At 45.0% G+C, this 72089-nt stretch overlaps 1 protein-coding gene across 1 annotated transcript; it reads right to left on the bottom strand.

The window, feature by feature from the left end:
• Positions 1-20248: 20248 nt before the first annotated feature.
• On the bottom strand, positions 20249-34360 carry ENPP4 (ectonucleotide pyrophosphatase/phosphodiesterase 4). Its single transcript, XM_075863836.1, has 4 exons — positions 34232-34360; positions 24826-25690; positions 23677-23850; positions 20249-21130 (listed from the first exon to the last, which is right to left on the bottom strand). Exons 2-4 carry the CDS (start codon positions 25661-25663, stop codon positions 20766-20768), a joined length of 1377 nt encoding a protein of 458 aa, XP_075719951.1. The 5' UTR covers positions 25664-25690; positions 34232-34360; the 3' UTR covers positions 20249-20765.
• Positions 34361-72089: the final 37729 nt, after the last annotated feature.

The following is a 72089-nucleotide window of genomic DNA, read 5'->3' as shown; positions in this document are numbered from 1 at the left end:
GGGGGGGAGCCGCAGCTTGTAGGATACCGGGTTAATTTGTAGCAGGACTTCAAAGGGACCAAGGAACCTCGGGGCAAATTTGCATGACGGCACCTTCAGCCGGATATTCCTAGAAGACAGCCAGACTTTAGTCCCTGGAAGGAACTGCGGAGGAACCCGTATTCTTGTATCTGCCTTTCTCTTCATGCGGTCCACCGCCAAGAGGATAGAAGATCGGGTCTGTTGCCATATCTGGAGAAAGTCCCTGAAGGTGGAGTCGGCTGCAGGCACCTGGGACATTGTAGAAACAGGAAGAGGTATACGAGGATGTTGGCCGTAGACGATGAAAAATGGACTGGATGTGGTCGACTCACTGGTGTGGTTGTTATAGGAGAACTATGCCCACGGGAGCAACTGCACCCAATCATCATGGCGCCTAGACACAAAGTGACGTAGGTAGTTCTCCATAATCTGGTTAACTCTCTCGACTTGCCCATTGGACTGGGGATGATAGGCCGAAGAGAAGTCTAATTTCACACCAAGGAGCCCGCAGAGTGCTCTCCAAAACTTCGAGGTGAACTGGACACCTCTGTCCGAGACAATATGCAGGGGCAATCCGTGCAGACGAAAGATGTGCTGTATGAAGAGGTCAGCCAACCGCGTAGCAGACGGCAGGGCGGTCAACGGGATGAAGTGAGCCATCTTGGAAAATCGATCCACCACCACCCAGATCACATTGCAACTCGCAGAAGGAGGAAGATCCGTGACGAAGTCCATAGCGACATGTTGCCACGGGGCAACGGGCACAGGCAGTGGTTGGAGCAAGCCCGCAGGTCTGGAGTGAGCAACTTTATTTGCTGCACAGACTGTGCAAGAGGAGACAAAGTCCATGACATCTTTGGGCAGCGTGGGCCACCAGAACTGACAGGTGATTAAATCTTGGGTCTTACGAGCACCCGCGTGACCTGCCAGCTTAGAGTTGTGACCCCAGCGAAGAATTCTTCCTCGGTCAACCAGACGCACAAAAGTCCTACCCGGAGGAATGTCTCTGACTTGCAGGGTATTCACAGAGAAGATACAGGATGGGTCAATGATATTCTGTGGAGATTCCATGGCGTCCTCGGTTTCGAAAGATCTAGACAAGGCATCGGCCCTCACATTCTTGTCGGCGTGACGGTAGTGGAGTTCGAACCGGAACCGAGCAAAGAACAACGACCACCTGGCTTGACGAGGATTCAACCGCTGGGCCGTCTGTATGTAGGTCAAATTCTTGTGATCCGTGAAGATCAGGATAGGGTGAACCGCGCCTTCCAGTAGGTGTCTCCACTCTTGCAGAGCCAGTTTGATGGCCAGTAACTCTCGGTCCCCAATCGAGTAGTTACACTCTGCGGGAGAAAACAGCTTGGAATAGTAACCGCATACCACGGCCTTGCCTTTCGGTCTTTTCTGGAACAACAGTGCACCAGCACCCACCGAGGAGGCGTCCACCTCTAACGAAAACTGTAAGGACACGTCCGGATGGTGCAGAATGGAGGCAGATGTGAAGGCTTTCTTTAAGGATTCAAATGCGGCTTTAGCCTCCGGGGTCCACAACTTGGCATTCATACCTTTCTTAGTGAGGGTGGAGATAGGTGCTGTCAAAGATGAGAAGTTGGGGATGAAGAGTCGGTAGAAGTTGGCAAATCCTAGAAAGCGTTGGATGGCCCTTAAGCCTTGGGGGCGTGGCCACTCCAGGACGGCCTTTACCTTCTGGGGATCAATCTTGAGACCCTGATCTGAGATAATATAGCCCAGGAAGGATACAGACTTCTTCTCGAACACACACTTCTCCAATTTGGCGTAAAGTCGATTCTCTCTTAGACGGAGCAACACCTGGCGGACATGACTTTGATGAGTTACTGGGTCTGGGGAAAAAATCAGAATGTCATCGAGATACACCACAACACAAACATACAGGAGATCACGAAAAATGTAATTGACAAATTCTTGGAATACTGCGGGAGCGTTACACAGGCCGAAGGGCATGACTAAGTATTCGTAATGCCCATCACGAGTATTAAAGGCAGTCTTCCACTCGTCACCTCGACGAATCCAGATCAGATTATAGGCCCCCCGCAGGTCCAGTTTAGAAAAAAATTTTGCCCCCCGTATGCGATCAAACAGTTCAGAAATTAAAGGCAGAGGATACCTGTTCTTCACCGTGATCTGGTTTAGACCTCGGTAGTCGATACAAAGTCGTAATGATCCATCTTTCTTTTTAACAAAGAAGAACCCTGCTCCGGCCGGGGATGAAGATTTACAAATGAAACCCCTCTCCAGGTTCTCCTTGATGTAAGCCGACATGGACTGGGTCTCTGGCAAGGAGAGAGGATACACTCTACCACGAGGAGGAGACGATTCCGGAACCAGGTCGATTGGGCAGTCATATGCCCGGTGTGTCGGCAAGGTCTCGGCCTCCTTTTTATTGAAGACATCGCCGAACATAGAGAAACAGAGGGGCAAACCTGCCAACGACTGAAGACAGTGGTCAAGACACTTCGGGCCCCACTGGAGAACCTCTCCAGAGTTCCAATCCAGGACGGGGGCGTGCAGACGAAGCCAAGGCAATCCCAGCAGCACGGGGTTGACGGACTTGGACAGGACGAACAGAGAGATGATCTCAGCATGAAGGGCTCCCACTTGGAGTTTCAACGGCTTGGTTATGGACACAACTGGGTCTGGTAATGGCAGTCCATCCACCGAGGCAACGATCAACGGCCTTTCAAGCGGGATAGTGGGCAACTGTAGGAGATCCACAAGATCCTGGCAGATGAAGTTGGCTGCAGAGCCGGAGTCCAGATATGCGGAGACCTGATGAGACCTCTCGCCAGCAATAATGGTTACAGGAATAAATAGTTTGGAGGAGAGTTCTTGCTTCAATGTGTTGACGCCCAGGGTTGTCTCTCCAACCAAGCCTAGGCGCTGGGGTTTTTTGGCTTGTGAGGACACAGACGCACGACGTGGCCAGCGAGGCCGCAATATAAGCACAGTCCAGAGGTGCGCCTGCGCTGTTTCTCCTGGACCGATAATTTTAGTCGGTCAACTTGCATCGGAACCTCAGGCAAAGCGATAGAAGCAGGCAAGAGGGGTTGCTGAAAGTTGGGCCGGCGCTCCTGACGAACCTCATGGGATCTCTCCCTCAGCCTTATGTCAACCCGAGTGGCAAGCAGAATCAAGTCGTCCAACGCGGGAGGCAGTTCTCGAGCAGCCAGTTCGTCCTTGATCTCGGGCGACAGACCATGCCAATAGGATGCCACAAATGCCTCATTGTTCCAGGATAGCTCTCCTGCCAGAGTCCGGAACTGAATAGTATACTCGCCCACGGAGTTGTCCTCTTGGCGAAGGTTGAAGATGGCGGTGGCGGCTGATGAGACTCGTCCTGGTTCCTCAAAAACGGTTCGGAAAATTCGTGCAAACTCCTGGAAGTCTCGGGTCTCGGATCCCTGACGTTCCCAGATAGGGTTAGCCCATGCCAGGGCCTTGCCGGTCAGGAGGGAGATGATAAATGCGATCTTGGCTCCATCTGACGGAAATGCCCGAGAGTGCAGGGTAAAATGAATGTGGCATTGGTTCAGGAACCCCCGACAAGCACTGGCGTCTCCATCGAACCGAGAGGGCAATGGCAGCGAGAACCGAGGGTCCGTACAGGAACTGCCAGGAGGAGCAACAGGAGGGTCGGCTTGAGGAACTTGCACAGAAGCAGGAATGGAGGCAACTAGCGTCCCTAGCTGCTGCACCATAGAGTCCACGGCCACGAGGAGCTGGTCCTGCCTAGCTCGGAGATCCAGCAGATCCGCCTGCATGGCTTGGGAGGGTGACAAGCCCTTGAATTGGCCAGCGGGTTCCATGGCCAGAGCGTACTGTCACGATGCGGGGTGTGGACCCACTGGGCCGTACCGCGTAGCGGGGATGGCAGCTGGCCAAACCGGAAGGTACACAGTTCAATGGTTCAGCGAGAGTACCTGAGGCAATCGTAGGCAGTGGCGAGGCGGACACGTCCAGAACCAGGCGGTGGGAAGTCGTTCGGTGAGGCGTAGCAGGGTAGCGTAGACTGTAGCACAGCACGGTAGGTAGCACAGCACGGCAATAGCACTAGGTAGCACGGAAACAGGATACGGGATACAGAATACAGGAGCAAGGTACACTGGGAGGCTGGAAGACACTGGGAGACCATAAGCAAGACGAACAACGGGAAAACTAACAACGCTCTGGCAAAGGGCAAGAGGGCAGAGCCCTTTTTATAGCCCAGGGCATCCTGGGCCAGATTGCAGTTTTTTGCAAAACGCGCGCACTGGCCCTTCAAGGCCGTGGACGCGCGGGCGCGCGGACCCGCCGGAGACACTCGGAACCCGGAAGAGAGTGCCGGCGCCTGACTGGGGGACGACGCTGCAGGCAGGTAAGCTGTCCATGGCCACGGCCGTCGGGGGGCCTGTATCTGGCGCTATGTACAGGGGGTGGTGTCTGGCACTATGTACAGGGGGGCTGTATCTGGAGCTATCTACAGGGGGGCTGTGTGTGGAGCTATGTACAGGGGGGCTGTATCTGGAGCTATCTACAGGGGGGCTGTGTGTGGAACTATCTACAGGGGGGCTGTGTCTGGCGCTATGTACAGGGGGGCTGTGTGTGGAGCTATCTACAGGGGGGCTGTGTGTGTGTAGCTATCTACAGGGGGCTGTATCTGGAGCTATCTACAGGGGGGCTGTGTCTGGCGCTATGTACAGGGGGGCTGTGTGTGGAGTGATCTAGAGGGGGGTCTGGCGGATGATTTTTCCATTGACCGGTAGCAGAGTTACACAACTGGAAAAAAAAAATCCCCATCATGTAACTCTGCTACCTGTCAAATGAAAAGTCATCAACCACAGGGTCTCCCTCTTGACTTTTATTGTTCTCAGCCTTTCGGTTTGTCCTGCAGCTGCTGCCGCCGTGATGAGCAACTGTTATACCCAAGATAGGAAAAGTAACATAAAGACGACATAACCGGATCCATAATATTGGTGATATCCAGACAGTCTAGAGATCCGCAGTGAGAATGTGCGCTTGTTATTTGCAGAAGGATCTGGCCGTGAGTTGATGTGTTGATGCCGGATATTGGGCGTGGTTAAGGGCGTGGCTTAAAATGTCCCTCTTTTCCGAATTCAAAAGTTGGGAGGTATGAGACAATATTACACACATGATAGGATTAGATACAGCAGTGCAGAAGTCAGTATCACACATCATAGGATTAGATACAGGGCCCAGTAAACTTATACTTACCCTCCTCGCTCCTGAGCCGGCTCCTCTTCACCTCCGGGGCAACAGCGCGGGTCCTGACGCCATTCAGAGTCACGACGTTGTGTGCGGTGCACATAACGTCGTTATGCTGATCGGTGTCAGGACCCGCGCTGTTGCCCCGGAGGTGAAGAGGAGTCGGCTCAGGAGCGAGGAGGGTAAGTATTACATAAGCCCCACTTACTACAGTAGCTATGGGTAGACGTGGTGTGGGGGGCCCATTGGCCCCCTGGCTTCGGGCCCCAGTTACAATTGCGACCGCCTATGAGCCATTAGCTACGCGACTGTCTGTCTCCTTTTGATCCGCTCTTTCTGTATCGACCTCTGACTTTGTTCCGACCCTTCTCCTACACCTGCTCCACACATACCCACAGTGCACTCGCTGCCAATTAGTGACGACTCTGGGCACCGCGACCTGGGAATCCAACTTGAAAAGACAAATACCCCTTGTGGGGGTTCTAGGGTGCAGATTCCTTAGACTTGACACCTCAGTTGAGCCAGCGTCAAACCATTTGTGGTTTAAGGATATTTGAATTTTTCAGTGATTTTCAAAAATATAAATTTTTTTTTTCTGGTTCTTATCACTCTGTCGTAATCCAATGCAGTATTCTGTGTTTTATTTTGCTTGTTCCTGTGAATTTTATACCTGTTCCATATATAAACAGTGTAGTGATGGAGTCATAGCGCCCCCTTATGGCTATTAAACATAATGAACTATGAGTGGTGCAACAAAACATTCTGAAAGGTGGGCGCGTAACCCCTTATGGACAAAGCCTATATTGGGCCTTTCTTCCCATTAACGTCACTGTATGAGGGTTCGGTTTTTGGGGTACAAGTTGTATTTTTATTGCCATCATTTTTTTGTACATTTAGTTTAATGTTAACATTTTATTCATTTTTATGTGGAGGGGTCCCTAAAAAAATCAGCAATTCGGCAATTGTATTTTGTTGCAAAATAAATCACATGATGACTTTATGATACAGGGTGTTACAGTGATTTTTGTAAAAAAAAATAATTTGTGAAAACGTTATCTTTTTTTGGGTGTTTTACTACTGCACTACGAGGTTAAAGTCACACGTCGCATAAACACTGCAGAATTTCCGACCAGATTTTTCGTGAGTCGATTTCACAACATAAATTGACATATTTCGAATTGAAAATTAATTTGTGGAAATCTCATCCTCTTTGCTGCTACAATAAACGCTCCGTAATATCCGCGCAGAAAATCCGGATGAAAATTCTGCAGTGTTTAAGCAACGTACCTAAAAAGTACTTTATAAGGAAACTATTTATTTTTTCTGTAGCCGCAGAGCCGTACAGAAAACAATTGTCATTTTCATTGGAACAATTTTTGCATACATGAGACTTATTGATTAACTTTTATTCTTTTGTTGGGGGGAGGGGATGGCAAAAAATGGTAAATTTTGCCATTTTTGGAAAGTTTTTAATAGACTTTATTAAACTTTTTTGCAATTATTTTTCAGTCTGACTTAGGGACTTGAACTTTACGTTTTTCGATCCTTCATATAATATATTGCAATGTAATATGCCAGTGTTACAGAGATAAGCAGAGACAATGAGCCATGGCAACCCATCGGCACCCCGTGATCACGTCGCAGGGATACTGATGGGATAAGGCCTCATTCACACGAACGTATTTTTGTGGCCACAATTCACCTGCAAATCCCCGGGTGTATTGCGGCCCCATTCATTTCAATGGGCCCATGTACATGACCGTGGTTTCCACGGTCCGTGCATTGCCCAGGAGCCTGGACCGCAAAAAGAACGGACATGTCTTATTACGGACGTATTTTACAGTCCAGACTCATAGAAATGAATGCAAGTGGCCAAGTACACGGCCCTCGATTTGCGGGCGGCCCGCGGGTGACACTCCGCGGCCGTCCAGGCCCCAAATCACAGCCGTGCACACCACTACGGTCGTGTACATGAGGCCTAACCGAGGGAGCCCTCACCCCCTGTCTAACCACTTAGGTGCTGCGGTTGCTATTGACTGTGGCATCTAACAGGTTAAACGGCTTGGATCGGAGTTCTCTTCCATCCCGGCCATTGCAGTGGTACATCAGCTCTATATTACAGCTGATGGTGCCGGCCTAGCCCAGATGCCCGCACTATCCCCGATGCGGTTGAGGTGCGTTTTTGTCTGCCATTGTTTTCTCAGGTACATGAATGCTTATAATTTTGTATGTGAACGTAGTCATACAAAAACACCTATTAAGGTAGAAGACGCATATGCGGTCAATTTGCGTTGGTAACAGCGGTTCTCCTATTATTTTATTTTGGGCTATGCTGCACCACTGGCTAAACCACATGTTGGGTTTTCTGATGTTGAACTACTTTGGTAAAACATGGATCGGCCCACTAGCACCCTGTATATTAAAATGAAGTACGTCAGAAAAGTATTGAAAACTTGACATAACCATTTCTTTGGTGTAGTAAAACTATTTTAATAAAAGTAGATCATGTTCATAAAGAAAAACCCTCAAAAAGAATCCGGGCCCGTTGTCTTAAGGTCCACAAGTGCCATAGAAATGAAAAAACATGCAGCAGTCACGTGGGATGAAATGTCATCCCAGGAGGCCGGGCTGCGCTCAGAATAGAGGATCCCGTCACTAGGACAAGGGCAGGGGGATAAGTATGAAGTTTTTTTATTCATTTGAAACATATTTTTCTTCGCACACTTGCGATCTTTGCGGGAGAATCGCGTTTCTGCCCTGAAAGTTGCAACACATAGCTCCTTGTTGCAGGTTTTACCTCCCCATTGAATTTATTAGGAAAACCCGAAACAGAAAAGCGGTGATTCCGCAGCAGCTTTAAAAAAAACGCACCGCAGATCGATTTATAAAAGGTTTTTTCGGCAAATTTTTTCTGCAATGCAGTCCTATATGGAGAATCAGCAGTGTTTACGCCCTGTGTGTGCCTACCCTTACGGTGGTTATACACTGGGCGATTATCGGGCAGACAAGTGTTCATATAAACGCTCGTTGACGATAATTGTCCTGTGTAAAAAGGGCAGCGATCAGCAGATGAAGGAGCAAACGCTTGTTCATCTGCTGATCGTATTGTTCTAAAAAAGTTAAATATTATCGTTGTCGGCAGCACATACGTAAACAGGAAGACGCGCTGCCGACATGAGAATAATGTATAGGGATGAGCGATCGGAGTAACGACCACTCGTCCCCCATCCATAGCTCCGTGTGACAGGAGCAAACGAGCGCCGATCAACGATGTCTCCTTGGTTGGCGCTCGCTGCATCGGACAAGTGTCGGCCAGTGTAAAAGGCCCTTTAGGGTCAGGATTACTGCCGCAAGATCCAGACCCCTACGGTTCTACTGAACTAATCCTAGATCACCACAGTGCCCTGTGGAATCTGTTTAATACAGTAAAATCGCCGGCTGTTACGTCTGTAATACAGAACATAAAATGTGGCCATCCTATGGCGTAATTTATACATATACATGTAAAAAAAAAATAAAAAAAAAAATCATCCCATAAAAAATAAAACCCTACTGTGAAAAGTTTTACATTTGTATTTCATGCACAATGAACAGTGTAGTAGCGAGCGGCGTGTCGCTGCTTTCGCTGTTTAACTATAATTTGTTCAGAACTGGGAAATAATTGTCAGCAGATGGGGGAGACATCTGTGTTTGTTCTGCTCTTTTCAATACATAAGCTTTGATTTCAATTACACATTCTCATCTGAACAAGCGGCACGTCTCCCAGCGCACACGGATAACAGGAGGCGCACCTGGATGTGACTGCATAACAAAGACAATACAGCCACAGCGGGGATAGAGGGGTTCTCAGTCACATACATCATAACCAACTGCAGGGGGAGCTCACGAGGCTGTAGGTCACAAGGTGGAGGTAAAGAGAAGAAACAATAGATCATATAACTATCATACTGCCCCCTATATACAAGAATATAACTACTATAATACTGCTACTATATACAAGAATATAACTACTATAATACTGCCCCCTATATACAAGAATATATCTACTATAATACTGCCCCCTATATACAAGAATATATCTACTATAATACTGCCCCCAATATACAAGAATATATCTACTATAATACTGCCCCCTATATACAAGAATATATCTACTATAATACTGCCCCCTATATACAAGAATATAACTACTATCACACTGCCCCCTATATACAAGAATATAACTACTATCACACTGCCCCCTATATACAAGAATATAACTACTATAATACTGCCCCTATATACAAGAATATAACTACTATCACACTGCCCCCTATATACAAGAATATAACTACTATAATACTGCTCCCTATATACAAGAATATATCAACTATAATACTGCCCCTATGTACAAGAATATAACTACTATAATACTGCCCCTATATACAAGAATATAACTACTATAATACTGCCCCCTATGTACACGATTAGAACTACTATAATACTGCCCCTATATACAAGAATATAACTACTATAATACTGCTCCTATGTACAAGAATATAGCTACTATAATACTGCCCCCTATGTACAAGAATATAACTACTATAATACTGCCCCCTATATACAAGAATATAACTACTATAATACTGCCCCTTTATACAAGAATATAACTACTATAATACTGCCCCCTATATACAAGAATATAACTACTATAATACTGCTCCTATATACAAGAATATAACTACTATAATACTGCCACTATGTACAAGAATATAACTACTATAATACTGCCCTCTATATACAAGAATATAACTACTATAATACTGCTCCTATGTACAAGAATATAACTATTATAATACTGCTCCTATGTACAAGAATATAACTACTATAATACTGCCCCTATATACAAGAATATAACTACTATAATACTGCCCCCTATGTACAAGAATATAACTACTATAATACTGCCCTATATACAAGAATATAACTACTATAATACTGCCCCTATGTACAAGAATATAACTACTATAATACTGCTCCTATATACAAGAATAAAACTACTATAATACTGCCCCCTATATACAATACTATAACTACTATAATACTGCCCCTATATACAAGAATATAACTACTATAATACTGCCCCTATATACAAGAATATAACTACTATAATACTGCCCCTATATACAAGAATATAACTACTATAATACTGCCCCCTATGTACAAGAATATAACTACTATAATACTGCTCCTATGTACAAGAATATAACTACTATAATACTGCCTCCTATATACAAGAATATAACTACTATAATACTGCCCCCTATATACAAGAATATAACTACTATTAGGGCGGGTTCACACATAGCGGAATTTCACTTAAATTCCGCTGCGGACACTCCGCAGCGTTAATCCGCAGCGGAGCCGTTTCTCCATTGACTTTCACTTTAATTTAGCAGTGTTCGTTTACACGATGCGTACAATTCCGCTGCGGAGCATAGGCTGCGGAGCGGAATTTGGTGTCCGCAGCATGCTCTGTCTGTTGCGGAGCAGTGGCGGACTCATGGCGGAATTTCTCCATTGACTTCAATGGAGATTCAAAGTTCCGCAATGAAGTCCGCAGCTGTCATGCACATGTCATGTGTGCTGCGGATGCGTCTTGCTTTTTTAACTTGACATTTCTTCATTCTGGCTGGACCTATGTATTTCTAGGTCTACAGCCAGACTGAGGAAGTCAATGGGGCTCCCGTAATGACGGGAGCGTTGCTAGGAGACGTCAGTAAATAGTCACTGTCCAGGGTGCTGAAAGAGTGAAGCGATCGGCAGTAACTGTTTCTGCACCCGGGACAGTGACTACCGATCTCAATATACATGTATCTGTAAAAAAATATATAAGTTCATACTTACCGAGAACTCCCTGGGTCTGTCTCCAGTCCGGCCTCCCAGGATGACGATTCAGTGTAAGTGACGGCTGCAGCCAATCACAGGCCAAGCACAGGCTGCAGCGGTCACATGGACTGGCGCGTCATCCAGGGAGGTCGGGCTGGATGCCGAAAGAGGGACGCGTCACCAAGACAACGGCCGGTAAGTATGAAAGTCGTTTACTTTCACTAGGGAAAGTGCTGTCCCTTCTCTCTATCCTGCACTGATAGGGAGAAGGGAAGCACTTTTCCCGCAGTCCGCAGCAGCTAGTCCGCATCAATGTACTGCACATTTTGTGCAGATCCGCAGCAGAATCTGCAACGCAGATTCTGTGCGGCATGGATGCGGACAGTTGCGGAGGAATTCCGCCATGTGTGGTCATGCCCTAATACTGCTCCTATATACAAGAATATAACTACTATAATACTGCCCCCTATCTACAAGAATATAACTACTATATTACTGCTCCCTATATACAAGAATATAACTATTATAATACTGCTCCTATATACAAGAATATAACTACTATAATACTGCCTCCTATGTACAAGAATATAACTACTATAATACTGCTCCCTATATACAAGATTATAACTACAATAATACTGCCCCCTATATACAAGAATATAATTACTATAATACTGCCCCTATATACAAGAATATAATTACTATAAGGGCAGATTCACACGAGCGTTGCGTTTTTGCGCGCGCAAACAACGCGGCGTTTTGCGAGCGCAAAAACCATTTGACAGCTGCGTGTGTCATGCGTGTCTGATGCGCGGCTGCGTGATTTTCGCGCAGCCGCCATCATAAAGATGAGGCTTGTCGACGCCCGTCACTGTCCAAGGTGCTGAAAGAGCTAAATCTTTCAGCACCCTCGACAGTGAATGCCGAACACAACAGCGAAAATCCTGTAAAAAAAAAAAAAGATAAAGTTACTACTTACCGAGAACTTCCCGGCCGTTGCCTTGGTGACGCGTCCTTGGTGACGCGCCTCTCTTGACATCGGGCCCCACCTCCCTGGTTGACGCGGCAGTCCAAGTGACCGCTGCAGCCTGTGCTTGGCCTGTGATTGGCTGGAGCTGTCACTTGAACTGAAGTGTCATCCCGGGAGGTCGGACTGCAGGAAGGAGACAGGAGTAATCGGTAAGTTAGAACTTCGTTTTTTTTTACAGGTTCATGTATTTTGGGATCACAAGTCACTGTCCATGGTGCTGAAACAGTTTAACTCTTTCAGCACCATGCACAGTGAATCTCTCCCGACGTCGCGGACCGGAAATTTTTTTGCCGGGTTCGGCCAAAACGAGTTTGGCCGAACCCGGTGAAGTTTGCCTCGGTTGTCGGGGTTCGCTCCTCGCAAAGACACTCCGTTTGGATGCTTGGAAACAGAAAAGCACGTGGTGATTTTCTGTTTCCATTCATCCTTCTGACAGCTGTTGCGCAAACACGCAGTTCGCACGGAAGAGCTTCCGTGCGACCTGCCTGGTTTTCACGCACCCATTGACTTCAATGGGTGCGTGATGCGTGAAATACGCAGAGTTATTGAACCTGTCGCGTATTTTGCGCAGCGAACAAACGCTGCGCAAAATACACGGACTGTGTGTACTGCCCCATAGACTTCTATAGGGCATTGCGTGCCGCGCGAAAACCACGCGGCCTACACGCTGCCAAATCACGCTCGTGTGAATCCCCCCTAATACTGCCCACTATATACAAGAATATAACTACTATAATACTGCCCCCTTATGGATAGTAGACTTAAGAGACAGGAAGGGAACTTTTATGTTAGAACCTGCACACTTGCGGTCAGTCTTGGATGTTTCTCTGTAAAATGTATAAACATAAAAGGACACAAGAGTTATTGGTTAAAGTAAAATTTTTATTACAAAAATATATCAGAAAGCCTGAAAATCTCAAGTGGTTATATCCATTTCCTAGAAGTAAAACTTTTCACCCTAGAAAACATATGGACAATCTGTGCTTCTTCATTTTTCAGTCTCGTCATAAAAGTAGAATAAGTAGAACCCCTCACCACATTAAATACCCCCCAGGTAGAACCTGTGCTTTCATAGACCACATTAATTATTCTAGATACATTACAAGTTATTAGATGGCGGCTTTCAAGTCCCAACAAGTAGAATCACACAATCATAAATAGACGGAGACGTATCTGATCATAGCTGGTGACGTCACTGCTGGCGCCTGTTATACATTGTTATTTCCTGCACATTACGAGTCTGACTCCGCCCCCTCATCAGAAGACGACACTTCATGGATTTTAGAGCTGTGCTACATGGCGACTTTTCCCAATAGGTCTCATGAGGGTCACATTGTTATGGTACCACCAAACAACTTTTCTCTGTACATATTCTGCCCCATCCATGTTACGTAGTGGACAAATGACATCACTATGACGGAGCTCTTGTTGGCCATATTGTAATAGGTCGCCTTCTTTCCTCGTTGCGTAATGTAGATTCACAAAACCTAGATACTGAACAATACGTTACAGGCGAAAAAAAAAAAAAAAGAAGTACCGATGCATAAAACTGCCAAGATCACCCCCACCCTCTGATATCTGGACTCCAATATTATTCATAATTGGAGTGTTCTTTCTATTAAAAAAAAAAAAAAAAAAAAAAAAAAGAGGGAACAAAATAGAAAATAATTTTCTTAACTGCAATTGTTGTTATCGGGAAATATTTTGCCATCATTGATAATATCATTTTTTAGAGATTGCACCCTCATGCAACTTTGACTAATGGCACCTCAATGAGAATCAATAAAATCTATTGGCGGCAATAGGTTACTAGTTTTACCCTGCACTAACCACCACATCTAAATAAAATAAACCGTGGGCAGTCAGCTTACACCAATGGATTTTGTGTTTTGAGAGTTTCCAGAAGGAGGAGAATGGCCTCTCTATTTTGCATACTTTTCCCAGGGAGCATTGCCCGTAAGAATCCCTGCCAGCTGAACGTCCGCAAGGAAAATTAGTACCTTCAATCGTTCCTCATTCAGCCAACCAGAATCCAACTCTGTACTGATGAGGAGCAACAATTCTGAAAAAGTGCTGTATACAGATGGTGTCTCTGGTCTGGCTTTTAACCGGAGTCATGTTTCAGGGCTTTATAAGGCCTCATTCACACAGCTAATTCCCTAGCAGATCTGCGGGTCAGCAGAAAATTCTCAGGCAAATCGGAGCTTGAACATGCCCTAAAGGGTCGGACCTGGACTTACAGGGTAGTCACCCATTGGTGGCACTGGAGAGACAGTTTTCTTCCTTCTGGAGTGGAGCTATTTTGCATATTTTTCCCAGGAAGCATTCTACCAGCTGGATCTCCACAAGGAGAATCAATAACTTCCAAGAGGGGGTTGAGAAGAAAGAAATATACAAATAGTGTCACGTGACTTCCAACATACATAAATAAATACACGCTCTCTTTCAATTTATCATCCGCCCCCATAAAAATGTATGGAGTGTCGTATAGACTACACTAATCTATGGAAACAAATGTACGTAAATCAAACTGCAATGTGGTCATATGTAAGGCTTCGTTCACATCTGGGGTTGGGGTTCCGATCATGGGTTCTGTCAGACATTTTCATCAGGGGAACCCACGGCTTTCCGTTTGAATTACCGTTGAAATTAATGGTAACGCAAACGGAAAGCTATGGTTTCCGTTCATGGGTTCCCCTGATGGAAAGGTCTGACGGAACCCATGAACGGAACCCCCAAAGCAGATGTGAACGAAGCCTAAGCAATGCTATGCGAGGAAAACACAGCAGCGGCATAAATCTCTCTCCTGTCAGGAACTTTGGGCGGATATATCCATATATAAATTATCTATACTGATACACTGTAACAAGCCAATCAGTTGTGTGAGTAGGATTAGATAAATGGGTTTCCAGCCAGTGAGTGTAGAGAATATATCTTTCCATTCACTGACAGCAAACAGAAATGGTGAGTTGAAACACAAAGTATATTAGAAAGTTACAGAACTTTTCATTATACGATGATTAAGCTTCATTGACATAAAACTAGATAAAACTCTGTTCACACTTGCGTCATGGTTTCTGTTTTCCAATGGGGTTCGTTCTGGTGACCTTAGTTTTAAAGGCAAAAACAGCGCTATTCTTCCTATCAAATGGGGCGGTCTGCAAGACCCCGAACATCAGCCTATTTATTACATTTTCTGCATCCATACCATAAAGTTATAATAAGTATAAGGCAGGACCTACATGAAGACATTTGGTCATGGTAAATTCGCAGTGATTACCAGAACGATGACGTAACCTCAATGTTGCCCTATAGGAAACTTGACACAGTTGTATTTTATACCCCATTCCCATGCAGTGAAGGTGTGAACATAGTCTATGAGATAACTGCCTCCTCATCCCTTCTCTGAAGTCCTCGGTAATCGGAGACAGACTGGTTGCTAGGGACATGCTGCCCGACAACCCATTATAAAACACTGGTATCTACGGTTGTATCCCTACCAACCTGTGGTAAAGACTCACCTGCCTAGCAACCAGTCTGTCCAACCTATCTTGATGGACAGCTTGAAACACAGGATTGGATCCCCTTCCTTCCGCTTGTTAAACCAAGTTTCCCAACATTGAGTTTATCTCCACTGATCATCATATAAGCTACATAAAGTGCTATGTGCGAAGGCATTGGTTCTGCGACTTGGCTCTCCAGCAGTTCTCAAACTACAAGTACCAGCATGCCATTAAAGCTACACACAGTCATGGCATGCTGGGACTTGCAGTAGTATAACAGTTTAAAGGGAGTGTATTCGAAAAAAACGTTCTGTATTTTTCCAGTAATAGCGCCACTCTTATCCATTGGCTGTGTCTGGTATTGCAGATCATCTTCATTTAAGGCACAAGTCCAATGATAAGATTTCTGGAAAGAAATGGCATGTCCTCACCAATAATATATAAAAGATTGCCTCTCTTTACTATATAAGCACTTATCTATACTTTGTATAGTCCTGTTGATGCTGGAAGCTGCAGTTGCTTTTCTCTACCTGTAGGAGGGTCAGCTTGTCTGCCTGTTTCTAACCCTGCCTAAGCTGTAATGTAACATACAGCACATCATTACTCACTTACTGTCCCTCTTTGATACAAAGTTAGAGAATACATCTCTCGCAAACGGGTTAATGAAGTTCTGCGGGTGGAAGCAGGATACTGTACCTGCAGGTGCTGTACCAGGCAGTACAAGGAATAAAGGAAGGAGCGATCTGTACAGGGAGAAGGGATTAAAAGGACCAGGAGGTGGAGCAGGACTACAGAGAATCGCTGTGGGAATAATCTAGTAATGGACATGACAGGCAGAGCTCTCTAGGCTTCTTTGCCTGGAATACACCTTTAAGAGTTACAGGTTGCAGACCATGGTGCTAAGACAATCTATAATCCACAAGATCTTAACAACATGGATGAACGAGACATCGGAAGAGGGAGGAGAGACTATTTCAGAGTAAATACGGTAAATGTAAAAAAAAATTTCCATTATAAGACTAGCAGAGCATGCTGGGAGTGGTGATATAATCCAATGTGTAAAACCTTCCTTGTACAAAAGCTGCCTCTATACGGTCCGATCTCATCGATCATCCGTATAAGTGACGGTAATATTCTACGGGCGCTGTACATACTGCATACAGACAGAACATACATATAGTAAGAGTAAACATCAAGAAGTTTTTCGCTATGAACAGTCTAGCGCAGATTAAATATGAAAACTAAACTAAATGTTATACAGTAGACGGCTTTACTAGGAAAAGGGGGCACAAACTTTATAAAACGCAAGACAATTTACGGTAGAGAATCTGCAGCTTTGATTGGGGGCACGGGCAGCTTTATCTCTTCACCTGGTTGTCGCCAACCTACAACTCTCAGCATGGCCTGTGGCTGCCGACCACTGATCTAAACTTCCTCCCCCTGTTGATCTCTCCGCTTTTCCCTCAATAGAAAGTAGTTTGTGCCCCCCCCCCCCCCAGTTTGTAGGCGGTTTAGTGGCTGCCGCATATAAAAGGCACTTTATAAATCTCAAACAATTTCATGGGATGAGGACAAAAATGTCAATTTTACAAAACAGTTCTAATATTTTAAGTGGTTGTCGGCTTCAGACAACGCCGCTCCATATACTCGCGTATGCATTATACGGACGGCCAATTGATTTGAATGGACGCCATTTAATACTTCATTTTGCCAGCAGGAGAACTCGTACGGGTGGATTTTAACGCCTCCCAATCGCGTCGGGAATGAACGTGTAAGCGAGAAACGGTATGTAATGTTGCTGGCTTCCATGCAAACACGCACCTCGAGTCCAGTACCGGCTCTACAGGGCTTCCTCTTTAACCCCTGCGGGACGGAGCCTATTTTGGCCTTCAGGACGCAGCGTTTTTCGTCGCATAGCTTTTTATTATTTTTGGTCGTTCATATAATCTAATGTTTTTTCTTTTTAGGGGGAGGGGTAGGAAAATAAAAAACAACTTCATTTTCAACAGTTTTTCGGGTTTTGTAACGTCGAGATCGAATTTATATAGGGTTTTGGTTTTTTTATACTAATTTTGCACAATAAAACACAAAAAAAAAATAATAATTGTGTCGCTGCATTCAAAGTCCTAGAAGATTTTTATTTTTCCATCAGCAGGTATTTTTTTCTGCAGGACGACCTGACGTTTTTATTGGTAGCCCTTTGGGGTACATACGACTTTTTTTGATCACTTTTTATTCCTTTTGTGGGAGGCGAGATGATGTAAGAACAGTAATTCTGGCGTGGCTTACGGTTCTTTTTTCTACGGCGTTCGCTGTGCAGAATAAATAACATCATTTTATAGTACAGGTTGTTACCAATGCGACAAGACCAATTTTGGTATCAGGGCAGGGCCTAACAGGAGTTCAAAGATAGCAGACCTGGGGGCTTTTTGTTAGGCACCCAAATGCCATAGAAACCCATCACCCCCCATAATCACATTGCAGGGACGCAGATAGGCTAACAGAGGGAGCCACCTCCCTGTCAAACTGCTTAGATGACAGTCGCGGTTGACTGCGGCATCTACAGGGTTAAACATCTGGGATTTGCGTTGGCTCCAATTCCAGTCATTGCAGCAGGGTGTCAGCTTTGTTACAGCTGACACCCGCTGCTGATGGAGCAGCTCCTTAACCCTGCACCAAGCGATCAGGTTTACGACCTCACGCCTGCACGCACAGGGCGGGAAGTGGTTATAGAGAATTTATGACCAGGACAGACTCCTTTTATATCACAGCATCTCTAGAATGTCCTACTGAAGACGAACCAGAGGGCGCTGTTACTTCCCAGAGCCAAGCTGATCATAGCGTGTTCCTTAGCTAGTGATCAGTTATAGTCTCATTAGGAGTAAATCAGAAAGTCAATTCAGCGGCATTACCAGGAAAATGAAGCATTAAACGGTTAATTTAAATTAATAGGTCGTTGATGGATGTGCCAGATCCTTCATTGCAAGAGATTTTGCAGCATACATAAAAAGTGGAGTGAATTTGTAAATATATGACTTATCTTGTCCTGATCCTGAGTTACATCTGTATTATACTCCAGAGCTGCACTCACTATTCTGCTGGTGGAGTCACTGTATACAGGGTGTGCCATTTATATGGATACACCTAAATAAAATGGGAATGGTTGGTGATATTAACTTCCTGTTTGTGGCACATTAGTATATGGGAGGGGGGAAACTTTTCAAGCTGGGTGTTGACCATGGCGGCCATTTTGAAGTCGGCCATTTTGTATCCAACTTTAGTTTTTTCAATGGGAAGAGGGTCATGTGACACATCAAAGTTATCGAGAATTTCACAAGAAAAACAATGGTGTGCTTGGTTTTAACGTTACTTTATTCTTTCATGAGTTATTTACAAGTTTCTGACCACTTATAAAATGTGTTCAAAGTGCTGCCCATTGTGTTGGATTGTCAATGCAACCCTCTTCTCCCACTCTTCACACACTGATAGCAACACCGCAGAAGAAATGCTAGCACAGGCTTCCAGTATCCGTAGTTTCAGTTGCTGCACATCTTGTATCTTCACAGCATAGACAATTGCCTTCAGATGACCCCAAAGATAAAAGTCTAAGGGGGTCAGATCGGGAGGCATTTCTTCTGCGGTGTTGCGATCAGTGTGTGAAGAGTGGGAGAAGAGGGTTGCATTGATCCAACACAATGGGCAGCACTTTGAACACATTTTATGAGTGGTCAGAAACTTGTAAATAACTCATGAAAGAATAAAGTAACGTTAAAACCAAGCACACCATTGTTTTTCTTGTGAAATTCTCGATAACTTTGATGTGTCACATGACCCTCTTCCCATTGAAAAAACTAAAGTTGGATACAAAATGGCCGACTTCAAAATGGCCGCCATGGTCAACACCCAGCTTGAAAAGTTTCCCCCCTCCCATATACTAATGTGCCACAAACAGGAAGTTAATATCACCAACCATTCACATTTTATTTAGGTGTATCCATATAAATGGCCCACCCTGTACATATATTACATTACTTATCCTATACTGATCCTGAGTTACATCCTGTATTATACTCCAGAGCTGCACTCACTATTTTTTGCGGTTCAGAGCTATAGTCTCCAAGCATTCCCTGCTTGTTCAATGTCTGCACATAGCCTTTTCTGGTGATTTGCACTCTGGGAAGGGTCACCTTTACACCAGAGAGAGTGAATACTTACCCGATATAGGGCAAAATGCATTATAAGAGTGCAGCTATGCTAGTGGTGGGTAGTGGTGATGGGGGGGGGGGGGAGGGGAGTGTCTGTCTACAAGCTTGTTGACAGTCTCCAATAGAAACCAGAACTATGAATGCAGCTCCTGACAAAAATACAGGTTGTAACTCAAGATAAATAATTCAATGTTTTTGCAAAGTTACTCAACTTTGTGTGGATTACATCTATATATAACCAGTAAGTAACGTGGTGTTCAGAAAATGGACTCTTTAAAGGGTTTCTCCCATAAATAATTTAAATGCCTATCCATTGTGATCTTTGGGGTCTCGGCGATCATACCCCTATTAATCTAACATTGGATATGTGATAAAAGTAATTAGGAGGGAAAATGCCTTTAATCATGCACCTATTGTGGGGGAAACCATGCGTTTCTATAACCCCCACTACAGTATAGAGTAGGAAACTGGGTCTCAGACCCTGGGCCAAAAAAATTAATACAAATATATAACTCAAAATGTTACCCATAGGGGTCATGGCTCATTCCACACATAAAAGTTTATAGGGAAGGGGAGGGGCCTATTTAAAGGGGTATTCCAATCTTTAACATTTAAGGCATTTCCAACTTTCTAATTATTTTTATGAAGAAAGCAGCGACATGAAACAGCAAATGAAGGTCACTAGACCGCTGTTCCCAGGGGTGGCACTCGCAGCGATCAGGCATTTATGGCATAGCCTATGAATATGCCATAAATGCCCAACATGGAAATGACCGTTTAAGCTCCACCCAACCCAGGAGCAGTATGAATTTGGCGCTTCACCCAATGGCATGTTTATAATAGGTTAAACATTTAAAGGGTTAAATCAGCAGTACCACGTTTAGTCACTAATGAACTTCAACCAATCAAAGGATCGTCATCATCCTGGAACTGCAGCCGTGTAAACTGACGGGGGGAGGGCATCTTCTTCTTCAGAACCATTATTATTAAACACGATACAGTGGCGAGTACCAGGATGCCGCCCATGACTATGCCAATGGCTTCCGGGATCTGGATGCACCACTGGTCGGCCAATAAGCACTTGGTGTTGGACAGCGTTCCGTTGTTGGGTTCTGCTTTTAAGCCGAGAATGTGGCACATCATAGGATAGATGTCTACGCTGTTTATGGTGTTCATCTTGTAGTTCTGGTGAAATGCCGGCCCGTGAGCGGCCAGGAAAGGATGCATGCTGGGTACACCGTTGTCGTAGCCGTGATTTCCCACTAAAAGAAAATAATAACCAAGTCATTCTACCGCGTATCTTAGGACAAAGTCGAAACACACTGTTACGGTATGTGCACGCATGACGGATTAGCTGCAGATTTTCCACAACAGACTTTATCGCCGAAAATCCGAATCGTAACAGCAGAGTGGACGGGATTTGAACAAATGTCGTCCAGACGCTGCGGGAAAATAAATTAAACCGCGGCGCATTGTTAAACCGCAGCACGTCAACTTAGGCTTCGTTCACATCTCCGTCGGGACTCTGGTCATGGGTTCCGCCTGAGCTTTCCGTCAGGGGCACCCATAGGTTTCCGCTTACATCACCATTGATTTCACTGGTGACGGATCCGGTGCAACCGTTTTTTAAAGGGGTTTTCCAGGGAGGCACAATTGCTATGGGCAGTGCACGAGTACGGAGTAATCTGAAAGGACACAAACAAAATGGGGCGGGAATTGAAGAACCAAACCAAAGAATGAGTGTCGGGCATTGAGGAGGCTGTGGACTAATAGGATGCCTCAAACCCGGGTCTACGTCAGAAGTCCTGGGTTTGAGGCATCCTATTGGTCCACAGCCCCCTCAATGCCAGAGCCGTTCATTCTCTGCTTATGCTTCAATGACAGACCCGCGTCGATACTCCGTGAGGTATAAACACAGGTCTTTCTGCATAAGAACGCTCGTGTGTCCAAGTAAAAAAAACACTAGAATGAAAAGCAAAACTTCCGGGGGTGGGGGGGGGGGGGCAATAGGAACAAATGCGTTCCGATTTTTGACACAATTTATATTAGGAACGCATCGCTAAGGTAAGTATTGGCTTTTTTTTAATTTTGTTTTCTGCAGCGGCAATTCCGGCCGTAAATCTGCACCACAATTCGGTGATGTCTATCAAACAGAATTCCCCGCAGGTTCTAGGTCAGATACGCGGTGTACTTTTACGCAGCGTATCCGACCTGTGTGAACATACGCTAAGCGACAACCTTATGTGAGTGTTCCCCAAACTGGATATTGGCAATGGCGGCTGCGCAGCTTCATCCCGACCCTGCAGCAGCCTCCCCTCCAGCATGAGCAGGTTTCACACTGTATTTTATGGGGTTCGTTTGACGTATACCCCGACCTATACGTTAAATGGAGGCTGAGACAGATGCCTAACAGTAGCATCTGTCACCCGTAGGCTACACTGGTATTCCCAGCTGGACTATCACAGGTACCCTTCTGCTTGGACAAATTATATATATATTGACTTGGTACACTGTTTGGCCCGCTGCTATCCCGCTGCGGCCCAGTGGGTCCACACAACCACAGATCGTGACAGTACGCTCAGGCCATGGACCCCACTGCCCAACCCAAGACCTGGTTTACCGAATACATCATGAACACTTATGAGCCTTTTCATTAGACCCATACCAATATAGCCTATGGGTGAGGGATGCCAATGTCAGGCACCCGTTTAATAGATACGTCACAAAATGCTATGCCCATGACGTATATACGTTAAATGAACGCCTGTGACATATACGGTTCAGTGACATCCGTTATTTATAGCCTATGTTTAAAGACAACGTATACCACGCGGTCTACGTTTTCTTGCTGGATGCCTCTGGATAGAATAGCGCAATATCCTATCCAGCAAAAACCGCATACCCAACGTTAACCGCCTGACCAAGGTCAAAAGGACACTCTTTTGGCCTCGGTCGGTAGAACGGGAGTCTATGGGTACGTTTGACCTGTGAGCCGGGAGCTTTCCTGACGAATATGTTAAATGTAGAGGGAAAACACAGAAAGGGGCCGAAGTGCTGCTGTGTATTTGGATGTGGGGTATGGATTTATTTTGGGTTCTGTGCACTATTGGGCATTAGTTTTGGGGGGTGTGGCCTATGCAAAGGAGCGGGGAACACGTCTGTAAAAACTTTGTACCATCCATGCCTTCTGCTCAGTGTTTACGTGTCGTGTATACTGATGGCACGTCACCTGGCCAGGGTGGCAGATTGCAGCACATGGATGGCACAACCGCAGCTTTCCGGTGCAGTGCTGTAGATATGGAGAACAATGTAGGGTTCACAGTGGGGTCTCTAGTTGATTTTTAGGGGGTTTTCTGTCCCGAAGACGTTTTCAAACCACTGACTTATGTAATACAAAGCTGTGCCCAGAGCGGTTATCTCTTTCCTTCCCCCCACTCCTTTTATCAGCTCCTACACTGCGCAGCAGGGGGCGACACTGAGCATAGGGGAATGCTCCTCTAAGGGTAAAGAGATAAGGGTGGTCAGATAAGTGCTTTTTGGTAGCCACAAGCCGCCATTCAGGAGCCTCGAACACGCATTCGGCATCAAGTGGACGCATTCAATGGCTGGAGGCGATTTTTTAGTCACTATGGGGACGTTGTTAGCTCAGTCCTGCCGCAGATAGAGCAGCATTTTTTTGACCTGACAGGTCCGCCGGGGGTTGTGTATAATTTAGCGCCGTCTATAAGCCAAATAAGAAGAGACTAAAAACCGTCAACACTACAGCAGCTGACCAACAAATAAATACAATACACAGGTGACGTCTTACGGTCTACATGGGAAGACGCGTTCTGCACTATAGTCCACCCCTCGTCAGCCACCAGGATTATGGGCTGGATGCGGCTGTTCTGTCGGTAGTGATAGTCATCTGGGATGTCTTCTTTTAGGTAGACCTTCACGTGATCACTGCAGTTTTTCAGCAGGTTGTAAACTAGTTTTGTATCTAGGTAAAAATCGAGAAAAAAAAATATTAGTATAGTAATATACCTGCACTAAACTCGAAATATAGACACAACACAGATGTAGCAGAGCTGAATGACATTTAAAAGGGTTGTCCACTTTCTACTGTACAAGTCCCCCGGCAACTACCAGGTGAGCCACCCGGTTTCCTGCTGCATCATATATTGAACGGCTCTATGCCTGAATGACCTAAAGAAGACCGAGCCTTTGGGGCTGAATTGTTTCTGGCGTCGTGACACCTTAGCAAAAGTAACGCAGTCGGTTTATCTGCAGTCCTATGTAATTAAGTCACAATGAGACTTGTCAAACTCAGCTCTGCTATATCTGACAACCTCATTCGTATTTTAGACATGCTATAAACCTATACTGCGCCTCTGTACGAGGTTTCTCGCGCACACTCCTATGGAATAAAAAAAAATTCAATAAAAATGTCATGACATGTTCCATCACGTGTCATGTTACAGCTGTAGTATCCCCTAGAGGCATTGCTTTTGGTGGCGAATATGGTGCCTGACTGAAGCTCCATATGGCAGCATACAGAATGCCAACGGGTCCGTAACACAAAATCGTAGGGAATAGGTGAGCGGCAGTTTCGGCTCTTTGCACGCATCCTTACTGACAGACTGATGAGTTGCCCAAAACCACCAATTGGTTGCCTTCTTCATTTTCAAAATGGCCTCTAAAAAGGTGAAATCTGATTGGTTGCTATGGTCAACTGCTCCACTTTCCATTGTAGAGTATTTAGTAAATCTCCTCCTTGGAAACCACTAATACATCATGATGTCACTCAACTCTGCTGCATTAACAATCCTATAGTGTTATGGGGTTGCCATCCACTAAAATAAATAAGCACAAGAATGGAGAAAGTAGTGGAGGAGATTATAGGGGCCACTTCGAGTCAATTGCCCTTTATTGGACAAGACATTATTACATGACCCAGTGTTCCTATAACACACACCTTGAAGGGGCAATATCGCTGCGACTGGAGTTGAATCCACCAATGTGTAGTTTCCACGACCAATGCAATTGTCCAACGCAATAACTCTATCCTTCGAGCATTGGGCCATTCCATGGTCACTAGTGATTATTACATTGACTGTATCCCAAAGGTTTAACTCTTTAAGCTTGGCCACCAAGTATCCTATGTTTTTGTCCACGACGTTCAACACTGCAGCCATGCTTTCGTGGTCTTCGGGTCCAGAGCGGTGCCCGGTCTTGTCGGGTTCTTCAAAGTACAACGTTGCAAAGTTGATTGGGTCATTAGCCCTGGTGAACCACGAGGTGATGTTATCTACCCGTTCTTTAAAAGTCACTGAGGGCTTGTAGGGAAGAGAGTCGATTAGGGTGATGTTCTGGATACGTACGTCCGTCCCTGGCCACATGGCAGACCCGCTTCTTCTCCCTGCACGTTGGTTCGTCACCCAGATAGGGGTAGCTTCGTTCCACCACACTGGGTTGGACTTCAAGCTTGAGTTGGCCAGATTGAAGGTCAGGTTAGTGTTCTTGTCATACATTGAGTTGGCTACAATCCCGTGGCTCTCGGCATACAGACCAGTCACTATGGAATAATGATTAGGGAAGGTCTTTGTGATGAAGACGTTTTTGACTTCTCTCACTAGGACGCCATCATTGATTAACTCCTGGAGATTGGGCAATGTGTAGTTTAATAAATAGTCCGCTCTGAAGCCATCAAAAGAAACAAGGATTAACCGGGGGAAAGAACCGTCAGCAGAGGATTCTCCCGAGCACAGAATTATTCCATGCAACAGGGTGAGCACGAATGCCAATGAGGACATCTTGGATGTTCTTCCAGAGGGGATTATCTGGAAAAGAAACCACAAAATCAATAATATTAAAGCTTAAAAGACTATTGGAAAATCCGCTAAGAGACCTATTGACCCCATGCACACTTTCTTGTAATATACTGTACCCATTCTAGATGTCCAGCTCAAAGCCAGTCCATACCTAGTCTAAATGCCCATTTCACAACCATTCCAGATGATACACATTCAATATATATTCTAGACACCCAGCTTATACCTATTCCATACTCATTCTAGATGCCATATTTATTCTATACTTATTCTAGATTTCCATCTTATACATATCTAATATTCATTGCAGATGCCCAGCTGACAGATACCCATGTAATACTCATTCTAGTTCTCCAACTGATACCCATTCTATATTCATTCTAAAAGCCATACCCATTCTAGATGCCCAAGCCATGCCTGGATAACCAGTTATACATAGTTAATATTAATTCCAGATGCCCAACTTATATCCTTTCCATCCTAATTCTAGATGCACAGGTCATACCCGTTTCATATTAATTCTGCATACCCAGCTTATACCTATCCAATATACATTCTAGATGGCTAACTTATGGCTGTATTATACCCCTTCTAAATGCTAACATATTTATTCTAGATGCCCAGCCCATACCCATTCTAGATGCTCATCTTATACTCATATCATGCTCGTTCTAGATGTCCATACCATACCCATTCAAGATGCCCAGACCTTACTCCCTCCAGATGCTCAGCTCATACTCTTTCTTGACATCCATTTCCTACTAATGTCATGCTCATTATAGATGCCCAGTTTATACCCATTTGATATTCATTCTAGATGCCCATCTTATAATTCTAGAAGCTCAGGCCACACCGAGTCCATACTTATTCTAGATCAGTGATGGTCAAAATACTGTAGGAATCTGGGAGCCAGTATAAATTATATAGTGGCCAGGCAATAAGATTACCATAGACACCAATAGAAAACAACCCGAAAAGTTAGGCACCAGCAGCAATTCCCTAAATCCATTAGGTACCTGGCTGCTGGGATTTGTCAATCCATGTTCTAGATGAGGCCTTCCGGTCAGCCATGTTTGCACCAATGGGGTTGATATCTCAGTCTAGCACAGTCTACGTTTTGGCTTCTCGCCCCCTCCCTGCTTTAGTGCATCCTGGCAACCTATCACTATGAGATGACCCTCCCATTCCTGTCACTGACTGAATTTAAGCCTGGTGTATCGCAACGTATAAAGTTTATATATGGTCCCAATATCTAACATTTTTATTTTTATTTAATCCAGCTAAAAACTACATCCCCCAGCATGCCACATGTTGCCAAGGCATGCTGGGAGCTGTAGTTTCACCAATGCTGGAAAGCCACTGGTTGCAGACTACTGTTGTAGGAGATCTACGGTCACTCTTTGCAACTATACAGGAGGAGACCGTGTCAAACTGTCGGACCATGAAAGACATTGCCACAAACATTAATGCATTAGTGCAAGCAACAACCTTCTAGTGTCAGATTACCAACTGGTTATGCCAAGTCCAAAGAGCCGTGAAGACTGGCAAATCCAGTTCATCCACTACTGGAGAGTTACAGACAAAGTCCAATTACAACTGGAACGAGAAATTCCAGTTTGACTGGGTTACTGCCGCGACGCTATGTCAACGTGATCACCGCATTAACTCCTTAGAGCACAGACTGTACGGTGAAAACATTAAGAACTGCCCGACAACCGGTTGGCAACAGTCGCCAGTCGTCTTATAAACATGCACCAATCCTAGAGGACGGGGCCAAAAAAAATCAAAACACCCGATCTAAAAATTGGATTCACGAGTACGACCTGTGCGGGAAGACTAGTCGGTTCCTGTTCAACACAGTCCATGGATCCACTGGTATTGTCGCGGGTTGGGTTAATTTTCGCAGTGCAGTGGTCACCACGTGTTGGCTTGAGTAGTATCACTCACACCATCCTAGGATTCAGGAGCAGCGGTGTCAGGCTTCATTATCAGCCAATGTGATGGACATATCTGGGTTTGATGGATACTACAGTGGTACCAAGTGTAAAGTTTGGTGAAAGAGGACTATTGGTCGATGGCACTTTTTTAAGGGATAAGCGTAGGTGTTCCTTACAAATCAGTGGAGGGATATTTTAAAGGGGTTGTCCAGGTTGGGGGATGTTTTTTATACTGATAGGATAGATCAGTATATGATCGGTGTGGTCCAACACCGGGACCCCGCACTGATCAGCCGTTGCGTCTGCCGGAAGCTATGCAGTGGTCCGTGCCGGAAGTAGATGGCTCAATATAGCGGCCAGGCTGCAGTAACCCAACACGTCCACTATACTGTGATCGGCGCCTTCTGCTTCCAGCACCGACCCCTGAATAGCTTCCCGCGACCGGAAGCAGCCGAGCAGCGTGGGGTGCTGGTGTCGGATCCCCACCGATCATATACTGATGACCTATCCCATGGATAGGACATCAGTATAAAAAAAAACTAGTCCCCAACCTGGACAACCCCTTTAAAGTTGCAGGATACAATGACATTCCATAAAATTGTGACCTTCGATCTAGTTGGCACCATGTTTCCACATGACAATGCTCCTCTTCAAAAAGCAAGGCTTTGGTATGGGAAAAAGTTCACTGGCCTGCACTGAGCCCGACCTGGACCCTATTAACCCCTTTCCTAACAATAGGGGGAAGTATGGAGGGGCACCGAAGCTAAGCCCACTCCAAACGCAGCAGGTGTCTGCCGTGTTTTATTAACTCTGATCCTGACCGTTTAACCACTTAGATGCCACGGTGAATAGTGAACGCAGCATCTAAACCATTAGACAGAAGTGGGGCCCCTCTGTCACAAGAAGTGTTTCAAGAGCAACCCCCCGCACATCTGACATCAACTGTTCGAAAGTGGTGCCCTAGAAATTTGGCACCATCTGCTACAAAGCTGCATATAGTATATCTTGTGGCAACTGTTCAAAGAGTTATTCTACACACCTATCTCCAGCTATACAAAGAAAGAAAAAAAAAAAAACAAACAGTGATGCCAACAACTGGCACCAAAAGACATAAAGCAATAACCCCCCCCCCCATGAGATGCCAACTAATACAGGGCAATGACGCATATACATGGTGCCAACTATTACAAAGATAGGATTTAACCGTTAAATGTCACATTGATACTGATCTACCTCACTGTCCGTTCTACCACTTCCTGCTACGGATTTCCTAAGTCACGTCTGATTACAACTTTTGGTCAGGTTTAGGTAAGAGGAACAGACACAACTTGTACAAGGAGTCCCGTCAGCGAGACTATTTACATAGTGGCCCAGGGAACATGATGAGCTCGATTTACATGGTGATAATGAAATTATAAGCAACATGATTCACAGCAAAGAAGAACAAGATCTCCCAAGAGTGCAACATGAGCAGAGACTGCCCGCATCCTCCACCAGTAACATCATGCACATGGCCGCATTATGGTGCCACACAACTGCTGAGTTGGGGAAACTCCATATGCCTCCATTTTTATATGGAATCCCACCAGTATGAATCTCTAAAGAAAAAACATTGTTACGGGCACCATCGGATGCTGTGTGTACGGAGGTATTATCCCTAGAATCAGGGCTGCTAACGGAGGATCTCTCTGTATGTACCGCACCCGACGGAGCCCGTACAGCGGCACGCAGAGGTCGTAGAGCCTTCATGTGCTACCGTAAAAACTCCATGTACGTGGCTCGGCCTTGTAGTTGACATTGATCCAAACTATCAATGTCATTTTTTTTTGTACATCGGATTCTGCCAAGGGTTTCATTTCTAGAAACCATTTGCAAATGTGTTTATTTTATTGTAACAAAGAAGAAAAATAATAATAAAATGGAGCAACGTCGCACAGTCCTGATTAAAAAAAAAAAAAAAAAGGCTCCTGATTTGAGTATACGGCTCCTGTGCAGACCTATGTGTCGCCATGGTTACAGACTACACATACCCGGTGTAGTCTGATCCTGCAGTCACGTGTTACTCATTCCATCTGACCCTTGTATGGTCTGCAGGATCAGACTACACAGGATTTGTCTGTGGTCAGTAACCATGGCGACACATAGGTCTGCAGAGAAGCTGTTGACATCAAATTATTTTTAATCAAGACGAGCGTTTTTTTTCCCCTTTAGTTTAGGTACCAAAAAAAAAAAAGGGTTTCCAAAGTGTAGAAAGCACTTAAAGAGGCTCTGTCACCAGATTCTGAAACCCCTGTCTGCTATTGCATGTGATCGGCGCTGCAATGTAGATTACAGTAACGTTTCTTTTTTTTCTTTAAACGTTCATTTTTGGCCACGTTATGAGCTATTTTATATATATATGCAAATGAGCTTTGAAATGGAGAACTGGGCGTTTTTTTTCCGTTATGTCCAACTGGGCGTGTATAGTGTTTTTAACTGGGCGTGTTTACGTGTATGACGCTGACCAATCAGTGACCAGTCAGCATCATACACTCCTCTCCATTCATTTACACAGCAGCGATGTGCAGCCATATAAACAGAGATTAACGTTAATCAAGTGTCCTGATAATGAATACACATGAAATCCAACCTGGACGTCATGTGTATTCAGAATCCTGACACTTTTGACTCTTTTCTGTGAGATTTCTAGCAAGGGAAACGAAATCTCGTTTACCTCCGTAATCTCGCGAGATTACGAGTGGCTTGCGGGAATCTCACAGAAAAGAGTCAGAAGTGTGAGGATTCTGAGTACACATGACGTCCAGGCTGGATTTCATGTGTATTCATTATCAGGACACTTGAGTAACGTTCATCTCTGTGTATGTGGCTGCAGATCGCTGCTGTGTAAATGAATGGAGAGGAGTGTATGACGCTGACTGGTCACTGATTGGTCAGCGTCATACACGTAAACACGCCCAGTTGTCCATTTCAAAGCTCATTTGCATATATATAAAATTGCTCATAACTTGGCCAAAAATGAACGTTTAAAAAAAAAAAAAAAGAACCGTTACTGTTCCCTACATTGCAGCGCCGATCACATGCAATAGGAGATAGGGATTTGAGAATCTGGTGACAGAGCCTCTTTAACTAAGCCAAGCTCTGAAACTAAATTTGTTTCTCGAGGGAGAATTATAACGATATAAACCAATAAAAAAAAAAAAAAAGTGTTACATAACTTGGAGGGATATTCCGACAAACGACACGTCATATGGCCAGGATATGCTGGTAATTTCAATAATCTGCAACTCGTCAGCAAACTATGGACTGCATCCCATTATATTACAGATTATAATTTACAGATTGACTCAAAGGGTAAAAGTGTCCACATTCATGGCTAATTTGAGGAGCATACACAGCCTGTCTGGGGTATCTGATACAGTGTGGGGGTCACAGTTCTCCAAGCTTCAGATCTGACATTTGAGCACCCCCTGCTTGTTCAGTGTCTGCACAGGACTTGCTCTGGTGATTTGAATTTGTTGACTTTTTCTTTACCCAAAAGGACTGTAGGAAAAGCGAACTGCCCCCATTATAGAAGCTCAAATGTTAGGGGTGCGTCTGACTACAAGCTTGTTGACGGTTTCCAACGACAATGAGCAAAATTATAAAATCAGCTCTGGACTACACTACAGGCTCCCACATATGGTAAATGCAAAAGAATTAGAGGGAATTGAGGAAGAATGCAGGAGGTACGTACACAATAGACAACTTGCTGTGACTACTGGCAGGTGGAGTGGACTCGGGTGCGGCCCGCTGGGACAGCCTAGTGAGGGGGAGGGGGCCTTGCAGTAATCACAGAAGGTCCTGTGAGGAACTTATTGCAATTTTTAAAGCAGAATTCCACTTTTCAACACTACCACAGAAGTTGAGGAGCTTTGTAAATTCTTTACATGACCATTTTATCTATCAATTGTGAGTCATATCAGGTTTCTCCATTCACATCCAGAGCAGCTTTCAAAACTCTGCTGGTTGAAACAGACAATAGATTATCTCCACCCTCAGACACGTGACCCAGCAGCTGCGCTCGAAGGGCTTGTCCACATGTAATGGAATTTCTGCAGCAATTCCGTTGAAAGTAGCAGACATGCCACTGCGGAAAAAACCCGCGTCCCTGCGTTTTTTACTGCAGATGCGGAATTTGCCGGGAGATGGTGACATCGCCTCTGAAAAACGCAGCAATTCTTTCCACTTTCGGCAACAGGAACGGACACGCTGCGGTTCGAAAAATACGCACCGCAGGTCAATTTCGGGACGGAATTTTTACGCAGGGTGTGAATGAGATTTGTTAGATCTCACCCACTTTGCTGCTACTGTATTCTGCTGCGTATTTTCCGTCCACAATTCCGCTACGTGTGGAGAAGCCCTAACCGTGTCAATGTCATCTGAGCTCCCACAATGCAGTGCTCTCTGGTAACAGGAAACCAGCAGAACTCTGAATTTAGCTTTGGACATGACTGGAGAAGAAAACATGTAACTTAAGATCAAAAAGAGAGAGACCGGTAAAGCAAAGGATTTACCAAGTGACTGGTTATTTTATGTAGATTGTAACTTGATGTTAAAAACAGGAGTTTCACTTTAAATCCCCGGTTCAAGTGATTTGACGAATGGGCGGATATTAGAGAATCGCTTATAGTACAATTCCCTCATTCATTATCTCCACGCGATCCCCTGAACACCCTGCACGTGGTCCCAGTGATAAGACACCTGAGAGTCCAAGGGTCAGTAGAGGTGACAATGACGAGCGTGTGCCCTGCACTGATCACCTGACTCCAGCAGACAAAAGTATTGGGACACCTACGCATTACAGGGGCTTTTCTTAACCCAGAGACATAATTAATATGGAGTTGGTTTCCCCTTTGCAGTAAAACATAATCCACTCTTCTGGGGACTTTCTTCTTTGACCCTTCATCCAGACGAACATTTGTGAGGTCAGACACTGATGTTGGGGGAGGGGGCCGGGCTCGTAATCTCTAGTTCATCCCAAAGGTGTTGGATGGGGTTGAGGTCAGGACTCTGGGCGGCCAGTCAAGTTCTACCACTCCAACCAACCAATCATGTCTTTATGGACCTTGTGCACTGGGGCACAGCCATGGGGGAACAGAAAAGGCTGAACCCCAAACTGTTCCCACAACCTTGGAAGCTACAATTGTCCAAAACGTCTTGTGTGTTGAAACATTAAGATTTCTCTTCACTGGAACTAAGGGGGTGACCCCTGAAAAACACCCCCATAACATTACCCCTCCTCCACCAAACCTTACAGCTGGCACAATGCAGTCAGGCGGGTAACGTTCTCCTGGCATTCACCAAACCCCGACTCATCCATCAGACCGCAGGATAGAGAAGCGTCACTCCACAGAACACGTGTCCACTGCTCCAGAGTCCAGTGCTGGCGGCTTTACACCACTCCATCTGACGCTTGGCATTGTGCTTGGTGATGTAAGGCTGGCATGCAGCTGTTCGGCCCCCATGCCATGAAGTTCCCAGGCAGTTTTTGTACTGATGTTAATACCAGAGGAGGTCTGTACTCTGCAGTTATTGAGTCAGCAGAGCGTTGGCGACTATTCTGCACTATACTCATCACTCGGCGCCCCCGCTCTGTTAGGGTATGTGCACACGACCAAGTTTCAGACGTAATTCGGGCGTTTTACACCCCGAATTACGTCTGAAAAAAACGGCTCCAATACGCCGACAAACATCTGCCCATTACTTTCAATGGGTTTGCCAATGTTCTGTGCCGACGACCTGTCATTTTACGCGTCGCTGCCAATAGTCGGCGCGTAAAAAAAAAAGACGGCTCGTCAAAAGAAGTGCAGGACACTTCTTGGGACGTAATTGGAGCCGTGTTTCATTGACTCGATTGAAAAACAGCTCCAATTACGTTCGTAAAAGACGCCGCGAAAAACGCGAGTACGAGCAATTACATCTGAAATTCAGGAGCTGTTTTGCGCTGTCGTGTGCACATACCCTAACTTTACGTGGTCTGAACTTCGTGGCTTAGTTGCTGCGGTTCCTTCCACTTTACAATAACATCAGTCACAGATGATGGTGGAATATCGGAGACTGGGAGGAAGGACATTTCAGGAACTGACTGGTTACACCGGTGGCGTCCAATTACAGGACCGCGCTGGAGTTCGGTGATCAAGAGGTGTGTCCCATTACTTTTGTCCATATAGTGTAGGTGTCGGATTATCGGACGGTCATATTACGATGCAACAGGACAGGCCCCTTGAATTTAGGGCATCCTATAAATTATAGCGCCGTGTTTGCAGACACATAATCCCACTCGGCTGACGCGCAATTCATATACGGGGAGCACTTTTGGGGGAGAAGAGGGGGATTATGGGAAATACTTTCTGGTCTTGTCAAACTCCACATTATATTACAGATCTGGAACAAACTGCCAGACTATCAGACTTGATCTCTGTAACATCAACCAGTAAACACAACTCTGCTACACCCGTCACTGTGCGTCACCAGCGACTCTCCCTATTGACGCACACAAGAACAAACACCCGCTGTGGGCACCTGGTAGGTGACGCGGTGGTCTCCGCTCCAGTACACATTGATATATACTCACATAAACCGCGCAGACCCCGACCACCAGCTCCACACACCGCTGCCGCCTACCTCACTGGGCGGAGCCTCCATTTGGAGGGAGGAGACGCTTGTCAAAATCCTTCATCTGATTGGTTATAAAGAGATGACGTCAGCGTAAATGCGATTGACAGCGGGTTGTGTTGTGGACACGTGATTGGGATGTTGACGTCACGGTGTCCTTTACCTGATTGGCAGGTTATATAAGCTGCTGCCAGGAAATGTGTCATCCGTGATAGTCAGTGCGACACAAGCGCTCTCATGTCGTGACAGAAGCGCAAGTCATTTAACCACTTCCTAGCTGATGTAGATTTACCCATGCAGATTATCCCATAAATTATAGCATATTGATTAGATAAGAATAATGTCTGATATGGCGTTTACTGTGTGAGTATATAAGAGTGGAGTTCCAAATGTCTTTAACCCCTTCTTTGTGGGGTGGAATAGGAAAAAAAACTGATTCCTCAATATTTTGAGAGGTTTCGTTTTTAAGGCGTTCACCGTGCGGTAAAAACGGTGCGTTCACTTTATTCTACCAGTCAATACGATTACGGCGATACCAAACTTACATTTTTTTTTTATGTTTCGCTACTTTTTAACCCCTTCCCGTCGTAAACAACTTTTAGATTTTCATTTTCGTTTTTCCCTCCCCACCTTCCAAAAGCAATAACGTCTTTATTTTTCCGTTGATATAGTCCTACGAGGGCTTGATTTTTGCGGGACGAGTTGTCGTTTTTCGTAGCACTATTTATTTTGCCGTATAATGGGAAATGGGGAAAAAAATTATTTGTGGGGTAGAAAATGAAAAAAACCAGCGATTTTTTGCGCGTAGTTTTTACGGATTCACTGTGCAATTAAAACAACATGTTAACTTTATTCTGTGGGTGAATACGATTACGGCGATACCAAATATGTATAGTTTTTTCTATATTTTACTACTTTTACAAGTAAAAACCGAAGTGTAAAAAAGAAAATTTATTTTGCGTCGCCAAATTCTCAGACCCATAACTTTTTATTTTCCCGTCGATTAAGTGGCATGAGGGCTTATTTTTTGCGGAATAAGCTGTAGTTATTAATAATACCATTTTGGGGTACATGTGACGGTTTGATCACTTTTTATTTCATTTTATGTGGGAGATGAGGTGAACAAAAAATAGACATTCTGGAGTTTACAATATATTTTTTTTTACGACGTTCACCGTGCGGGTTAAATAATGTTATATTGTGATAGTTCAGAGTTTTACGGACGCGGCGATACCAATTAGGTTTATTTATTTATTTTTTTACTATGCTCTAGGGGAAAAAGGTTTTTTTTTTTTTTTTACTTTTAATTTTTTAATTTTATTTTTACACAAAAAAAACACTTTATTTAACAAATTTTAACTTTTTTTTATTAGTCCCCCTAGGGGATTTCAACCAGCGATCGTTAGATCGCTTGCACGATATACTGCAATACTAATGTGTTGCAGTATATCGTGATTCTGACAGGCATCTATTAAGCCCTGCCGGAGGGAAGGCTTATTATGTGTACAAAGATGGCGGACCTGGGGGTCTTCATTAAGCCCCCAGGCAGCCATAGCAACAATCGTCACCCCGCGATTGCGTTGCGGGGTGCACGATGAGCTGTAAGAGGGGGTCGCCCCCCTCTTTCTGACGATTTAAATGCTGCGGTCGGTATTGACCGCAGCATTTAACGAGTTAAACTAGCAGGATCGCGCTCGAGCGCGATGCCGCTCGCTACTCTGAAGTGTCGGCTGTAACAAACAGCCGACACCCGCATCGTATGGAGCGGGTTCACTCCGTGAGCCCGTTCCATACTTCCCCTACCCGACTTTGGCGTATGGATACGTCAAATGTCGGGAAGGGGTTAAAGAGTCTCTGTCACCAGATTATAAGTGCCCTATCCCCTACATAATGTGATCGGCGCTGTAATGTAGATTACAGCAGTGGTTTTTATTTAGAAAAACGATCATTTCTATATTAGCTTTTATTCATTCTATATTAGCTTTATGCTAATGAGTTTCTTAATGAACAACTGGGCGCGTTTTACTTTTTGACCAAGTGGGCGTTGTACAGAGGAGTGTATGACGCTGACCAATCAGTGACCAATCGGCGTCATACACTTCTCTCCAGTCATTTACACAGCACATAGTGATATAGTTATATCGCTATGTGCAGCCTCATACACAAACACTAACGTTACTGCAGTGTCCTGACCGTGAATATACATTACATCCAGCCAGGACGTGATGTCTATTCAGAATCCTGACACTTCTGTAGCGCCTCTGTGATTTACAGCATAGCAGGCGTAGTCTTGCGAGATTACAAACTCATTCACAGCGAGATCTCACAGAGACGCTACAGAAGTGTCAGGATTCTGAATAGACATCATGTCCTGGCTGGAGGTAATGTATATTCACTGTCAGGACACTGCAGTAATGTTATAGTGTGTTTATGTGACTGCACATAGCGATATAACTATATCACTATCTGCAGTGTAAATGACTGGAGAGGAGTGCATGACGCTGATTGGTCACTGATTGGTCAGCGTCATACACTCCTCTGTCCACTTGGTCTAAAGTAAAAACACGCCCACTTGGGCATTAAGAAACTCATTAGCATAAATCTAAAATCGCTAATAAAGTGGTGAAAACAGATCGTTTTTTAAAATAAAAAGCACTGCTGTCACCTACATTACAGCGCCAATCACATTAGGTAGGAGACAGGGCACTTATAATGTGGTGAAAGAGACTCTTTAAGGAAGAAACGAACAGTTAAAAAAAAAAGTTTTGTCACCATATTCTGAGAGCCATAACTTTTTTTATTTTTCCATCGATTGAGCGGTATCAGGGCTTATTTTTTGCGGGGCGATCTGTCGTTTCTATTGGTACCATTTTGGGCTACATGAGACTTTTTGATCACTTTTTAATTATTTTTTTGTGATATATGAAGGGACCAAAAAACAGTGATCCCTGGTACAATACACTGCAATACTAATGTATTCCAGTGTATTGTCATTTTTACAGGCTCCTGTTAAGGCCTGCTGGATACACGGCTTAACAGGAGATGAAGAAAGGCAGCCCTAGGGACCTTCATTAGGCCCATGGGCTGCCATGACAACCATTGGCGCCCACCAATTGCTTTGCGGGGGGCCGATGAGCTGTTAGAGGTGGGCGATCACAGCTGACGATCGCTCCAAACAATACCTCCCCCGCCGCGACGCAATAATACGTCGTGGCGCGGGAAGAGGTTAATCTAAACCTCCGAAAGTTCTACATACAGGAATATAACTACTATAATACTGCTCCTATATAATGGAATATAACAACTATAATACTGCCTCCTATATACAAGAATATAACTACTATAATACTGCCTCCTATATACAAGAATATAACTACTATAATACTACCCCTATGTACAAGAATATAACTACTATAATACTACCCCCTATATACAAGAATATAACTACTATAATACTGCCCTCTATGTACAAGAATATAACTACTATAATACTGCCTCTATATACAAGAATATAACTACTATAATACTGCCCCCTATATAAAAGAATATAACTACTATAATACTGCTCCCGATATACAAGAATATAACTAGTATAATACTGCCCCTATATACAAGAATATAACTACTATAATACTGCTCCCTATATACAAGAATATAACTACTATAATACTGTCCCTATATATACAAGAATATAACTAGTATAATACTGCCCCTATATACAAGAATATAACTACTGCCCCTATATACAAGAATATAACTACTATAATACTGCCCCTATATACAAGAATATAACTACTATAATACTGCCTCTATATAAAGGAATATAACTACTATAATACTGCTCCCTATATACAAGAATATAACTACTATAATACTGCCCCCTATATACAAGAATATAACTACTATAATACGGCCTCCTATATACAAGAATATAACTACTATAATACTGCCCCTATATACAATAATATAACTACTATAATACTACCCCTATATACAAGAATATAACTACTATAATACTGCTCCCTATATACAAGAATATAACTACTATATTACTGCCCCCTATATACAAGAATATAACTACTATAATACTACCCCTATATACAAGAATATAACTACTATAATACTGCTCCTATATACAAGAATATAACTACTATAATACTGCCCCTATATACAAGAATATAACTACTATAATACTACCCCTATATACAAGAATATAACTACTATAATACTGCTCCCTATATACAAGAATATAACTACTATAATACTGCCCACTATATACAAGAATATAACTACTATAATACTGCCCCTATATACAAGAATATAATTACTATAATACTGCCCCCTATGTACAAGAATATAACTACTATAATACTGCCCCTATCTACAAGAATATAACTACTATAATGCTGCCTCCTATACACAAGAATATAACTACTATAATACTGCCTCCTATATACAAGAATATAACTACTATAATACTGCCCCTATATACAAGAATATAACTACTATAATACTGCTCCCTATATACAAGAATATAACTAGTATAATACTGTCCCTATATATACAAGAATATAACTAGTATAATACTGCCCCTATATACAAGAATATAACTACTGCCCCTATATACAAGAATATAACTACTATAATACTGCCCCTATATACAAGAATATAACTACTATAATACTGCCTCTATATAAAGGAATATAACTACTATAATACTGCTCCCTATATACAAGAATATAACTACTATAATACTGCCCCCTATATACAAGAATATAACTACTATAATACGGCCTCCTATATACAAGAATATAACTACTATAATACTGCCCCTATATACAATAATATAACTACTATAATACTACCCCTATATACAAGAATATAACTACTATAATACTGCTCCCTATATACAAGAATATAACTACTATATTACTGCCCCCTATATACAAGAATATAACTACTATAATACTACCCCTATATACAAGAATATAACTACTATAATACTGCTCCTATATACAAGAATATAACTACTATAATACTGCCCCTATATACAAGAATATAACTACTATAATACTACCCCTATATACAAGAATATAACTACTATAATACTGCTCCCTATATACAAGAATATAACTACTATAATACTGCCCACTATATACAAGAATATAACTACTATAATACTGCCCCTATATACAAGAATATAATTACTATAATACTGCCCCCTATGTACAAGAATATAACTACTATAATACTGCCCCTATCTACAAGAATATAACTACTATAATGCTGCCTCCTATACACAAGAATATAACTACTATAATACTGCCTCCTATATACAAGAATATAACTACTATAATACTGCCCCCTATATACAAGAATATAACTACTATAATACTGCTCCTTTATACAAGAATATAACTACTATAATACTGCCCCCTATATACAAGAATATAACTACTATAATACTGCTCCTTTATACAAGAATATAACTACTATAATACTGCCCCCTATATACAAGAATATAACTACTATAATACTGCCCCTATATACAAGAATATAACTGCTATAATACTGCTCCCTATATACAAGAATATAACTATTATAATACTGCTCCTATGTACAAGAATATAACTACTATAATACTGCCCCTATATACAAGCATATAACTACTATAATACTGCCCCCTATATACAAGAATATAACTACTATAATACTGCTCCTATATAGAAGAATATAACTACTATAATACTGCCCCCTATATACAAGAATATAACTACTATAATACTGCCCCCTATATACAAGAATATAACTACTATAATACTGCCCCTATATACAAGAATATAACTACTATAATATTGATCCAATGTACTAGAATATAACTACTATAATACTGCCCCTATGTACAAGAATATAACTACTATAATACTGCCCCCTATATACAATCATATAACTACTATAATACTGCCCCTATATACAAGAATATAACTGCTATAATACTGCTCCCTATATACAAGAATATAACTATTATAATACTGCTCCTATGTACAAGAATATAACTACTATAATACTGCCCCCTATATACAAGAATATAACTACTATAATACTGCCCCTATATACAAGAATATAACTGCTATAATACTGCTCCCTATATACAAGAATATAACTATTATAATACTGCTCCTATGTACAAGAATATAACTACTATAATACTGCCCCTATATACAAGCATATAACTACTATAATACTGCCCCCTATATACAAGAATATAACTACTATTATACTGCTCCTATATAGAAGAATATAACTACTATAATACTGCCCCCTATATACAAGAATATAACTACTATAATACTGCCCCTATATACAAGAATATAACTACTATAATACTGCCCCTATATACAAGAATATAACTACTATAATATTGATCCAATGTACTAGAATATAACTACTATAATACTGCCCCCTATGTACAAGAATATAACTACTATAATACTGCCCTCTATATACAAGAATATAACTACTATAATACTGCTACTATATACAAGAATATAACTACTATAATACTGCCCCCTATATACAAGAATATAACTACTATAATACTGCCTCCAATCAGGGCCGCCATCAGGGGGGTATTAGGGGTACTGGTGTGAGGGGCCCGGCCAAACCTAATTGAAAGGGGGAACCGGCAATTGCCGCGACTTGCCTTTGGTAGGAAAAAACGGGCCCGTTTTTTTCACCAAAAGAATGTCGTGAGCTGCGGGGCCCCCCTCTCGTCATGGGGGCCGTCAAACCGCCCGCGCGACCGATCACGCGCACAAGGAAACACCCTCGCGTGCGCACTCGCAAGCGTCCACCCACGAACGCCCGCACTCGAGACTGCCCGCGCACCCGCGAAAGCCCGGAAGCGCGCACCCGCGACAGCCCAGGCGCTCGCACGCGCTACAGCACGCGCGCACCCGCGGACACAGATGGACAGAACTTACCTGGAGCCTGGCTGGAGGTGAAGGACTGGACGTCTGGACCGAAGACATCGCCTGGAAGACATCGCCTGAAGAGGACTGGAGTGGGAGCAGCTCTTCTGACACAGTGAGTAAAGTGTCTCAAAGTGTTGTTTATGTATGGCCCTGTTCACACAGTATTTTGCAGGCAAAAAAAAATCTGCCTCAAAATTCCTTAAAGAATTTTGAGGCAGATTTTGACCTGCCCACACTATCTTGCCGCGTTTTTTTGCCGCGTTTTTTGCCCGCGGCGATTGAGGACAGCAGACAAAAAACGCCGCGAAAAATGCATTTTCTGCCTCCCATTGATAACGATGGGATTTCAGAGGCGGAACCGCGGCAAGAAAGGACGTGCTGCTTTTTCTTTTTTCCACGACTGGCTCCCATTCATTTTAGATTAAATCAATAGGAGGCGGTTTTGGAAGTTGTTTGGTGCTGATTCTGACTCTGTGAACTGGGCCTTATTGTTAGGGCTTATTCAGCTTATTCAGACGATCGTGTAATACGTCCGTGCAACGTGCGTGATTTTCACGCGCCTCGCACGGACCTATGTTACTCTATGGGGCCGTGCGGACTGTCAGTGATTTTCACGCAGCGTGTGTCCGTGTGTCCGCTGCGTAAAACTCACGACATGTCCGATATTTGTGCATTGTTCGCGCATCACGCACCCATTGAAGTCAATGGGTGCGTGAAAATCACGCCCAGCACTTCCGCAGCCGTATAAACTAGGAATGAAAACAGAAAAGCACCACGTGCTACAAACATACAAACAGAGTGTCATAATGATGGCGGCTGCGCGAAAATGACGCAGCCACGCATCATACGCTGCTGACACACGGAGCTGTTATGGACCTTTTGCATGCGCAAACCGCCACATTTTTTGCGCGCGCAAAAAGCACACGCTTGTGTAAATCCGGCCTTAGGGTAGGAACACACTAGGCATGAACACTGCGGATTTTATGCAACACATTTTATTGTGGACAATCCGCAGCGTATCACAGTCGCAGCAGGGGGGGATGAGGTTTGAACAAATCTCATTCACACGCTGCAAAAATAATGGACCTGCAGTGTGGCTTTTGGCTTTCTAAGCCGCAGCGTGTCAATGTATTCTGTGGAATCGCTGCTCCTCTGTTTCGGAAATGCTGCGGTTCTGCCGCAAAAATCACAAATGAGAAAAAAAAAAAGGTACTTTTTTAAATTGATAAAAAAAGTTTAGACTTGCCCCGGCCGTAGTCCTGGTGACGCGATCCTCTATTCTTAGCGCAGCCCCGCCTCCTGTCATGACGTTTCATCCCATGTGACTGCTGCAGGTCACATGGTCTACAGCGTCATCCCAGGAGGCGGGGCTACGTTCAGAAGAGAGAGATGCGTCACCTAAACTACGGCCGGGGCAAGTCTAAACTTTTTTTTCCCTGCAGGATTCCCGCAGCGGACACGCCTCACGAAGCCTGCGCCACTATTTGGTGCGGTTTTGCTGGCAGAATTCCCTGCGGCTACCGGGGCGGATAAGCTGTGTAGTTTTACTCCGCATATCCGCCTAGTGTGTCCCTTATGATGTCGCTCCTGGAGCTGCTGCCGGTCTCTAAATAGGCAGTTGGTCCAGTAGAATTTGGATTTTTTTTTTTTTGTGAACCAGCTTAAAAAAATACAAAACTTTTGTGTTAGGGCCTGTTCACATCACCGTTCGCTTCCGTTCCGGGGTTCCGTCTGAGGTTTCCGTCCGGTGAACCCCGCAACGGAAAGTGAAAGTGACAGCACAGCTTCCGTTTCAGTCACCATTGATCTCAATGGTGACGGAAACATCGCTAATGGTTTCCGTTCGTCACCATTCCGGCTGGTTTTCGGACGGAATCAATAGCGTAGTCGACTGCGCTAATGGTGACGGAAGCTGTGCTGTCACTTTCACTTTCCGTTGCGGGGTTCACCCGACGGAAACCTCAGACGGAACGGAAGCCAACGGTGATGTGAACAGGCCCTAACACAAAAGTTTTGGATTTTTTTAAGCTGGTTCACAAAAAAAATAATTCCAAATTCTACTGGACCAACTGCCTATTTAGAGACCGGCAGCAGCTCCAGGAGCGACATCATAAGGGACACACTAGGCGGATATGCTGAGTAAAACTACACAGCTTATCCGCCCCGGTAGCCGCATGGAATTCCGACAGCAAAACCGCACCAAATAGAGGCGCAGGTTTGGTGAGGCGTGTCCGCTGCGGGAATCCTGCAGGGAGAAAAAAGTTTAGACTTGCCCCGGCCGTAGTCCTGGTGACGCATCTCTCTCTTCTGAACGTAGCCCCGCCTCCTGGGATGACGCTGTAGACCATGTGACCGCTGCAGCAGTCACATGGGATGAAACGTCATGACAGGAGGCCGGGCTGCGCTAAGAATAGAGGATCGCGTCAGCAGGACTACGGCCGGGGTAAGTCTAAACTTTTTTATCAATTTAAAAAAGTACCTTTTTTTTTCTCATTTGTGATTTTTGCGGCAGAACCGCAGCATTTCCGCAACAGAGGAGCAGCGATTCCACAGAATACATTGACACGCTGCGGCTTAAAAAGCCAAAAGCCACACTGCAGGTCCATTTTTTTTGCAGCGTGTGGATGAGATTTGTTCAAATCTCATCCACTCTGCTGCGACTGTAATACGCTGCGGATTTTCCACAATAAAATGTGTTGCATAAAATCCGCAGTGTTCATGCCTAGTGTGTTCCTACCCTAAGGCCGGATTTACACGAGCGTGTGCTTTTTGCGCGCGCAAAAAACGTGGCATTTTGCGCATGCAAAAGGTCCATAATATCTCCGTGTGTCAGCCCCGTATGATGCGTGGCTGCGTGATTTTCGCGCAGCCGCCATCATTATGACACTGTTTGTATGTTTGTAGCACGTGGTGCTTTTGTTTTCATTCATAGTTTATACGGCTGCAGAAGCGCTGGGCGTGATTTTCATGCACCCATTGACTTCATTGACCCATTGGTGCGTGATGCGCGAACAATGCACAAATATCGGACATGTCGTGAGTTTTACGCAGCGGACACACGGACACACGCTGCGTGAAAATCACTGACAGTCTGAACGGCCCCATAGAGTAACATAGGTCCGTGCGAGGGGCGTGAATATCACGCGCGTTGCACGCACGTATTACACGTTCGTCTGAATAAGCCCTAACAATAAGGCCCAGTTCACAGAGTTTTTGGGCCTTGATATTGACTCGGACACTGCGTCAGAATCAGCACCAAACAACTTCCAAAACCGCCTCCCATTGATTTAATCTGAAATCAATGGGAGCCAGTCGCGGAAAAAAGAAAAAGTAGCACGTCCTTTCTTGCCGCGGTTCCGCCTCTGACCTCCCATCGAAATCAATGGGAGGCAGAAAATGCATTTTTCGCTGCGTTTTTTTGTCTGCTGTCCTCAATCGCCCCGGGCAAAAAACGCGGCAAGATAGTGTGGGCAGGTCAAAATCTGCCTCAAAATTCGGTGCACGGTTCCAGGCGGTCGCGGGTACGTGCGGTCGCGGGTGGACGCATGCGCGGGCGGTCGCGGGTGCGTGCGGTCGCGGACGTCCGCGAGTGCGCACGCACGGGAGTTTGCGAGTGCGCGCGATCGGTCACGTGGTGTTTGACGGCCCCCATGACGAGAGGGGGGGGGGCCCGCTGCTCACGACATTCTTTTGGTGAAAAAAACGAGCCCCATTGCAGGGGCCTGTTTTTTTTCTACCAAAGGCAAGTCGCGGCAGTTGCCGGGCCCCCCTTTGAATTAGGTTTGGCCGGGCCCCTCACATCAGTACCCCTAATACTCCCCTGATGTAGCATGATATAGTGCTGGACGGAGTACCGTTAACAGGCGGTGCCACGGTAGGGGGGCCCAGAAAATGTAGCTGTATGGGGCCCTAAAATTCCTGATGGCGGCCCTGCCTCCAATATACAAGAATATAACTACTATAATACTGCTCCCTATATACAAGAATATAACTACTATAATACTGCTCCTATATACAAGAATATAACTACTATAATACTGCTTCCTATGTACAAGAATATAACTACTATAATACTGCCCCCTATCTACAAGAATATAACTATCATAATAATGCCCCCTATGTACAATAATATAAGTATTATAATACTGCCCCCTGTGTACAAGAATATAACTACTATAATACTGCCCCTATATACAAGAATATAACTACTATAATACTGCCCCCTATCTACAAGAATATAACTACCATAATAATGCCCCCTATGTACAAGAATATAACTACTTTAATACTGCCCCCTATGTACAAGAATATAACTACTATAATACTGCCTCCTATGTACAAGAATATAACTACTGTAATACTGCCTCCTATGTACAAGAATATAACTACTTTAATACTGCCCCCTATGTACAAGAATATAACTACTATAATACTGCCCCCTATATACAAGAATATAACTACTATAATACTGCCCCCTATATACAAGAATATAACTACTATAATTCTCCCCCCTATATACAAGAATATAACTACTATAATACTCCCCCCTATATACAAGAATATAACTACTATAATACTGCCCCCTATATACAAGAATATAACTACTATAATACTGCTCCTATATACAAGAATATAACTACTATAAAACTGCCCCCTATATACAAGAATATAACTACTATAATACTCCCCCCTATATACAAGAATATAACTACTATAATACTGCACCTTATATACAAGAATATAACTACTATAATACTGCACCTTATATACAAGAATATAACTACTATAATATTGCTCCTATATACAAGAATATAACTACTATAATACTGGCCCTATATACAAGAATATAACTAATATAATACTGCCCCTATATACAAGAATATAACTACTATAATACTGCCCCTATATACAAGAATATAACTACTATAATACTGCCCCCTATATACAAGAATATAACTACTATAATACTGCCCCCTATATACAAGAATATAACTTCTATAAGGGTGAGTTCACACGGGTGGATACCTTGCGTAAAAGCACACAGCGTATCCGCCCTGTGCTCCACAGGGAATTCCGGTCGAAAAACCACACCAAATTGTGCAGTTTTTTTCGGCCGGAATGTCTGCTGCGGAAAACTGCACAGAGAAAAAAATGGATGCTTACCATTGCTACGCGACCCTCTTGACATTCTGACGACCTGCAGGTCTGTGATGACGTTTCATCCCATGTGACCGCTGCAGATTGTGATTTGCTGCAGCGGTCACATGGAATGAAACATCATCCCAGGAGGCCGGACTGGATTAAGAAGTACAGAATTCTTGGCAAGTATAAGTTTTTAAAAAAAAAATAATTTCTGAGTTGCGTTTCTTGCGGCGGAATCGCTGATTTTCCAGAGCATAAACTGCAACATCTGGTATTTGTTGCCATTTTTCCTCCCCATTGAATTCAACGAGGAAAACCCGCAACCAGGGTCGGCGCCAGCACACTTGTCAAGTGCAGGGCCCAATACTCTTGGGGGGGCCCACTCAGCAACCGAGTGCTGACGCTGCCGTCATGGCTCCTCCAGGAGTGGAATCCCCGGCCAGACTCTTGCTGGGGATTCTGCTTCTAGAGGGAGCTCATGTCTAGGAGGAGGCGTAATTACCGCTCTAGCAGCCCTAGCGGCAGCCACAGGGCCCGCGGCATGTGTGGGCCCGTTCCGTCCGCCTCACGGTATATATGGACGGTGATGTCATAGGCTTTTCCTGAAGCCGAATCCCCAGCCAGAGCATCTGCAATGCTCTGGCTGGTGATTCCACTCCTAGAGGGAGTCCCAAGGGCGCTACCTACAGGGAGGGGGGCTGTGTGGCGCTACCTACAGGGAGGGGGGCTGTGTGGCGCTACCTACAGGGAGGGGGGCTGTGTGGCGCTACCTACAGGGAGGGGGGCTGTGTGGCGCTACCAGGGAGGGGGCTGTGTGGCACTACTAGGGAACGGGGCTTTGTGGCACTACCAGGGAGGGCCGTGTGTGGCACTACCAGGAAGGGGGGCTTTGTGCCAATACCAAGAAGGGGGAGCTGTGTGCCACTACCTGGGAGGGGGCTGTGTGGCACTATCTACAGAGGACACTAAATTTATGGGGGTACAAACTGGGGCCTAACTTCTACATGAGAGCATAAAAAGGGCCTAACGTCTACATGGGGGCAAATTACTGGTGCCGTGAGTTCCCCCGCAAAGGGGCCTACTAAGTCTGTGTCGCCCAAGGGCCCACATAAACCTGCAGCCGGCCCTGCCCGCAACAAATAAGCAGCGTGTAATGATGGGGGTAGGGAAAGGGACAAGTGAGCCCTAATCTACCCGCCACTCTGTCCCTGCCTACTTGCAACGACCCGCCCTAGGCGACGGGGTACAACTGGGCGGCGGTCCCTACGCTCAGTAAGTGCACGAGACAAACAGACAAGGGAACACAAAGGGAAAGGGGCAGCTGCCCACGGCAACACCGTGAGCAACAAGAGTGGTGAACGAGCCGAGTCAAACCAGGAGTGCACGAGGTACCAAACGCAGAGCAGGAGAGTAGTCACTAAGCCAGGGTCAGTATGGAGCAGGATCAAATAGTTAGAAGCTTTAGCTGGGCCAGGAAACCACACGAGAAGAATCACAAGCAAAGGAGGAACAGGAAAGGCAGGTATAAATAGACAGAGGGCGGGAGCTAGCTCCGTCTGGCCAGGCTGCGATAGGCTCTCCCACTCCTAAGCCTGCCATCCTGAGTGGTGGAAGATGGAGTCAGTCTCAGAGACATAGACTCAGGTGCAGACTGATTACCTATGGGAGTATACACAGAAGTTGTGCCTGGCAGATCCTTTACAGTACCCCCCCTTTTATGAGGGGCCACCGGACCGTTTCTAAGTGGACCTGGTTTATTGGGGAAACGAAGGTGGAACTTCCTGACCAAAACCCCAGCGTGAACATCCCGGGCGGGTACCCAAGTCCTCTCCTCAGGCCCGTATCCTCTCCAATGGACCAGGTACTGGAGGGAGCCTTGGACCATCTTGCTGTCCACAATCTTGGCCACCTCGAATTCCACCCCCTCAGGGGTGAGAACGGGAACAGGAGGTTTCCTCGAGGGAGCCAAGGACAGGGAACAGCGTTTAAGGAGGGAGGCATGAAACACGTCGTGTATTGGAAAAGATGGGGGCAACACCAGTCGGAAGGAGACAGGATTGAGGACTTCAATGACGTTATACGGTCCAATAAACCGGGGAGCAAACTTCTTGGATGGGACCTTAAGGCGCAAGTTCCTAGACGATAACCACACCAGATCCCCGACCATAAACAAGGGGTTAGCCGAACGTCTTCTATCAGCCTGAGTTTTTTGTATGCTCTGGGACGCCTCTAGGTTCTTCTGAACCTGGGCCCAGACTGTGCACAGTTCCCGATGAACGACCTCTACCTCGGGATTGTTGGAACTACTAGGTGAAACGGAGGAGAACCGTGGATTAAACCCAAAATTACAGAAAAAGGGGGAGACCCCTGACGAGTTACTGACCCGGGAAAATTCGGCGAGGGGAATGAATGAGACCCAATCATATTGACAGTCAGAGATAAAACACCTTAAATATTGTTCTAGAGACTGATTAGTCCTCTCAGTTTGGCCATTAGTTTCAGGATGGAAGGCAGAGGAGAAGGACAGATCAATCTCCAACTTTTTACAGAAGGCTCTCCAAAACAATGAAACAAATTGTACCCCTCTGTCCGAAACAATATTGACAGGGACCCCATGGAGACGCAGGATGTGTTTGACAAACAAGGTAGCTAACGTCTTGGCGTTGGGTAGTTTCTTGAGGGGCACAAAGTGGCACATCTTACTGAAGCGGTCTACTACCACCCACACCACCGACTTGCCTTGAGATGGAGGCAAATCGGTGATGAAATCCATGGAGATATGGGTCCAAGGTCTCTGGGGAATGGGCAAAGAACGTAGTAAGCCCGCTGGTCGGGACCTGGGAGTCTTGGACCTAGCACAAACCTCACAAGCGGCGACGTAGGCCTTAACGTCTTTAGGCAACCCAGGCCACCAATAGTTTCTGGCAATGAGGTGTTTGGTACCCAGGATGCCTGGATGACCAGATAGTGCGGAGTCATGATTTTCCCTAAGTACCCTTAGCCGGTATTGCAGGGGAACAAACAGCTTGTCCTCAGGAAGGTTCCCGGGAGCTGAACCTTGATCAGCCGCAATTTCAGAGACTAAATCAGAATCAATAGAAGAAATGATTATACCAGGAGGCAAAATACAAGCAGGATCTTCCTCCGAAGGAGGGCTGGCCATGAAGCTACGCGACAGTGCATCGGCCTTAATATTTTTAGACCCAGCCCTCTAGGTAACCAAAAAGTTGAATCTGGTAAAAAATAGCGCCCATCGAACTTGTATCGGGTTTAGCCTCCGGGCAGATTCTAGGAAAACCAGATTCTTGTGGTCGGTAAGGACCGTTACCTCGTGCCTAGCCCCCTCCAGGAAGTGGTGCCACTCTTCAAATGCCCATTTAATGGCTAAGAGTTTGCGGTTGCCAATATCATAGTTACTCTCAGTGGGCGAAAACTTCCTGGAGAAGTAGGCACAGGGGTGGAGATGGGTGAGGGACCTGGTACCCTGGGACAAGACAGCCCCCACTCCCACCTCGGATGCGTCAACTTCCACGATAAATGGCTCCATTTGGTTGGGATGAACCAGCATCGGGGCCGAGATAAAGCACTTCTTAAGGACCTAAAAAGCCTGGACAGCCTCAGGAGGCCAGTGGAGGAGATCAGCACCTTTGCGAGTGAGGTCCGTAAGAGGCTTAGCGATGATCGAGAAGTTAGCAATAAATCTCCTGTAATAATTAGCGAACCCCAAAAAACACTGTAACGCATTCAGGGAGGCAGGTTGGACCCATTCCGCCACAGCCTGGACCTTGGCGGGGTCCATGCGGAATTCATGAGGAGTGAGGATTTGACCCAAAAATGGTATCTCCTGTACCCCAAACACACATTTTTCGGTTTTCGCAAACAGTTTGTTTTCCCGAAGGACCTGGAGCACCCTCCTGACATGCTCAATGTGGGAGGACCAGTCCTTGGAAAACACCAGTATGTCATCAAGGTACACTACAAGAAATACCCCCAGGTAATCTCTCAAAATCTCATTTATGAAATTCTGGAAGACCGCAGGAGCATTACACAACCCAAAGGGCATGACGAGGTATTCGAAATGACCTTCGGGCGTGTTAAACGCAGTCTTCCACTCATCCCCCTCTTTGATGCGGATAAGGTTATACGCCCCCCGTAGATCAAACTTAGAGAACCATTGGGCCCCCTGAACCTGATTAAAGAGATCAGGAATCAAAGGAAGGGGATACTGGTTCCTTACAGTGACCTTATTCAAGTTACGGTAGTCAATGCATGGCCTAAGACCACCATCCTTCTTCCCTACGAAGAAGAAGCCAGCACCTACCGGAGAAGTAGAGGGGCGAATGTAACCCTTGGCCAGGCATTCCTGGATATACTCTCTCATGGCTTCACGTTCGGGACAAGAAAGATTAAATATCCTACCCTTAGGAAGCTTAGCTCCTGGTATCAATTCGATAGTGCAATCGTATTCTCTATGAGGAGGCAACACTTCGGAAGCCTCCTTAGAGAAAATATCAGCGAAGTCCTGAACAAACTCAGGTAGCGTGTACGCCTCCTCAGGGGGAGAAATAGAATTAACAGAAAAACATGACGTCAAGCATTCATTACCCCATTTGGTAAGCTCCCCAGTATTCCAGTCAAACGTGGGATTATGCAACTGCAACCAGGGAAGGCCTAAAACCAAATCGGACGATAATCCCTGCATCAACAGTACGGAGCACTGCTCCAAATGCATGGAGCCAACAAGGAGTTCAAAAACAGGGGTATGCTGTGTAAAATAACCATTAGCAAGAGGAGTGGAGTCGATACCCACTACCGGGACAGGTTTAGGCAAATCAATCAAAGGCATAGCTAGAGACATAGCAAATTCCACAGACATAATATTAGCAGAAGATCCTGAATCCACGAAGGCACTGCCGGTAGCAGACCTACCACCAAAAGAGACCTGAAAGGGAAGCAAGATTTTATTACGTTTCATATTTACGGGAAATACCTGTGCGCCCAAGTGACCTCCCCGATGATCACTTAGGCGTGGAAGTTTTCCGGCTGCTTATTCTTACGCCTAGGACAGGTGTTCACTTGATGCTTGTCATCCCCACAATAGAAGCAGAGACCATTCTTCCTGCGGAACTCTCTACGTTGTCGGGGGGACACGGAGGCCCCGAGTTGCATAGGTACCTCCGAGTCTTCCGTGGAAGAGCGAAGCAACGGGACCTCGGGAGGCATCATGGGGGAGTCAGAGGGGAAAACACAAAAACGTTCAAGCTGCCGTTCCCTGAGACGTCGGTCAAGTCGTACCGCTAAAGCCATAACCTGATCTAGGGAGTCAGAAGAGGGATAGCTAACTAGCAGGTCTTTCAGGGCGTTTGACAGACCCAACCTAAACTGGCACCTTAAGGCAGGATCATTCCACCGAGAAGCTACGCACCACTTCCTAAAGTCAGAACAATACTCCTCAACAGGTCTCTTACCCTGACGTAAGGTCACCAGCTGACTCTCGGCAAAGGCAGTCCTGTCAGTCTCGTCATAAATGAGTCCGCGTGCAGAAAAGAAACGATCAACGGAGGAAAGTTCAGGGGCGTCAGGATCCAAGGAGAAGGCCCATTCTTGGGGCCCTTCCTGGAGCCGGGACATAATTATACCCACCCGCTGGCTCTCAGAACCTGAGGAATGAGGCTTTAAGCGAAAGTAGAGCCTACAACTCTCCCGAAAGGAGAGAAAAGTCCTCCGGTCCCCTGAGAACCGGTAAGGCAACTTGAGGTGGGGTTCAAGAGGTGAGGTGAGGGGCACTACCATGGTAGCGTGAGGCTGGTTGACCCTCTGAGCCAGGGCCTGGACCTGTAGGGAGAGTCCCTGCATTTGCTGGGCCAGGGTCTCAAGGGGGTCCATAGTAGTGTCAGGGAGCAGGGTAGACTAGGTATATGGGCTTGTGATTATGTAATGATGGGGGTAGGGAAACAGACAAGTGAGCCCTAATCTACCCGCCACTCTGTCCCTGCCTACTTGCAACGACCCGCCCTAGGCGACGCGGTACAACTGGGCGGCGGTCCCTAAGCTCAGTAAGTGCACGAGACAAACAGACAAGGGAACACAAAGGGAAAGGGGCAGTTGCCCACGGCAACACCGTGAGCAACAAGAGTGGTGAACGAGCCGAGTCAAACCAGGAGTGCATGAGGTACCAAACGCAGAGCAGGAGAGTAGTCAGTAAGCCAGGGTCAGTATGGAGCAGGATCAAATAGTTAGAAGCTGTAGCTGGGCCAGAAAACCACACGATAAGAATCACAAGCAAAGGAGGAACAGGAAAGGCAGGTATAAATAGACAGGGGGCGGGAGCTGGCTCCGTCTGGCCAGGCTGCGATAGGCTCTCCCACTCCTAAGCCTGCCATCCTGAGTGGTGGAAGATGGAGTCAATCTCAGAGACATAGACTCAGGTGCAGACTGATTACCTATGGGAGTATCCACAGAAGTTGTGCCTGGCAGATCCTTTACACAGCGATGACACAAATACAACTGACATGCTGCGGGCTAAAAAAAACGCATCACAGGTCAATTGCTAAGTGTTTTTTCCACTCCGCATTTACGCAGCGTGTGGATGAGATTTGTTCAAATCTCATCCACTTTGCTGCTACTCTATTATGCTGCGCAGTTTCCGGAAACAAAATCCGCAGTGTTTACGCTACAATTATGCCCCTGCAAACAAACATAAAAAGGTATTTCTTGATGTATTGCACACGCTACTACATGGTACACGCTGGTTATTTACTAGCTTAACATTTTATGACAATGAATTCCTGGGGAACGAACCACACCCATGTTGTCCTGCCACAGACTTTCCATGAACCGGATTCTTGGCTGGAGTCAACAGGGCACACAATATATACAGGACCAGATTAAAGTTGGTGGGGGCCATAATCCCACCTCTGGATTCAGGATCCTACCTGATCCCCTATCACTACAACACATACCGTAGAAGAGAGAGCCACACTAATGCTTGTGGTCTTCACTGAATTCTGAGAGTTATGGAGACAGACAACAGCAACATATTGTCACATAGTTGGCAATATTTGAAAATGTTTTCCAGGGGCACTTTGGTTATCCAGAAATTTGGGGCATGTCCTGTCAATGGGGAGTGTTCTGTCTCCCAAATGCATGAGATTAAGGGCTTGTACGATATTAGAAATTAGAACAGTTATTGACTGCTTTCTTCCAAAAACTGCACCTCATCTGTCCACAGGTTATGTGTTGTATTATAGCTCAGCTTCTTTGCAGGGAATGGACAATACCACACTCAACCTGTAGACAGATATGGCGGTGTTTTTGGAAGAAAGCCGCCAATAACTGTTCTGGGTAAAGAATGGACCAGGCGTCAACTAACCCGTAATGCAGAAAATCCTCCCTGGTAAATGACACAACATTACAAGGTCGACAGAGGGCGGGCGCTGGACTTACTACTGGTGTTGGGGGGGGGGGGGGGGCGGCATTTGATCAGGTTTGGTAAGAATTAGAGTATAGTGCTGATGTTACCAACCTAGAGGAAAGACAAAAGCCACGTCCAGTGTACAAGGCATCATAGTTATCACCTGTCCAGCCAGATCTGTCCTCATCACCGTTATCACCTCTCCAGCCAGACCTGTTCCCATCACCGTTATTACCTCTCCAGCCAGACCTGTCCTCATCACCGTTATCACATCTCCAGAAAGACCTGTTTCCATCACAGTTATCACATCTCCAGCCAGACCTGTCCTTATCACAGTTACCACATCTCCAGCCAGACCTGTTCCCATCACAGTTATCACATCTCCAGCCAGACCTGTCCTCATCACCGTTATCACCTCTCCAGCCAGACCTGTTCCCATCACTGTTATTACCTCTCCAGCCAGACCTGTCCTTATCACAGTTATCACATCTCCAGTCAGACCTGTCCTCACCCATACCCATACCTGTCCTCAACCATCAGCTCCCTGCTTCAGAATTAGTTCAGAGCGGAGGAGCAGAGGGAGCTCCTCCGCTCACCGAGGACTCCCCAGGTACAGCGGTACTGTAAGCGCTGTGCACGACGGTACTGTCCATACATGGACAGTGACGTTAGAGGCTACTGCTTACTCTGGCCGGGGATTCCGCTCAAGGAGGAGCCACTGATGTCATTGTCCATATATGGACAGTAACCTCAGGAGTTTCCTCTAAGAGCGGAATCCCTGGCCAGATCATCGGCAATGGGGATTCCGCTCAAAGAGTAGCCACTAATTCTGAAGCAGGGAACCATCAGCTCCCTGCTTCCGAATTAGTTCAGAGCGGAGGAGGAGAGGGAGCTCCTCCGCTCGCCGAGGACTCCACAGGCACAGCGCTACTGTAAGCACTGTGCTCGGGGAAGCCCTTGACGGTACTGTTCATATATGTTTCGAATGCTGCATCTAAAAGGCTAATGGCAGGAATCAGAGCTAGCTCTCGTTCCTGCCATTACAGGTGGATGTCATCTGTAATATACAGCTGACATCCACCGCTGATGACGATGGCTCAGCTCCTGAGCCGGCACCATCTTGCCGGCGGCTACGGAAGCCTTTTAGACCACGCCTCCGGGCGGAGCCTTAACGTCTTCCGTACTAGGCAGACCGGGAGACTAGTATTAGGCCTCCGGTTGCCATTGCAGCCACCAGCACCCCGGTAATTTCATTGCCGATGAGCTGCAAATCCCTTAAATGCAGCAATTGCTTTTGACTGCTGCATTTAAGGGGTTAAAGCTAACTTCAGTCCCCGCCATTACAGCTGGGTGTCAGCTGTAAGGTACAGCTGACATCCGGGAATGGTGGCACCGACTCAGCTTCTGGGACACTAGCTTTCCATGACTTATCCATACGACAAATATCGGAAAGGGGTTAACACGGTTACCAGCAGATAGTGGACGGAGGCTACTGCATACATCTATGTATGTGGGGATTTCTCTATATCACAGTTCAGTGCCCACATACACAGATGTATGCAGGACTGTACATGACTATGGTATGTTTGATGTTTGTGCTGTCTATGACCTCCTACCGATACCCCAAATAATGGACCACAACCTGAAATTGGTGTAAAGGCCACAGCAGCCATTTATTAAATACACAAAATATTTAAATGCAATCATAGCATAACCATAATATAAAACATTTTATAAAACAACATCCTGCACTATTCTGCAAACATTCCCCCCGTTACATTGTTACATAGTTACATAGTTCGTACGGTTGAAAAAAGACACATGTCCATCAAGTTCAACCAAGGGATGGGAAAGCGGAAGTAAAAAATTCTACACATTGGAGCTAATATTTTTTGTTCTAGGAAATTATCTTTTCCTTTTTTTGCTGCATCTACTGTCCCTGCTGTGACGGCTCCTGCGGTGACTATTCCATAGATTCACCGTTCTCACAGTAAAGAAGGCTTGTCGTCTCTGCAGGTTGAACCTTTTTTTCTCCAGACGGAGGGAGTGCCCCCTTGTTTTTTGAGGGGGTTTTACATGGAACAGGATTTCACCATATTTTTTGTATGTGCCATTAATATATTTATATAAATTAATCATGTCCCCCTTAGTCGTCTTTTTTCAAGGCTAAATAGGTTTAGTTCTTTTAATCTTTCCTCATAACTTAGATTCTCCATGCCCCTTATTAGCTTCGTTGCTCTTTGTATTTTTTTCAACTCCAGGGCATCCTTTCTATGAACTGGAGCCCAGAACTGAACTGCATATTCTAGATAAGGCCTCACTAATGCTTTGTAAAGTGGCAATATTACATCCCTGTCCCGCGAGTCCATGCCTCTTTTAAAGGATCCTTACAGGCACTTCAATAAATATAATTTTTACTCCATCCTTTTCTTGTCAGGTCTGGAACTTTGTCCTTCTCCACATGACCAGAGGGCATCTCCAAGAACTTACCCTTCCTGGGGACCCTGCCCATCAGGAATGTATAATACAAGCTGGGTAACCACTCCCAGCCCTTACAATACTACCCAGGGTTAAATGCCCCGAGTTCTTTTACCAACAATCTTTTCTGTTGTTCTCCTTCTTCCCATTACGTGCCTTCAAAGACCCCTCCTACCGCCATGACATTCATGTGTGACACCTTACACATGAACGTCCCCCCACAACTGCAGGGCTCTTTCCAGGCCGTCCTGAATGCCCAAAGTCCACATGTCCAGACCCAGGTCATTCAAATGTACCCCATCAGAACGAAGAAAGCCAACATCAGCCCCCCTATGGCGTACCATCACACCTCCGTTGCGAGCGACAAATCTCCCCACAACTTTATTCACTTTGCCCGGGCGCAGTTCAAACTCTGCACCGAACGCGCCTGCCGCCAAACCCAGCGAGCAACAATATCAGACCATACGATGATCAAACCAGGAAACGATGACCACAAACGAAAGCGATCTAACTTAACATCACTCATCAGATCCCTGGACGACCTCATTGCTAAGTCATTCCCGCCAAGATGAATGATCAAAATATCCGGCGCCCTATCCCAACCTGTGTAATATTGTAGTTCCAGCTAAAGCCGGCACCAAAACATGCCCCTCAAATCCAACCATCTGACCCGAACGTCGGCCTGGGCATAGCCGGGCGGACAGCTGCCCTAACACCTCTCCAGTTGTCGTATGAGTGCCCCATTATCCACACCAAACATGAGCCCGCACCTGGAACAAGATACCCCAGAAAATTAGTACATCAAAAAGCAAACAACAACCCAGCACCCTGGCATCCCACAAACCACACCATCCCAAAGTACCTCAAAGCAAATGAGGGCGAACATAAATCCTGTACCTGTCCGACTCCCACCTGCCTATCTTTTTGACCATAGCCAAGGATAAACCCCAGCTTGCCGCCTCCGTGGCTGCGCCAATCTGAAAATGATGAGAACAACACTATAAGCTCTCTAAGCCCACCCGCCGGACAACAGAATACATTTGTGAAAAACCTGCACAAACTGATATTTCGAGAGAGACAAACCATTAGCATGAACCAACAAAGATTAAGGCCCCACGGGCCGGACAGCCACATAATCCTGAAAACAGCAAACCAGGCACACCCGAGACCCCGAACCCAGACACACCAAAAAACATTTCCCAGGTGGATCTGCGAAGCAAACACGACAAGGAGGTCCCTATTAAAGTAACATCCAAGAACAACAAACCCCCAACCATCCGCTTACTTGCCGCCGCCAACTCGGATATCCTGAAAGCGACAAAAAATGCTAAGGAAAAAGCCAAAGTACACAGAAGAACCTGAAATTGCGACACACAACGACACGCAGATGTACACAAAGTGATTCCAATAGCTCAAAAGGTACGGTTTTCCTATAGTCCCTGGACATCGAACCTTTCCGAAAACTCTTCATTACTTGTCTAACCAAGAAGGACTTAGTCACATCCTCTTCCCACTTCAGCCAGAACCAAAAATCAAGGGGCGCCAACCGCCTAGCAATGCCCGAGGAGGACACCCCTTTGCTATAGGCCCTTCCAATAAAATACAGAAAACATGCCAACCCGTCCCCAGCTTCACTTCTCACCTGAGCACTCCCCAACAAGTCCTCCTAAACCTGCCAAAACGTACTGTACGTCTTCCACGTGGCCCCACTCACAGACCACTGAATCAATGACACCGCCACTGTCATACCACCTTCCAAAGATGCTCCGGGCAAACAATACCATGAGTCTCCACCCCCGGCACCAGCAGACGAAACCTGTCCCACTGTTGACGAGAAAGGGAATCAGCCACAGAATTAAGCACCCCCTGGAACATGAACAGCTACAAAATGCGAATTCAAAAACAAACCCCTGCAAAACCAAATGTCGCAACAATCGGAGGGGAATTTGCAGTTTGGGCATTGATGGCCTGAACCACCCCTATATTATCGCACACAAAACGTACTCTCCTGTCCTGCAGACAATCGCCCCAGATCTCCACAGCCACCACTATCGGGAAAAGTTCAAACAAAGCCAAATTACGCAATAAGCCAGATTCTCGCCATGCAGACGGCCACACCCCCCCCACACACCTCTGCCCCTGAAAATATGCCCCGAAAACCACAAGCACCAAAAGCATCAGTAAAGAGCTCCAAATCTACACTAGAAACTGGCCTGTTCATAAGATCCGACTGGCCGTTGAAGCATTCCAAAAATTCGCCCCACACAAACAAATCCGCCTTCAATTTACTTGGCAACCGAATGAAGTGATGAGAGGAACGAACCCCTATGGTAGCAGTAGCCAACCGCTTACAGAAGACCCTCCCCATCTGCATTTTCCGACATGCAAAGTTCAAACTACCAAACAGGGACTGTAATTCCCATAACTATATCTTCTTCATTCTCAACGCACGTGACACCAAGGTCTTCAATTCCGGCAACTTATCCTCAGGCAAACGACATTCCATCCTAACCGAATCGATAATTATCCCCAGAAACTTGATGACCGTAGTAGGTCCCTCAGTTTTCTCAGGCGCTAATGTAACACCAAATTAGCTCGCCACCCTCTCCATAATATGAAGCAATCCTGCACACATGTACATGGACTTAGGACCGACAAATTAAAAATTGTCAAGATAATGCACAGACACCACCTGCACCTCCCGCCAAACCACCCATTCCAAAAACGTGCTAAACATCTCAAAATAAGTGCAGGAAATGGAGCAGCCGATCGGAAGACAGCAATCAACAAAATATTTCCCTGCCAACAGCATCCCAAGAAACAAAAACTCTCTGGGTGAACCGGCAACAAACGAAACAAGGCCTCTACACCGCGTTCCAAATTATTATGCAAATGTTATTTTTCACTGATTTTCCTAAATAGTCGATGCAAATGACAGTCAGTATAATCTTCAAGCCATCAACCGTTGGAGTATAATGCGAATTTTATTGAACAAATCTCCTAATGATAACAGATTTTTTTTTAGAACTAAAAAACTCAAAATGCACTGTTTCAAATTATTATGCACAACAGAGATCAAAACATTTTAAAGGTTGTAAAGAGAAATAAAATGGTAATTTGTTGAATTTGCAGCATCAGGAGGTCATATTTACAGAAATAAAAAGCTCTTTCAATCAAAAAAAACTTAACAGGCCAAGTTACATGTTAACATAGGACTCCTTCTCTGATATCACCTTCACAATTCTTGCATCCATTGAATTTGTGAGTATTTGGACAGTTTCTGCTTGAATATCTTTGCAGGATGTCAGAATAACCTCCCAGAGCTTCTGTTTTGATGTGAACTGCCTCCCACCCTCATAGATATTTTGCTTGAGGATGCTCCAAAGGTTCTCAATAGGGTTGAGGTTAGGGGAACATGGGGGCCACAACAGGAGTTTCTCTCCTTTTATGACCAAAGCAGCCAATGACACAGAGGTATTCTTTGCAGCATGAGATGGTGCGTTGTCATGCATGAAGATAATTTTGCTATGGAAGACACGGTTCTTCTTTTTGTACCACGGAAGAAAGTGGTCAGTCATAAACTGTATGTACTTTGCAGAGGTCATTTTCACACCGTCAGGGACCCTAAAGGGGCCTACCAGCTCTCTCCCCATGATTCCAGCCCAAAACATGACTCCGCCACCTCCTTGCTGACGTCACAGCCTTGTTGGGACATGGTGGCCATTCACCAACCATCCACTACTCCATCCATCTGGACCATCCAGGGTTGCACGGCACTCATCAGTAAACAACACGGTTTGAAAATTAGTCTTCATGTATTTCTGAGCCCACTGCAACCGTTTCTGCTTGTGAGCATTGTTTAGGGGTGGCCGAATAATAGCTTTATGCACACTTGCAAACCTCTGGAGGACCCTACACCTTGAGGTTCGCGTGACTCCAGAGGCACCAGCGGCTTCAAATACCTGTTTGCTGCTTTGCAATGGCATTTTAGCAGCTGCTCTCCTAATCCTATTAATTTGTCTGGCAGAAACCTTCCTCATTATGCCTTTATCTGAACGAACCTGTCTGTGCTCTGAATCAGCCACAAATCTTTTCACAGTACGATGATCACGCCTAAGTTTTCTTGAAATATCCAATATTTTCATACCTTGTCCAAGGTATTGCACTATTTCACGCTTTTCGGCAGCAGAGATATCCTTTTTCTTTCCCATATTGCTTTAAACCTGTGGCCTGCTTAATAATGTGGAACGTCCTTCTTAAGTAGTTTTCCTTTGATTGGGCACACCAGGAAAACTAATTATCACAGGTGTCTGAGATTGATTACAATCATCCAAAGAGCCCTAAGACACAATACCATCCATGAGTTTAATTTAAAAACTAATAATTAAATGTTTATGACAGTTAAATCCAATGTGCATAATAATTTGGAACACGGTGTATGTCGGTTTTCGCTAAAAGAGCACTTCTCCTGTGCTTGCGAACTCAGACGACTGCAGCGCCGAACGAAGTATAGCTAACCGCACAAAGCCCAGTATCAACATCATCATTCACCGACGCCCCATCAGGATAAGACAAGTGGTGAATAAGGCGGAATTTGTTAACCTCCTTTTTCGGAACCAAACTTAGGGGAGTGACACGTAAACCAGTAACAGGGGGGGGGGGGGAGAAAACGGGCCAGCCATGCGGCCTAAAGATACATCTTTCATCAATTTATCCGTAACGATATCAGGCCTGGCCAAAGCCGATGACAAATTACACGTCACGCCAGAGGAAGTACAAGGAATCCGAAACCCTCTACAAAGCCCTGCAACAACAAATCCGCCACCCTCATATTTGGATACACCTTTAAAAATGGGAGCATCTTTTCCACCCTCACCGGCGTCGCCCCTCTTTTGCTCAGTATCGACAAATTTGCCCTTATGCTTCTTGAAGCATCTGGACAAACCATGGGCCCCTCCGCATCCGGAGCACTCATGCTTGTACCTGCAATTGGAGCCAAATTTGCAATGACCTTAACATCCTTTCCCGGATGCAGCCTACCATCCCATCGCTGACCCCTGACCGCCGGCTGCGTCACGAAAGGGCTGATGAACTTGTTTTGGCGCCGACATTAACCACATCCAAAGACTAATGTCTTTGTGATCCCATCTCAAAGAAGGCCGTACTGCCTTCCTCTGCCGAAATTGTTCGTTGTACCTCAACCACGCGTTACCCCCGTTCACCCGGTAAGCCTCCCCCATGGAATCCATATAACAAAAAAGTGCTGAACAATTTTCCGGCGCCTTTTCCCCCACTACGCTTGCTAAAATGGCAAAGGTCTGAAGCCAATTTACAAACGTACGAGGAATCAACCTATAACGACGCCGCTCCATCTCCTCCATTTTACTCTCATCCGGTTTCACGCGGTCAAGGTTAAACTTTTCTAACGGCAACAACGCAAAAATCTCCACATACTCGTTCTCCCATATCTTCTCCCTAATCTCAGATTTCAAATGCGCCCCAAGCGGGCCCTCAAAGCACACATACACCTCACCTCTGGCAGCGTCAGCCAAATGCACGTCATCAACCAACCTCTTGGGAGTCCCGGCCCCCGTGTCCACAGACTTATCTACATCCACCACAGCCCCCGCACCTGACTCAACCACACCAGCAACCACAAGCCCTCCCGTAGTCGCGCCTCCACACACAATGCTAGCAGCACCCCACACCCTTGCTGGGGTCTGGCCTACATCCTGCATAGAAAATGATTAATAGACCTTTCAATACATAGGGGTGTTATGTGCCAATGAGATGCTTCACGTAATCTCAAAATAGTCAAAGTATAAGAATATAGGCACATATAAGAATGAGAGACAACAACTTATTGAAGTTGAAAAGGGTATATTCTTTGTATAAATATAGTAGTATACAAAAACACTATGGCAATAGTGTAAAAGCGCAAAAAAGTTATCACCCCCATATGATGAAGTCCTTTGGTTCAGATGAGCCGGTGAGACATCACTTTTTCCAGACTTGGAATCTGAGGAACTTCGGCAGAGACCCACGTGGAAGATCAGTCGGCGTGTAGGGGTGGCGTGGGGTGAAAAGATAAATTCAACACAGGCTCTCACTTCTATTCTTTTACTGTAAATCCAAAAATACAATTATTGTATGATTCTCCTACTGTGGGGAGCAGACAAGGAGGAAACTGAGGTTGGGGACTTCGATCCCACTGGAGTCCCCCTGAGAGAGCTTGATCATGTCGGGGCTACCGCTACCTTTCGCGGCCTCACTCTCCCGCCCTGACCCGGCGGCCAATAGGGAACAAACACGCCTAGGAACGCAACCAAAGTTTAGGGTAAAGGTGCGAGAGTCTATCCATTATTTGTCCATCAACACGTCCTGGGTCGTTCGTCACCCTGTCCCTTTAAGAACTGTCTGCTTCCAATGAAGTAACTTTTCATCCACTTAAACAGTTTAGCACAAACATTGCAAACATATTCCCAGTTTCTTCAGCTCAGGGACACGGTTTTAAACAGGCAAAAAAGAGGAGCAGCAGTGAGAGAATGAGACACTATTCCAGATTCATCAGCTAACACAGTCCTCTGAAGTAATTCTCAGCAGTATACCGTGTTCCAAATTATTATGCACATTGGATTTAAGTGTCATAAACATTTAATTATTAGTTTTTCAATAAAACTCATGGATGGTATTGTATCTTAGGGTTCTTTGGATCATTGTAATCAATCTCAGACACCTGTGATAATTAGTTTTCCTGGTGTGCCCAACCCAAGGAAAACTACTTAAGAAGGACGTTCCACATTATTAAGCAGGCCACAGGTTTCAAGCAATATAGGAAAGAAAAAGGATCTCTCTGCTGACGAAAAGTGTGAAATAGTGCAATACCTTGGACAAGGTATGAAAATATTGGATATTTCAAGAAAACTTAAGCGTGATCATCGTACTGTGAAAAGATTTGTGGCTGATTCAGAGCACAGACGGGTTAGTTCAGATAAAGGCATAATGAGGAAGGTTTCTGCCAGACAAATTAATAGGATTAAGAGAGTGTCAGGTCCGTATTTCACACCGAATAACCACCTCTGTAAATTGAAAGCTGAAGGCATGCCTGGAGAGAAGTACACCACACAAATGTCTGAGGTACAGCTTCAATGTCAGCCAGGAGGAACTGAACTTTATTCAGAACAAAGAAACACACACAGAGAAGACACATGCCCCTCCCTATAGATGTGGGACTTGCTTAAATTCTATTCGCTCCTCAGTTATAAGTTTTCCTGTACATTCTTCTGCACACTCCTCTTTGCATTCCAGGGGGTGGTGTCTTCCATAGGTGTGTCCGACATGAACAAAGAACTTGTTATATATATCAGTATATTACACAAAGAACTGAAATGTATATACATATGTGTGAGGATAATATATTTCAGACAATATACATAGTAATGATCCCTGACAGTCCCCCCTATAAATATTATTACTCTATCCCTGAGTCTTGCCTAGCAACCTACCACTGACCACTCGAACCAGGCGGGTAGGGGTTTTGGATTTTTTTCACCAGCTTGAGACGAGCTACTCCTGATGAGTAACCCCCCTTTGTACCTGGACTTCCAAGGTGTCGGAGTGGTCCTAACTTTCCCTATTCTCCTCTGGATACAAGATGGTTGTCTTGATATAATCTACAAACCGCTGCTGGTTGTAATATATATAATTAATCCGGTCTACATTTTTATTAACAGTAATAATTGTCGCACTGTCACTTACTGTCCTAATGGGACTTTACCCCTGCAGATATGACAGGTCATGGGCAGCACAGTGACCTTCACCTCACACCTCCACATAAAACTCCACAGATTGTAATTTGCAGCACCGTGGCATATTTACACACATTATAATTATAAACCTCAGACATTATAAACAATAGGGCCTCAACTAATAACATAATGCTATCACCAATCTCATGCTATCACCCTCAGGTCTCGGGTCCCATCTGGGGTGCCAAAATGTCAGGTCCGTATTTCACACCAAATAACCACCTCTGTAAATTGAAAGCTGAAGGCATGCCTGGAGAGAAGTACACCACACAAATGTCTGAGGTACAGCTTCAATGTCAGCCAGGAGGAACTGAACTTTATTCAAAACAAAGAAACACACACAGAGAAGACACATGCCCCTCCCTATAGATGTGGGACTTGCTTAAATTCTATTCGCTCCTCAGCTATAAGTTTTCCTGTACATTCTTCTGCACACTCCTCTTTGCATTCCAGGGGGCGGTGTCTTCCATAGGTGTGTCCGACATGAACAAAGAACTTGTTATATATATCAGTATATTACACAAAGAACTGAAATGTATATACATATGTGTGAGGATAATATTTTTCAGACAATATACATAGTAATGATCCCTGACAAGAGCAGCTGCTAAAATGCCATTGCAAAGCAGCAAACAGGTATTTGAAGCTGCTGGTACCTCTGGAGTCCCACGAACCTCAAGGTGTAGGATCCTCCAGAGGTTTGCAAGTGTGCATAAAGCTATTATTCAGCCACCCCTAAACAATGCTCACAAGCAGAAACGGTTGCAATGGGCTCAGAAATACATGAAGACTAATTTTCAAACCGTGTTGTTTACTGATGAGTGCCGTGCAACCCTGGATGGTCCAGATGGATGGAGTAGTGGATGGTTAGTGAATGGCCACCATGTCCCAACAAGGCTGCGACGTCAGCAAGGAGGTGGCGGAGTCATGTTTTGGGCTGGAATCATGGGGAGAGCTGGTAGGTCCCTTTAGGTTCCCTGACAGTGTGAAAATGACCTCTGTAAAGTAGAGTTTATGACTGACCACTTTCTTCCGTGGTACAAAAAGGAGAACCGTGCCTTCCGTAGCAAAATTATCTTCATGCATGACAACGCACCATCTCATGCTGCAAAAGAATACCTCTGTGTCATTGGCTGCTATGGGCATAAAAGGAGAGAAACTCATGGTGTGGCCCCCATGTTCCCCTGACCTCAACCCTATTGAGAACCTTTGGAGCATCCTCAAGCAAAATATCTGAGGGTGGGAGGCAGTTCACATCAAAACAGAAGCTCTGGGAGGCTATTCTGACATCCTGATATTCAAGCAGAAACTGTCCAAATACTCACAAATTCAATAGATGCAAGAATTGTGAAGGTGATATCAAAGAAGGGGTCCTATGTTAACATGTAACTTGGCCTGTTGAGTTTTTTTTTATTGAAAGAGCTTTTGATTTCTGTAAATATGACCTCCTGATACTGCTAATTCAACAAATTACCATTTTAGTTCTCTTTACAGCCTTTAACCCCTTCCCTCTTTAGCCACTTTTGACCTTCCTGACAGAGCCTCATTTTTCAAATCTGACATGTGTCACTTTATGTGGTAATAACTCTGGAATGCTTTCACCTATCCAAGCGATTCTGAGATTGTTTTCTCGTGACACATTGGACTTTAAGTTACTGGCAAAATTTGCTCGATATGTTCAGTATTTAATTGTGAAAAACACCAAAATTTAGCGAAAAATTGCAAAAATTAGCATTTTTCTCAATTTAAATGTATCTGCTTGTAAGACAGGCAGTTATACCACCCAAAATAGTTACTAGTTAACATCCCCCATATGTCTACTTTAGATTGGCATCGTTTTTTGAACATCCTTTTATTTTTCTATGACCTCACAAGGCTTAGAACTTTAGCAGCAATTTCTCACATTTTCAAGAAAATTTCAAAAGGCCATTTTTACAGGGGCCAGTTCAGTTGTGAAGTGGCTTTGAGGGCCTTATATATTAGAAACCCCCAAAAAGTCACCCCATTTTAAAAACTTCACCCCTCAAAGTATTCAAAACAGCATTTAGAAAATGTCTTAACCCTTTACACATGTCACAGGAATTAAAGCAATGTAGAGGTGAATTATACAAATGTCATATTTTTTTGCAGAAATAAATTTTTAGTACAATTTTTTTTATAACACAGAAGGTTTTACCAGAGAAATGCAACTCAATATTTGTTGCCCAGTTTCTGCAGTTTTAGGAAATATCCCACATGTGGCCGTAGCGTGCTACTGGACTGAAGCACCGGCCTCAGAAGCAAAGGAGCACCTGGTGGATTTTGGGGCCTTATTTTTGTTAGAATAAATTTTAGGCACCATGTCAGGTTTGAAGGGCTCTTGCGGTGCCAAAACAGTCAAAATCCCCCAAAAGTGACCCCATCTGGGAAACTACACACCTCAAGGAAATTATCTAGGGGTACAGTGAGCATTTTGACCGCACAGCTTTTTTACAGAAATTATTGGAAGTAGGCCGTGAAAATTAAAATCAACATTTCTTCAAAGAAAATGTAGGTTTAGCGATTTTTTTTCTCATTTTCACAAGGACTAAAGGAGAAAAAGCACCGTAAAATTTGTAAAGCAATTTCTCCCGAGTAAAACAATACCCCACATGTGGTAATAACCGGTTGTTTGGAGACACAGCGAGGCTGAGAAGGGAAAGAGCGCTATTTGGCTTTTGGAGCTCAAGTTTAGCAGGAATGGTTTGCGGAGGCCAGATCACATTTACGAAGTCCCTGAGGAGACAATACAGTGGAAACCCCCCACAAGTGACCCCATTTTGGAGACTACACCCATTGAGGAAATTATCTAGGGGTATAGTGAGCTCTTTGACCCCACAGGTTTTTTTGGAAGTAGGCCCTGAAAATAAAAATCAACATTTTTTCAAAGAAAATGTAGGTTTAGCTTATTTTTAATCATTTCCACAAGGACTGAAGGAGAAAAAGCACCACAAAATTTGTAAAGCAATTTCTCCCGAGTAAAACAATACCCCACATGTGGTAATAAACGGCTGTTTGGAGACACGGCAGGGCTTAGAAGGGAGAGAGCGCTATTTGGCTTTTGGAGATCACATTGAGCAGGAATGGTTTGCGGCGGCCATGTCACATTTGCAAAGCCCCTGAGGGGAAAAAACAATGAAAACGCCCAAAAAGTGACACCATTTAGGAAACTACACCTCTTGAGGAATTCATCTAGGGGTGTAGTGAGCATTTTGACCCCACAGATGTTTCATAGAATTTATTAGAATTGGGCAGTGAAAATAAAAACAATCCTTTTTCTTCAATAAGACGTAGCTTTAGCGCAAATTTTTTCATTTTCGCAACAAATAAAGGAAAAAAAGAACCCAACATTTGTAAAGCAATTTCTACCGAGTACGGCAATACCCCATATGTGGTCATAAACTGCTGTTTGGGCACACGGCAGGGCTCAGAAGGGAAGGACCGCCATTTGGAGTGCAGATGTTTCTGGATTGGTTTCTGGGCGCCTGTGGGCCCAAAACAGTGGAAACCCCCCAGAAGTGACCCCATTTTGGAAACTACACCCCTCAATGCATTTACCTACGGGTGTAGTGAGCATGTTAACCCTGCAGGTGTTTTGTAGAAATTAGTGTGAACTCGATGTTGCAGAGTGAAAATGGGATTTTTTCCACAGATATGTGGACAATATGTGGTGCCCGGCTTGTGCCACCATAACAAGACAGCTCTCTAATTATTATGCTGGGTTTCCTGGTTTTAGAAACACCCTACATGTGGCCCTAATCTCTTGCCTGGACATTCGACCAGGCTCAGGAGTGAAAGCGTACCATGTAAAATTGAGGCCTAATTTGGCGATTTACAAAGTATTGGTTCACAACTGCAGAGGCTCAGATGTGAAATAATAAAAATAAACCCCTGGGAAGTGACCCCATTATGGAAACTGCACCCCTCAAGGCATTTATTAAGGGGTGTAGTGAGCATTTTCACCCCACAGATCTTTTCCATAAATGAATGCGCTGTGGATGGTGCAAATTAAAAATTTATATTTTTCCCTAGATATGCCATTCAGTGGCAAATATGTCGTGCCCAGCTTATGCCACTGGAGACACACACCCAAAAAATTGCTAAAAGGGTTCTCCCGGGTATGACGGTGCCATATATGTGGAAGGAAACTGCTGTTTGGGCACGCTGTAGGGTTCAGATGGGAGGAAATGCCATTTGGCTTTTGGAGCGTGGATTTTGCTTGGTAGTAGTTTTGTTTGGAGTCTTACTGGTGTTTCCGTGTATAATGTGGGGGTACATGTAAGCCGGGCGGAGTATATAAGGGGCATAGTCAGGTGGTATAATAACGGGGTAAAAAAAAACAATAAAATGATCCATAGATGTGTGTTACGCTGTGAAGCAATCCTTTCCGCACAGGCCGGTGTCGCACTGATATATGGTGTCATTTCTTATCCCCCTTTTGGTCCACACTCCGCACCTTTGTAGTTTGGGGAATTTTGCTGGGAAGTGTTGTCCTGGTATAATACGGGCACCGTCGCTTCCAGCGGATATGTTTGGGCCCTCCCTTTCCTGGTTCCCTAATTTTAGGTCCTTGAAAAATCGCCTCTTCAAACAGAAGAAATGTTCCCCTCGGGCACAACTGCATATTTTTTTATTTCCTGACTTATTGGAGCCATAACTAATTTTATTGTTCATAGACGTAGCGGTATGAGGGCTGGTTTGTTGCGGGACGAGCTGTAGTTATTATTGGTACCATTTTGGGGTACATGCGACTTTTTGATCACCTTTTATCCTATTTCTTGGGATGCCAGGTAAACAAAAAAACGCAATTCTGGCACAGCTTTTTTCGTTTTTTTATACAGCGTTCACCATGCGTTATAAACTACATGTTAACTTTATTCTGCGGGTCAGTACGATTCCGGCGATACCTAATTTATAGAACTTTTTTATGTTTTACAACTTTTTGCACAATAAAATTACTTTTGTAAAAAGAATGTATTTGTTCTGTCGCCAAGTTGTGAGAACCATAACTTTTTAATTTTTTTGTCGACGGAGGTGTATGAGGGCTTGTTTTTTGCGGGACGAGCTATAGTTTTTATAGGTACCATTTTTGGATACGTGCGACTTTTTGATCACTTTTTATTCTAATATTTGTAGGGCAAAGTGACCAAAAAACAGAAACTCTGGTAACGTTTTTTAAGTTTTTTTTACGCTGTTCACCGCGTGCAATAAATATAATATTTTGATACCTCCGGTCGTTACGGTCGTGGCGATACCAAATACATATGGTTTATTATTATTTTTCAATAATAAAGGACTTGATAAGAGTAAAAGGGGGATTGTGTTTTATTTGATACTTGAAACTTTTACTGTTTTCAAACTTTTATTTTGTGCACTTTTTTTTACACTTTTTTATACTTTTTTTACACTTTTTCTCAAGTCCCACTAGGGGACTTGAAGTTCCAACGGTCAGATTTTTTTTTTTCTAATACATTGCACTACCTATGTAGTGCAATGTATTAGATCTGTCAGTCATTCACTGACAGCAAGCCGATTAGGCTTCGCCTCCCGGCGGGGCCTAAATCGGCTTCCGTAATGGCAGAGCAGGAGACCATTGTGTCTCCTGTTGCCATAACAGCAGTCGCCAGTCCCGACTGCCTCTCAGGGCTGGCGATCTGCTAGTAACCGCTACGATGCAGCAATCGCTTTCGATTGCTGCATCGAAGGGGTTAATGGCAGGGATCGGAGCTAGCTCCGGTTCCTGCCGTTACAGGTGGATGTCAGCTGTACAGTACAGCTGACTTCCACCGCTGATGACGCCGGATCAGCTCCTGACCCGGCGCCATCTTGCCGGCAGCTACGGAAGCCGATCAGGCTCCGCCGCCGGGCGGATCTTGACCGGCTTCGGTGCTAGGCAGACCGCGAGGCCAGTATTAGGCCTCCGGTTGCCATTGCAGCCACCGGAACCCCGGCAATTTCATTACTGGGGTTCCGATGAGCTGCAAACACCTTAAGTGCAGCGATCGCGTTTGAGCGCTGCACTTAAGGGGTTAATGGCGGGGATCGAAGCTAATTTCGGTCCCCGCCGTTACAGCCGGATGTCAGCTGTAAGATACAGCTGAGATCCGGTGATGATGGCACCGGCTCAGCTTCTGAGCCGGTCCCAAACATTTGGCGTACATGTACGGCAAGATGCGGGAAGTCAGTACTTTCCATGACGTACATGTACGGCAAATGTCGGGAAGGGGTTAAAATGTTTTGATCTCTGTTGTGCATAATAATGTGAAACAGTGCATTTTGAGTTTTTTCTTCTAAAAAAAAATCTGTTATCATTAGGAGATTTGTTCAATAAAATTTGCATTATACTCCAATGGTTGATGGCTTGAAGATTATACTGACTGTCATTTGCATCGACTATTTAGGAAAATCAGCGAAAAATAACATTTGCATAATAATTTGGAACACGGTGTATAAGATCTCACACAGACACCATTACAGTGTGGGCACCAGGTTACACAGGGCACTTATCTGAGGTGCTGCCAGCTCCATGGCTCTTCCCCCGGTTAATGTTTAGCTTTTTCCTATTGGCACCTTCTCTGGGGTGGCTTTATCTCTCTCACCAATCCTCTGCTCCAGTGCTAATCCCAGCTCCTCCTGGTCCTGGCTCCTCTCCTGAGCCTCCTCTCTCCACATGTGTTTTACATGGCACTCCCAGTCCTGCACTTCCTGTCAGGCAGCTCTATATCTCCAGCAACTGGTTCTGCAGTGACACCTAGTGGCTGCTAATAACATGGCAGACATACACTAAATAACAGAATGAAAATACCAACCAACATGATAGATGCACAGGGAAGACAGTTCAATTTAAACAGGGCATTATCACCCCCTTACAGGCATTTGGATTACGCCTGGTGCGACGTTTCGGGGGACCTCCCCCTTGGCTTGCTGGCAAATGTCCCGGCTGAAGAACTAGGCCCAGCAGCAACTTGCCCATCCAATGTGGCCAGTGGCGGATTAAGTAGACCATGGGCCCTGGGCTGTTACCCAAACTTGGGCCCCCCTTCCTCACCGCCGCCCTGCCGCACCGTAACTATTTTTAACACTACCTTTTTGGGCAAGCATTAACAGTGTAAGGCTGGGTTCACACAAGCACATTAACGTCCGTAATGGACGGACGTATTTCGGCCGGAAGTCCCGGACCGAACTCAGTGCAGAGAGCCGGGCTCCTAGCATCATAGTAATGTACGATGCTAGGAGTCCCTGCCTCTCCGTGGAACTACTGCCCCGTACTGAAAACATGATTACAGTACGGGACAGTTGTCCTGCAGAGAGGCAGGGACTCCTAGCATCGTACATTACTATGATGCTAGGAGCCCGGCTCCCTGCACTGAGTTCGGTCCGGGACTTCCGGCCGAAATACGTCCGTCCATTACGGACGTTAATGTGCTCGTGTGAACCCAGCCTTACGATTTCCCTTGTCACAGGGCTGTGTCCCTACATACTGAGAGTATCACACTGTGCAGGGACACAACCTCCTGACAAGGGGAATTGTCTATCAGTCCTGGACTGCAGAAAGACTTTTTGTGAAATACAAGGATTTCCTATAATAAACATGTCAGGAGAGGTGACAGATTCTCTATAAATCTAGTGACTCACAGGTGACGACGTCTCAGATTCTAGTCGTTTTCTTCCTCTTTTCTTCTCTATCCGGTCCAGCACTCATGACGACTTCTCCCGGCCATGACTCATTTCTGCAGAATTTGCCACTCAGACGTCTCCTCACTTTTCCAACATTTCCACACCTATAAACGAAAATAAAGTTATCATGGTGCCACATACTGTGCCCCTAAATATAATAGCACCAAACACTGCGTGCCTGAATATAATACCACACACTGTAAAACGCCACATACACACAGCCCCCTGTACATAGTGCCACACACAGCCCCTGTAGATATTACACACCCCATAGATATCGCCATACACAGCCCCCTCTATATATCA

Source organism: Rhinoderma darwinii, chromosome 4 (genome assembly GCF_050947455.1).
Source record: "Rhinoderma darwinii isolate aRhiDar2 chromosome 4, aRhiDar2.hap1, whole genome shotgun sequence".
NCBI lineage: Eukaryota > Metazoa > Chordata > Amphibia > Anura > Rhinodermatidae > Rhinoderma > Rhinoderma darwinii.
The sequence above is the reverse complement of the archived record's forward strand: the minus strand, read 5'-3'. Positions and strand labels throughout refer to the sequence as shown.

Excerpts from the sequence above, each read along its gene's own strand:
- ENPP4 (XM_075863836.1), bottom strand. The coding sequence starts at position 25,663 with ATGTCCTCATTGGCATTCGTGCTCACCCTGTTGCATGGAATAATTCTG. Across the intron at positions 23,851-24,825 it reads AGCGATATTGCCCCTTCAAG|ATACAAAACTAGTTTACAAC; the intron begins GTGTGTGTTATA and ends ATTTTTACCTAG. Across the intron at positions 21,131-23,676 it reads CGCGTCTTCCCATGTAGACC|TGGGAAATCACGGCTACGAC; the intron begins GTAAGACGTCAC and ends ATTTTCTTTTAG.